This window comes from Balearica regulorum, chromosome 16 (assembly GCF_011004875.1).
Source record: "Balearica regulorum gibbericeps isolate bBalReg1 chromosome 16, bBalReg1.pri, whole genome shotgun sequence".
Lineage (NCBI taxonomy): Eukaryota > Metazoa > Chordata > Aves > Gruiformes > Gruidae > Balearica > Balearica regulorum.
Genome location: NC_046199.1, coordinates 4201098 through 4268966, shown reverse-complemented (window position 1 = coordinate 4268966; position 67869 = coordinate 4201098). Strand labels below are relative to the sequence as shown.

General features: G+C 49.2%; 1 long non-coding RNA gene across 1 annotated transcript; it reads left to right on the top strand.

Moving 5' to 3' along the window:
• The first annotated feature begins 13146 nt into the window (after window positions 1-13146).
• On the top strand, window positions 13147-34200 carry LOC142604141 (uncharacterized). Its single transcript, XR_012838038.1, has 3 exons — window positions 13147-15103; window positions 30083-30306; window positions 32780-34200. It is a non-coding gene; the product is annotated as an uncharacterized LOC142604141 (long non-coding RNA).
• The last annotated feature ends 33669 nt before the right edge of the window (window positions 34201-67869 follow it).

Sequence of the window (67869 nt, the reverse complement as noted above, 5' to 3'; positions counted from 1 at the left end):
GAATTAGGAGATTTTGAAAGCACTGCTGCACTTACTGAAATGCTTTTACATCGCTTAGTGCTTGCTTCTGCCCACACATCCTTCTGAATAATCATAAGTTTCTTCTATAATTATGTTTATTACACACTTGCTATGGTGACGTGCTATCCTGCGCTGTGGATGAGACTGCAGCCAAGCTGGAATTCTGCTCTGGGCGAGCAGCTGATTCCCGGGGTGCTGCTGGGGCGTGGGAGAGAAATCCTTCAGTAGTCTTTCTGTCAAGCTCTCCCTGCCCAAGACAGCGTTACAGCAGGTTGCACGGAAATTAATAACGTGATCATCTTTCTTGTGTATTTTGGCAAGCTAATTAGTAATGATGGGTCAACAGTTTTTAGGCTTTTAGGATTAACACCAGGTTTAGAAGAGGGTCACGTGCATGTCTGAGCTGCGCTGTGCAGATGTAGGCAGATAAGTGGCAGTGAATGATGTATGACCCACATTTTGAAGATTTTTTTTTTTTTAAAAAAAGTTTATTTCTTGGATGTGAAGGTTACAGACTTAATCCTCCTCTTTCCCACCTGCCCCACCATATTCAATCCCTCTTATGTAGGACAAAACAAAGACTTTTACTTTATTAAGTAAACGATGTTTTTTTGGGTGAGATGACCCAGTCCTCTAAACTTCACATTATTTTAAGACTTGCCTCCTTGATGTGCTGCAGGGGAAAATTGGCAGCTGAGGTGTTGGTGGCATCTCATGTCCCAACAGCTGGTTGCTGAGATCAGTGGAGCTCCACCTGTGAGCTGTAGTTCGGGAAACCTGGGATGTCCTGGTGGCTTCATCGTGGGGCAGATCCTGGGTTGGGCAAGCTGTGGGCTCTGCTGTGGTGCCAGCCGTCACACTTCAGCTTCAAAACTCCACTGTTTGGTGTTAGATGCTTTCTCAAGGCTTTCATTTTTACAGATGTGACTTATTGGGGGTTTTAGGAAAAAACCCAAACAAACACAGTCTGCACTCAACTCCCTCCTTTCTAGAGGTGCCTATCTGTGTTTTTAGGTCTGCTCCTCTCGGAAGACAAAGTCAGCAGAGGGTTGGGGGGTGCTGACATGCTGGTTTGCAGGGGCAGCTGTGATACTTGTGTGGGTACTGGCCCATCTTGAGCTCTGGCTCCTGTCATGGTTGTACTTAAACGCTATTTTGCAGTGACTTCACCTGGGGAGTCAAAGGAAAGGAAGGTTCTCAAAGTCTTTCATTCTCTACGAACTTATGGTAAGACAGTAGAGCTCCACATAATGGAGAACTTGCTGGAGATGGCACCCCTCTGTTTTTCAACCTGGGGTCCCAGTCCTGTAGCAACTGCAGAGCAGATGACTGGAATATCTGCCATGTCAAAGGCTGAGAGAAGGGCCGGCTCTGCCTGCAGGGTTGTGCCTGGAGAGCTTCTTGGTCTCAGGTGGACTCCTTGTGGAAAAGTGATGGAGCAGGACTGGCTTTAAATGTGGTGGTCTTTCTGAAAGTGGCTTGACGTGGGGACGAATCATCTGGATGAGTTGGCCAGGACTCTGCATCTAATTGCTGAACCAGGGTGTATGTCTTCCTCCTGTCTTGTAGTACACAGCAAGATGCTTGCCATGGGTGCTGGGCTTTGCAGATGGTGTTTGTGTATGGGTGGAGCACCTTGTGCCTGGCACAGCGCCTTCCTGACATGTTTGATGCTCGTATCAGCCTGGCCTGGTCTGAAGCCAGTGCTAATGCTGTGTTGAGCAGGAGGTTGGATGACACACCTCCAGCCTGACTTATCTGATCATTGCCAAACACTGCAAAGATTTGCCAACCTATCCTGGACGCAGATAATTGCTCTCATCCTGCCACCCGGGCTGACGTGGCTAATGCAAGGCGCTGCTCCCTTGGCGGGCTGTGGGTGGAGGGTAAGGAGTCCCCTCGTGTTGCTGCACTCCAAGCTGCTAGGCATAACGCAGGGATGGTGAGACCCTGCCTCCCTCTCTGGGTAGCTGTATCATGAAGCCTTTGCCATGGTGACCTTTCCTACCCCCTTCATCTCCTGATCATCTTCATCACCTTTTCCTTTCTCCTGTCCTTTCCAGCTGCTTGTCTCTTTTCTTCCGAATACCGTTAACCTCAGCAGCACAAGGATAATCCCTCAGACAGGAGCTCAGCCAGCTCAGCCCCTCTCACAAAGCTCCCTCCTGCCTCTCAGCAGAGACAATCCACCGGTCTCATGTCGGAGCTTTCCTTCACCCTCATGGAAGGAGACCCCAGAGCGAGGCGCGATGCGTGGTGAGGGGTGCAGTTAGCACCCTGCAACCTTTGCAGGCAGTGAGCGCAGGCAGCCTGCCTGCCTGCTGGGAGAAGCCAGCCACGTTGCGTGGCGTGCTGGATACCAATAGGGTAATCAACGCATAAGCTGCTAATTAAAATATAAGTATGCTGCAGTGAGAAGGTGCTTGTGCAATGGACCTTGAAATGCACCGTTTGCATAGTTGATGAGAGCCAGGTAATGCTCTACAGTAACTCTGCGCTGCATGTATGGAAACCGGCGGGCCTGCCCCGCTGCCCTGTCTCCCCGACCTGGTGCCCCTTGTGCAGCCGTGAAGGAGGTCCTGCTTCTACCCAGGCTCATCCCAGTGGCTGCAGCCCATGCAGCAGAGCTGGGGATAAGGTCTTGGTTCAGTTTATACTGAAATTGTGCCTCAAAGGGTTGGTTGTGATGTTTAGGGAGGGAGTGAGGGGGGTGACCCAGCCGCTCTGGGGAACAGTGACCGGGGTGTCAGCCAGCGGTGGCAAGGGGGTGGCCAGGGACCTGCAGTGCCTCGTGCTCCTCGGTGACTCCTCACCTGTGGTACGCTGGCTCTTTGCTCGCCCCCACCTGCATGCAGGAAGTGTGGGGGGCCTCGGTTTAATCGCTGTTTGCCAAAGTGCTTTGAGATCATTGAAGGAAAAATGTAGTCTTAGATGGCTGTATAATGAGCCAGACCCCAATTTGCTCTTCCCTTGTTCTTGCCCATCCACGAGGTCTGAGCAGATTCAACATTTACTCAAGTGGCAAAAAGTCAAACACGGCCAGGACGCCTGTTAAACAGACTGGCACACAAATTAAGGGTGAACTACAATAGATGCCCTCTTGTAATGGGCATGGAAAATTAAACAGAGAGGGCAGGAATTAGGTGGCTCTCTATTTTCCAGAGGCTATTCCCATGGAAGTTTCTTACCACCTTTGCTGAGCAGAGGCTGCCCCGCAGACCGTGGCTGTTGCTTTGTCTCCACATATATAAATGTCTGAGAATTTTCTGCTTTTTTCCTCCTCACCCCCCAGCACCCCCCCCCCCCACCCCCACTTGTGCTTGGTCAAAGTGCCTCCTCCCCCCCCCCCCCCCAAGCTTTGATCCTGCAGCAAAGCCTGAGTTGTAGAAGATGTTGGTGCAAGGATGAGTGTGGCAGCAGGAGCATGAGGTCTGGATGCTGCTGAAGCTCGGTGTGAGTTTTGGGTCAGGGCTGGCCTGGAGCTGAGCTAAATCCCCAGTGTCGGTGTGCAGGGTATTTTTGTGAGCTGTTTAACAGAGTTGTTCGCACAACAACCCTACGAGGCAGAGGAATGCTATGGGGGAGATGAGGTGTGTGGGGTCTGTGCTGGGGAGCCTGGACCACCGCTCTTCAGCTCTAACCATGGAGCAACACTTCTGCCCCTCTGTAATGGGACAGAAAATCAAACGTAAGAAAAACTCTGTGGAGGAAAGCTCGAATTTCTGGAAAACTCCATCTCCGCATCCAGGTGCTGATGCAGGGTCTGTCCTGCAGCGGACAGGGATGTCTGCTGCGAGGGAAGCAGCATCGCTGGTGGGCTGGGCAGGGAGCAAGGGATGCACGGGGGCCCTGGGCTCAGAGGGGGGCCCTTTGCAGGAATCATCTTTCCTAGGCTGGCTTTTGGAGAAAAGCAGCACTGGGATGTGGGAAGAAGCGCTTTGGTTTTATTTGCTGAAGGAGGGGTCTTCCAGCTGCTGCATACTTAATGGCTTCCTAGGGCTATTCGTTAACCTGACAAGCCAACAAGTGAACCCAGAGCAATGATTCTAGTTGCTTGCCAGGACGTCTCTTTTTACCCCAATAAACTTTACCCCTCCTTCTAGCTCAGCTGATGAATCTGCCGAGATGCAGAGAAGGGTATCTCCAAAACAATGAATCCACGTCAAAAGATTTGTGAGCAGCCAGCCAAACAATTCCAGCCACAGAAAGACACGAGAAAGAACATCATTCCTGAAAGCGCTGCATTATTGATTAAGCATTTGTGATCCATAAAACATAGTAACAACGTGGGGCTGGCTGCAGAATGAATTCCACCGTAAAGGTCTTCTTTTACTGTCTCTGATCCTCAAGGACGAGGGTAAGGTAAGTTTAGTACTGAGCAGGAATTCATTTGTATAATAATGGTTTTTGATAACTTGCAAAGGTTATTTTATGATTAGCCATCTAATTATGAAATGGCCAACAATTTCATCTTATCCAAATCTGCATCAGCTAAATTATGAAATGCCCTTGTTTTATGCAAATTCTGGAAATATTGCTTCTCTAACCTCCCAACCCCACTGTCTGTCAATAAGGCTTGCGTGGAGCATAAATCTTAGGGCAGTGCCAGAGCTCGATTCAACTGCAAATAAAACATGGAGAATTAATTCTGCAGGAGTACCCAGCGGGCAGTGAACGACGGCAGAGGTGCGAGCATGGGGCAGACGTGGGTGCCTAACCCCATGGTGTGCCTTGAGCTGGGCTGCCCCGTCCGGGGAGGTGCTGGAGGCGGCACCGGAGGTAGGAGAGATGCGTATTTCTAGGGAAGGGTTCATTGATCATCTGAGGGACTGGAGATGTGAGATGTCCTCACGCTCAGGTGGTGCAGATGCTGGAGGAGAGCTGCCCCATGGTGACTCTACAGCACACTCCATCCCTCCTCATCCTTTGAATCACTCACTGGTTTCTCTCTGCTTTAATTTCTCTTGGTCAGCGGGGATCAAGAGTATTTTTCTCTTTATTTCATCCGCATTGCAGGTAGATGGCTCTGAGGAGTGTTGCTGGAAGGTCCTATAGCAAGTTCCTCCTGTGGCTTGTCCCCTCCAGGGCTGCAGGGAGGTTGTGGGGGGGAAACTGAGGCACAGGTCTCTGCCCTAGGGTCCTACCTCCCACAGGGCTCATGCACGGTCGCATCCCTGCCTCTGCTCACGGGCAACGCTTCATGTGGACAGTTTGTCATCTCTGGGCAAAAGTGCAAGTTCCAGGGACCATCTGATAAGGAGATCTGGCACCGTGCTGGACACAGGCTCGTTTAACTCTGTGATTGATAATGAGCTGCCAGATAACAGCCGAGGTGCAGGGTGGGCTGCTGTGACCCCCGAGCAGCCTCGGGGTGAGCTCAAGAGCACATCTGCTGCACGGGGGCACCTGCAGCGGCACTTCAGGAACTAAATAAGTCTTTGAGAGTGGTTGTGTTCATGGCAGAAATCAGGCTGGGCAGGGAACGAAACCCATCAAACTCTGTTCCTCGTGCTCTGTGATCCATAGCCGGCTGAGAGCTCTGGGGACAGTAAACTTTATGGCTTGGTTACGGTGTCCTGCCTTAAATGTGAGATGTGCTAAAAAAACCACTTGACCTGCGGTCAGTACAATTTAAAGCACAGTCAAGGCGGTATTAAATTGACTATTGAAGCTTTTGTAACTTCAGAGGTATTTTGGAAACGGGTGCCAGCAGCAGACAGGTGATGTGAGGGTAGAGCACGGCGCCTGCTAGCACAGTGCCCGTGACCCTTTGGGTTGTACCAGCCAAGAGCACAGCCCGTCGTATCCATCAACGTGAAGAAGTTGCAGTATGGCCCCATGGTTTGTGTTGGGTTGAAGGCTTGGACTCAAAGCATGTAGGGAAAAAAGTGTCTTGAAATATTTGCGTATGATATAAATTACGTGGACAGGTATGGGGCGACGTGTGTGCCCCGAGATCCTGGCAGGCGCAGTGTTTCTGCAGTGTGAGCTGAGGGGCTCTGCTCTTCTCAGAGGTGGGCGCGTCTAGGACTTGGATGTAGGTGGGCAGGGGACTGTTCAGAGCTGCTGTGCAAACACTGTGTGTGTATTTGTGGCTTCTTTGCTTGGAAGAGATGCTGATTCCTCGTGCCTGAACTTTGTGACATAGAGTCGATTTTAAAAGAAATTAAAATAATATTTTCCCATTTGACAAATGAGGAGGCAAAAGAAACTGTTGCTTCAGTCTTTTAGTTACAATGCTGTGAAACCGAACATCCTGGCTACTCCTGGGAGAGGACTTTCCTTCCAAAATGTGCAGCTTCTCTCATAGCACCAGGGAAGGCAATATGGAAATAAAATAGTCTGAGGCAGGTGATTCTTGCAGAGCAGGATGGAAAAAAAAAATCCATAAATTTTCCATTCACCAAATCAGGTGTTTGGGTTTTTTTGGTTGGTTGGGTTTTTTTTTTCTACCATTCATATTCCTGTTAAAACAAGCTTTTAATGATGGGCTTGTACCCGTATCCCCAGGAGTGGCAGGGTCTGGGTGAGCTCCTGAGGAGATGGTGAGAGCAGAGGGAGCGCAGTGGGGATTAGGAGCTGGTCTGGGAGACCCCAGAGGGTTTGCAAATGCTTCGGGACGGTCCCTGCGAGAGCAGCTCGTGGGGCTCCCGGCAGAGCCAGGGATCTGCCGCGGCGGGGATGTGGGTCTGTGCTGGAGGCAGGGAGGGCAGCAAAGGAGGAGAAGAAACACCAGAAAAGGGGGAGGAAAGGGGGATTATAAAGATTAGGTCCAATTAGATACGTGCACTTTAAACATCAGATCCTATTAAACACTCCTGGTTTAAAACCAGGCCCTGTTATATGGTTGCAGCTTCCAGACAAAGTCCTGTTAAGTGGAGCTGCTTTGAAATCCAGGGCCCCAGACACAGCCATTATGAAGATCAGGCCCTATTAAATATATTCAGTTTGATGTTTAGGCCCTGTTAAACACAGGCAGTTCAAAGCTGGCCTCCAATTAAGCAGAGGCGGTTGGAGAACTGGAGCTTGTGGGGAGGAGGGGACCTGTGGAGCAGCTCTACGTGTCGGCAGTTCCTCCCTGGTGGCAATGAGCCCCTGGCCAGCCGTGGGCGGGATGCTCGTGGTCCTGCCTGCACACGGTGAATTACCCCAAATTGGTTCTTCAGCATGAAGGGAGGTAGGGTCATCTCCAGGCTGGTGGAGATCGGAGGCTTCAGGAGAGGTTTGGAGGTGATGCTCACTGGAACAACTGGGGACTGGTGGAATATTGCTGACTGGATCAGGGGCTTGAGAAATTGGGGGAATAAACGGGCACCCTGTGTCCCCCTGAGTCTTCTCTGACTTTCAGAGACGTGCCAGTGGGCTGTGACATCTGAACTCTTCGGACCCGGGTAGGACCTGCGGCCATGCCATAGGTGGGGTGGTTGTGCAGAAGGGGAGGAACGCCCTGGATAGCCCCAAGGTGTTTGGGTGTGCAACACGCTGTGGATTACACGGAAACGTGGGCGCTCCCCTGCCTTCCGAGACCCGAAGAGCCATGCATGGCGTTGCCTGGGGTCTGTGGGTGGGGAGTTTGAGACCACACTGTCAGCACGATCCTCCCTTTCCTGCTGGCCACGATGGTGCGTGGGGCAGCCCCACGCCTGCTCCAGACCAGCTGGCTGGGGACCCAGCAGCAGTTTTGCTGCAGGATTGCACAGTTCCTGATTTCTTGTGTGGGCTTCATGGCTGCTCGCCTTATTAATGCGCATGGTTAAGAAATACATCTTGGTGGTGGCCTGGGGGACATGATGGGGACAGCAGTGGTGTCTGGTCCAAACTCCCTTCTCTGGGGCCCCAGCCATCTGTAACAGATAGCCCAGAGCTCTTGAGCCTTGGCTGGAGGAGACTTGCTTACGTGGCTAATGTTTTTCCTGCCAAATATCATCAACCAGCCGTCCTCCTCCCACTTTGTGCCTTCTCCCCGTGTTCATCACGGTGCTGCTCCTGCTCCGCTTTCGCCGTGGGTGATCCACAAAGGTGTGAAGAGCAAGAAGGGTCATTTTCTACCTGGTCCCCACATCGGTACAGGTCAGTGAAGAGCCCTTGAGATGCTCTTGCAAGTGTTACTGGCATCATCCCCTGGCGATTTGTTTGCAGGGGATTTATTTAGTGCTGCTTTTGGTCCTGAGCCTCAGTAGCACCAGATAACTTTTAATTAGTGCTGGGTACTTTTATCTTTGGAGTAAAGGGATTTTGCCATTTGGATTTTAGCATATGAAATATTAACTTAAATATATATTTAATTTTTGTATTAAATATTATATAGTAGCACAGTATTAATATTAAAACTTTAATACAATGTAAATGTCAGAATGAGTTGTAGTGATAAAACCTAAATGAAATGTATTTACCTCTCACTTACAGCAGCAAAAGATTTTCAAGTCAAAACAGATTTTTTTTTTTCACTTTTCAATAGAAGTGCAGTTTCTTTGTTCTACAAGAAACCATTCCATTAGAGGTTGTTTTGTGTGGTAGTTTGGGGTTTTTTTTTGATTTTTTTTTTTAACCACTTCTCATTCTCGTGACTCGAAGACCCAGGGCTTTAATGAGCGCTGAGGCTAAGACCTGCAGTGATAGATGAGAGTGCTGTCAGCTCTCATATCTTCTCATCCTGATCTTTCCTCTCCTATTTGCTCCTCTCCCTCCCTCGTTCTGTTCCTAGGAAGGAGATGCGCGTACCTGGCCCTGGGTGATGCTCAGACAGGCCAGAGAACACAAGCAGCCCCTTTCCCTGTGACCCTTGCTGGGCTCAGATAGCGCATACGCAGCCCAGGGTGTTGCTCGAGAGCCACGGTGAGGATGAATTTGCTGCGTGCACACTTGAAATCCTGGCTGGTGCACACGGCGTGCATGGTGGTGAGGTGGGGAAGCTGTCCCCAGGCATGCAGGGGAGGCACGAGAAGATGCTTCGGGCCCCCGCGGCCATGAGCAGTGTGAGATGAGACTTTGGGGCAGGGATGATGCCCTGCTCTGGCCCGACCTGTCTCCTCGCGCTGTTTGGTCTTGCTTGCTTGGCTTCTTGGAGAGAGGGGGGCGAAAGTCCCTCCTTTCGACCCTCAGCTGCCCCCTCCTGCCAGTAAGGCTGACCCTTTACGCCTTGAGTAAAGACACGAGGCAAAATTGCAAAGGAATCCCTGAGATGCTGCGGGGGATGGTGGAGAGGATGAGGGACTGGGGGGTCCCTGCTCTCCCGGGCAGCGGGGCTACGCTGGCACGGTCTGGGTGAGCTGGGATGCTGGCCTCGGGTGCCCAAGAGCCCCCGCGTAGCTCTGCTGTATTAACCAGGCAGGTTGTAGCAGAGAAATGGTTGGGGACCTGTCCCAGCAGGACAGGCTGGCTGGCCTTGTCCCCATCCTGGCCAGGCTTTTGATATTCCAGGTGGCTGCGATGGAGGAGCCCTGTCCCATGGGCAAAGGCCACCAGGACAGGCAGGGTGCTGCCTCCCCCTGCTCGGAGCAGCGAGGAGAAATCGTGATGCGTGAGCTGTGCTGAAGGAACAAGCGCAGAGCAAGCAAGTCTCTCGGTGCAATACTTATATGTACACGAGGTTTCCTTTTTCTTTCATCTTTTTATCTACACCCCTTTTGAAGAAGCAGCAGATGAAAGAGCCCACCACTCACATCAAACCCCTATCAAGTGCATTAAAGGAAATGTTTTTGGCTTTATGGTTTGCTTTGAAGGAACCAGTGGCAAAATGAGCTAGGAAGGCACAAAAGACACCCCAGCTAGTTTAGCTGCATTTCCAGTGTCAGAAATTTGTTCTCTGAAGTAATTAAGATGCAGGTGTTTGAAAAGGATGCACGAGGCTGCATCATTAAGGTGCACTTTAGCTCAGCTTGTCTTCTGCTGCACCCCCAAGATAGCTGCATGCTGCCCCAAATTACCTCTTCCACATAAAACAAGTCACAGGCTTTTGGGATGGCAGGGACAAGGGTAGAGATGCAGAAACATTTCAAAAGCTTGTCTCGGATAGACCTTCTGTTTTAAATTCCTTCTCCTTACTGAATGCAATAAATCAGATACAATGGCTTCCTGTATCAGGACTAAGATCGTGGCCCAGACTGGTGAGATAGCTGGGCAGGGCGATGGGTGGAGGTGTTGCCAACAGGCTGAGGATGGTGTGGATGCAAGGGTGGAGGGTTAGCTGGGCTCTCCCACCTTCTAGGAAATTGCTTTCCCTGTATCAGTGTGTTTGGGACCAGCGTTTAATAACGGGGCAGATCGCACATCATGATTGCGAGTATCTTAAACAGGGAGATGTGGAGATTTCATATTTTCCTCTGTGTGAGCTATAAATCGTAGCCCTTGTGTCTAGACATGTGAAGGTTAATAAAACCAAGTAGAAAATGAGTTCCCTTCAGCAGAGACAGTTGCTGATGGCATGCCAGCAAGCCCCCTGGGGCAGGACCGTGCTGCTCAGTGCTCCGTGCCTGGGGTCCCTGATCTCGTGGTCCTGAGGCGCATTCACGGACATAGCAAATATCAGCATCTGTTCCTCTCCTGTCCTCTCCTCCTCCTCAGTGGGGCTCCACAGTTGTTCTTGTTGGTCCCTTCCAGTAGGCACATGTGCAATCTCTCGACAGAGTGAGCACGTGGGCAATTTTAGGACAAATCAGTTGAAGGACCTTTTGCTGCAGGGTGCAATTAACCCCAGTTTTCCCATCTCTGCTGAGGGAAATCAAAGCTGTGTATAGCTTCTTTGGACAAATGTGGAGTAATTTTTATGGCAAACAAACAACCTTTCTAGATGTTATGGGCTCAACTATTTTGGTGGTCATAGCTCATCTCTAGGGTGGGAACTTCTCCACCGAGGAGGGATGCTGCAGTCCATCAGCCGCACGCAGCCCCCGGAGTACGCTGGGGTCTTCACTCCGTTGAAGAAACCATTATTAGTTATTTCCAATGTTCCAAATTATTTTTCCCTACTATTCAACATCAAATCTGTTTTGGGAGGCTTTTCACTGCAGTGAATGTAGGTAGTGGAAAGGAGACTGTAGGGATGTCCCGTGGGACATGGGTGAAGACCAGGGGGACGGGATCTTGGGCACAGAGGCAAGGCCCTGGAGCACACAGCACTTTGTTTCTGTAGCATCTCTTTGCTGTAAATGTATAGCGGTAGTAAGCATAAGGCTGAAATGCCTTGCTGTGTCCGAGGAGTTTTTGCCACAGCCGTGGCTCCCTGTGCAGTGGGAGGAAGCAGCCACGGGCAGAGGGATGCCATTGCAGCCCCATGGCACCCACAGCCATGGGGATCAGCACACAGTCGCTGTATTTGATCGTTTCTGAAACGCGGAGGAATATAAAAATCTAATGATAGCTGGAGTTTGATTTTTATGAGTGGAAGGGGAGCGTTGTACTTTTTACCACTAGTCATAGAGGGGCTGAAACTAAATTGAACCCAGAAGTTTAATCTGGTTTTTACAAGCTGAGAAGAGCTGGCAAGGAGGAGCAGTTAGCAGGAGGGGAGGGAGGGGATGCCGGATGCCCCGGGAGGCACCAGCCTCTGCTTTCAGCCTGGCCTTCAGGAAGGAGGGGGGACTGGCCCCGACTCCCCTTGCCACACACGCAAGGGGCCTGTGTGCCAGACCCCGAGTCGATCCCCCCTCCCTGGGACACACCATGCTGCTCGGTGCGATGCTGAGCGGTACCTTATGCAGCTTCAGACCAAGTTTGGGGGATTGGATGCTGTGCAGCCCAACGAGTCTGGGCTAATACACCCTGCTGTGCGGCAGCCTGGCTGAAACCACTTGCCAGCAAGACTGCTATTCCCTCTAGGATCCTCTTTTTTTTTTTCTTTTCTTTTTTTTCCCCAGCGATAACGTAGGTAGTCCCTGCAGGCAGAAGTAGCTCCACGCAGTTCCTGGCTAAGAGGCACCAGAGAGGGTTGGGCACCAAAATACAGATCGGCAGGAACATTAGGGCTGCCTCCGGCTTTGTACTTGGGTGGCTTTGGGGACCGCTGAGACTTCATCTCTGCAGCTACCGCTGCTGTTTCTCTCCCAGCCCAGGCAGGCACAGGCCATTCAGTGCCTTGAGGAGTGGTAGTTGCTGAGCTGATGAGAAATCTGCCCTTAATTTGGAGGCATCTGTAAGTGTGGCTCGCTGGATTTGTAGGGAAACGCTATTGAGCTGCTGTGCTATTGATTTAGACATTTACCTGGGGTTTGCAGTCTCACGCCTCTTCCTTTCTGTTTGCTTTGGGGCTCTGCTGGTGTGCATTGACAGGAGCTATTCCCTCATTGTCCGGGGAAGGGGAGCGGGGGAGCGCTGGCACAGCTACAGTGTGCCCCCCGGGCCGGGCTCACACCTTCAGGGTGAAGCTTGTTCACAGAGCCTGGTGCAGTGCAGCACTGTCCCAGCAAAGAAATTTATTTTTTGTCCTTCCAGGCTCAATTTTCCACTGTGGCGATCCATAGGAGACGGAGAACACCCGCTGCAACCTCTCCATGGTATCACCTTGCGGTCAGACGCAGAGAATGCAAGGATTCGAAGGGGACAGCAATTTTTTAAGGAAACTTCCAAGCTCCCCCCTTTGCTGGATGATGGCATGTCTCAGGACATCACTAAGAGGAGGTGTCATGAATGCTGATGTCCTAGAAGAGGCCACCAAGAAGAAATTCCTTCTTCCAGATGCTGCTTCAGCATCTCTTGTCAGACGGTAATCCTCCTGGTCCTCACCCCTTGCCCTGCAGAAGGAGCTGCCGAAGCCACTGAGCAGCTCAAGGCACTAAGCCGAATAGATAGACTTAATTCTGCTGGCTGGCAAACCCACAGCATCCGGGGTAGAGTGCGACTGCTGCCCATGGCGTGAGCCCCTGTCCCCAGCGCTGTCCTCCCAGGCAGGGCTGGCTTGTCATCCCCCTGGTCCCCAGCCTCGTGGGACAGGGTGCTTCACCCAGCGCCGCAGCTCCTGGGGTCACCCCAGCCTCACAAACCCATCTAGGGCTGCCCCTACACCTGCATCGACACAGCCAGACTCTGCTGGGCAGCAATTTAACCCATGGATGGTGTCTACAAAGCTCCCTCCTATTTTCCAGCTGCATTTCCCAGCCCATTGGCAGCAGGGCAGGTGGGTGCGATGCAGCGAGAATCGGGTTGCTGGTCTCTCCCCGTCTCAGCTTTGGGGTTCCTGGGTCCATCTTGGCTCCCTAAGAGCAGCTCCTTAAGGAGCATTCAGGGTACAGGGTGGAGAAACTGATTTTTTCCCTTTTGTGAGGGAAAAAAGTAAATCCTCAGTGCTGGTGTGAAATGAAAAAATGGCATAGAAAAGGAGGTGTCTGAATTACAAGGAGAGAAATACCAATTATATTAAAATAGGGGTAAAATCAGGAAGGCTTTATCAGGGCCATTCACTGACAAAACTTGCAGCTACAGGCTGTATATGAAAAGGCTTGGATTTGAATCCACAGAAACATTTTGGTTATAATAATCCTGCAGTATTTAGGCAAAACTCCTCTGGGGTCCAGTGGGAGCCTTGCTCGGGGCCCGGAGGATTTACCTTATCGGTCTTTTGAAAACGTTAAAGAGTTTAAAAGCACCGGCTGACATATCCCGAGGAAAAGGATGTGCGGCGGCAATGCCGATGCCTGCGTGTCACGGCGAGAGCCAGCACGCTGCGTCCCCGCAGAGGCACCGGGATCTTCTCCTCATCCTTTCCCACTGTACAGCAAGAGGAAAGGGATGAAAGCAAGTACCTCTAAAGTTTCTCTCTCCACACTGTCAGCTTCTTTTTTTTTTTTCTCTCCTTCCTTCTTTATTTCCTTTGCGCTTGGCTGGGCTGTAAAGTTCTTTTTGTTCCTGGCTGCCCTCTGCCCTCGATGCTCAGCGAGGGTGTGAAATGGCCAGCGCAGGGTCACCGGAGGAGCTTTCCTGGGATGCACCGCGCTTTGTTAGCGGTGGCCCTGCCACGTGTCCCTCCCCGAAGGCTGCGGTGCTTGCTGCGAGCTGCACGGGCACTGATGTCACCCGGGGGGTGAAGCTTTTCTACAGCACTGGGTACCGAAATGTCCCCACGTGGCTGCATTCTGCTAAGGAGACAACGAGCCGTACTGGCACCTCGAGGTCTCCAGCACATTGCAATGGGATTCAGGCACCCGGGGACTTTTAAATACCTTTTAGTGCTGCAAAACATGGTCACTGGGGACAGCGGTCACTGCCCCCATCCCGGGTCGGTGTGGGACGGCAGGCTTTGCTTCTGTGCCGCTCCGTGCCAGGGCTCTTTGCCCCAGGGGCTGCTGCAGTGCAGAGCTGCCCCGTGCCCTGGGCTGCGGTGGGGGATGCTCCCCGGGCACCACGCCGGCAGGAGAATGGAGACTTTAAAGAAGATGTTCATTAACCTATTTCTGTTTTCTTGCTGCTGGAGTTATTTTTAGGCCCCATCTCTTGCCTGCATGACCTGAGTTTTACCACTCGAGGCAATTGGATTGATGAAAACTGTAAGGTTGTTGAAACCCAAAATTAAATGGAGTGAGGAGAACTGTTGAAAAGCAGCAGTCTCTGATTTTCAAGATCTCCACTTTCCAATATGTGATGGGGAGAAGGGCTGGGCCAGCGTGCCATGACCCTGCGGGTGCGTGGGCTGTGCTGGCTCCTCACCGAAGCACATCTGGAGAAAATACTGAAGAAAAAAGGGCAACCTGATGTAGAAGGAGGAGCTCAAGTGAGGAGCTGTTGGGGACTTGTTGGAAAATCAACAATGAGATGTACACATCAGGCAGCTCGAAACACTGGGGTAGGCCAGACGCCATGAAGGACATTCTTGCTGCCGCATGTGCCAGCAGCTTCAAGGGAAGGATGGCAGAAAAATGGTGATGGTTGATAAGAGGGAGATTCTTCATGTGCTCAGACAACACTCGGACTATGTTCTGAAGGGTAAACCTCTGTAACCCATACAACACTTTTTCTCTTGTGCTTCAGGTGGCCGTGGCTCTTCTCACCATTGCTCGGAACATCTGATCAGCTTGAGCCCTGCACCACTGAAACCTCAGGGACAATTTGCAGCAGCGTCTTCCAGAGGTTAATGATACGTTATGGGAAAGTGGTCAGTTTTAAAGTCCCCACTGTCTGATTTCACTCTGTTTCCTCTTCTAGTTGTGCTGCTGCAAAAAAACAGCCACCGGCCACTCATTGCAACAGTGTCTGGCTTTCACCTGATTATTAACTTTTTTTCTTTTTTTTTTCTGTTTTGAGGTTCTTTTCACTTCCTGGTAATTGGTGCTGGGTTGCTGGGGGGAAACCATCAGTGTGACTGGGGAGATTTAAAGGGTCGGTAACAGAAGGGATGTTATCAGAGTCTGGTACTTTAGAAGACTATGGTAATCCAAAGCTGATTATAGCTGGGCTGGTGCAAGGGGAAATTCAGGACATATTGGACACTGACACTTTCCAGCAGCATCAAGCAGCGTGGGGCCATCTGTGTGTGTCGGGGGCCGGGAGGGCTCTCCTCCGTGTTTGCACAGAGGGGAACAAATAGTGACCCTTTCCCTTTGGGATCACGGTGGCTGGTCTCCTTTGGGAAAGGAGGTGGGGGAAAAAAGGGGGTGGAAAAAGAAAAGAGGAGGTGGAAAGTACGGTACCCGCTCACTGGGCTGGTGGTGGGTACGTGGCTGTAAGGGTGAACGTGCCTGTAGCCAGCCCTCGTGTTCCCCTGCCGTGACAAAGTCCCCGTCCGGGGCTGCTCCCTGCAGGTACCTTCCTGAACGGGCAGATTTATTCCCTTGGGCTTGGCTGTGCTTTTGTGTTGCCCCTGATGAGTAATGCAGGCTGTGCAAATCGAGCACATAAATTCCAGGCGTCAGAGGGCACGATAATGTATTCCTGCCTGGGCAGAGAGGCGTCTCTCACTTCTGTCGTGCTTTATTAACAAATACTGGGGATTTGATCACCTTCAGTCCCATAAATAAATGCCATGGGGAGTTGCATTGGTGCTGTCCTTGGAAGAGGGTTTTGGGTCAGCCCTGAGGTCACTGGGCAGGAGAGGGCTGTGACTGTGGGATGCTTTTTGTTTGTGGGGCAGCCATTCGCACAGGAAAGCAAAGCCCCGTGCTCGACCCCATGCCGTGGTCTGACCACGTGAAGATGCTGTGGTCCAGTTTGACCATGGCAAACAGGACGAGCTGAGTGCGGAGATGGGTAACTTTTCCCGTGGGTGCCCATGGGGTGCTTTCCTCCATGGTGGGAGGCTTTCTCAATGCTCTGTGCTGGCTGCTGCGCCTGCACGGGGGAGAAAGCGCAACACGTGAGCCTTTGTGGGAGGTTACAAGCTCTGTGAATTGCGATGTGGCTTCTTCCCTTTACGCTGGGAGGGAATGGCTCTGTGCTGGCGGGGGCTGCAGCAGAGGACAGCTAATCGGTGCTGCTGGTGCTTTTATGAGCAGAAAAAGGGCTTGCAGGTTGCACGTGCTGCCCCGGGGTTACTGCCACGACGAGGGGGCTGTATCATGGGAAAGGCAGTGATGGGGCTGGCGTGTAACGGGGGATGTAAAAGAGCAAAGATCCCTGAGCCGCTCCTATCCCAGCCTGTGCTTATCTAGCTGGTTTTTGGGGTGTTTATTGTAGCTCTGCTCAGCTCCCACTCAAGCACCCGTGTGATGGGGTGTCCCCCCACCTTGGTGCTGGCTGTGGCACTGGGCTTTGGTGGCACCATGGGATTGTGTCCGAGGCTGCGCTCAGGCTGCCCCAGATCGAACGATGCTATCGATTGCCGCTTTGATTCCCGCTGCTTTATTTACTTGCTCAGTAATAATTTGTTTAATAAACCCTGCTATGGTGATTACTAAGTCCCCAAACCTTTTGATTTCCAATGGCATTCCCAGCCTCAAAATCACCAGAGTTTCTGCATTTCCCTTGAGGGACGGCCTAGGGTTTATATTGCGTGATTTGGGGTTACGTAGGCTGATCCATTGCTGCTTCATCGATAGGTACCAGTAGATGAAGCTAGTGGATGCAATTTTGTCGTGGGATGTTTGGGTTGTTGGAAGAGCTCGGTGGCATTGGTGTGTGTGAGGAAACACACTCCATCCTGGGAAACCTTCGCCTGCAAACCCCAGGGGGAGAAAAGCAGCAGCAATCCCCAGCAGCCCTAATACCCTAAATGAGAGCACAGGCATAAAAATTCAGCAAAAAAGGTGATGCCCTCATGTGGGCGTGAGTCTTACCAGCCCGCTGCTCGTGTAAACACCGTTTGATTTATGCAGCAATGTTCCACGGTGAGGAAGGCATCATCCTTCTCATTGGTCCAGCACCCAGCACAGCGGGGCCCTGGTGTGGGCAAGCGGGCAACAGAAATATGAACTAATATTAGCAAAAGGAAGCAAAAGTGGAGCTTGCCAGATGCAGCCACGCTGGAGGTTGTCAGGAAATGACAACGCTGCGTGCAAGTTCTGTGTAAGATTAGAAAGTGTTTGGAAATTGTCCCCCTGAGTCTTTAACCAGGAATGGACAGTATGCAAATATAGTTAGTTAATCGTTGCAAAATAGGACAGGGTTTCCAGGGATAGAAGGCAATTCTATTCTTTCATTATGCAGGCTCCTCACTCTTAAATATGTTGAAGAGAAATTTGTAATTTTTTGAAAAAGGAAGCGAACAAAAGTGAACAGAAAGGTTTCTACAGTGGAGATGGTTTCGCAGGCCCTCACTGCTCCCGGTGGGATGGGGGCAGGGACCGTGGGGCCGTGCCAGGGGCTCCTTTGGGCTTGATGACGGCACAGGGTTTGGTCCCAGTTGTGGAGCTGGTGTCACCTTTCCCGGCTGCAGCTGGTTTGGGTGTGAGCTTTGTCCCGACCCGACCTACAGACCGGCTGTAAGCCCCAGGGGTGGCTGCAGCCATCTCGGGGGGCATTGCTGGGCTGGGGGAGCCAGTTTGGTCCCAAGAGTAGACCTGTCGCACTGAAATAAGGGCACCAGGTGTAAAGGTGTGAGGGCACGAGGCAGGAGCCGACAGTGCCCATGGGGCAGGGTGGTATGGGCAGATACACCCCCAGCCTGGACGCCACCGATGGGAAAGATGTGATATTTGCTCATCTCTCCTTTTCTCATTTGATATTTTTCATGAACCTGCCATCAGTGAAAAAATAATGTTCCTGTTTAGCTGTTACAGTCTAATTTGGGATGAAAATGGAACGCTGAAATATTCCTCTGGCCTGAGGCGGTGTTTGGCCAGCTCTATTAATACAGCTGCACGCATATTAATAGCCAGGCTGCCTGCGAGCGGGGAGCGCGTTCGGCTACGCCTTGGTCCCACTCTCGGAGGTGCAGGGCCACGGCCGCCCGTGCTGCCGTGCTGCCGGGATGACCGCGGGTGCTGCCTGCTCCCCAGGGCTGCCGGGCTGCAGCGTGCATCCCTGCCCGTGTGCCCCACGGGGCAGCGGCCAGCGGGGCCGGTGGCTCTGCATCGCTGGGGCAGCATCCCCTCTTGGGTCACCCTCCCCGACACGCTGGGGCCACACGGCCTCCGGGCACGGGGTGAACCCTGGGCTGCGGGTGCTTTGGGTGCTTTCGGCTGGTTTGGGTGCTTTCGGCTGGTTTGCTGCCTCTGGATGGCACTGACACAACGTGCACAGTTCGGGAGGAGGACAGCTTCTGAATTATATATTTTCCCTCCCTTGGGTTATTTTTGTTTTGGAATCCTGTAATAATGGATGTTCAGTTTTGGCAGCGAGGTGCTGATTACAGAAATAATTGATGCCATTGAGAGAAAAGAGCCTGCTCACGCCAGGCTCTTCCCCGCTCTCCATCTGCGGGAGCCGGGGCATGGTGGGCGCCCGTCCCCTGGGTGTGAGCTGAGTGGTGACACCAGGACAGGAGGGTGCTGGCCTGTGGGCTGGGGGAAACTCTCCTGGACGCCCTCTTCCTTCTCCATGTCCTCGTGCCGATGTGAAATCCCCAGCATGGGAAGGCGGTAGCACAGCATGCACCCGGGCAGGGTCCTTGGCTTTGAGAGGCATCCCTTGTTCTGCTCTTGGTTATCCCTAGTAACAGCTTTGTTCTCTGAATCCCATTTTATGCTTATTTCCACATCGCCTGAGTCAGGCAGCAAGAATCTGCCTTAAACCCTGGAGCAACGTGAGATCTGTGGAGCTCAGGGATACAGCACAGACCAAAGACGTGAGGAGAGGGAAAATTCCCGTTCCTGCTTGGCCTGCTGTGAAGGGTAAAATGCTCCGGCTTGGGTGGGAAGGGGGATTGCAAATGATGCCTGGTCCCTGCACATCCCTGTCCCATCCCGTCCCTGCAGCATCCATGCCCCCAGCACCCTCCTCCTTCCCTGCGAGGAGCAGGATGCGCTTTTTCCACCATGGGGTTAGATGCTGGGGAAGATTATTGTATAAAGAGACCCAGATCTATGGGGTGCCACAGGGATTTCAGCACCTGACGGCTATCAGAAAGGAGGGTCGTGGCTGCAAAGCCGGAGCCCAGCAGGGTTGGCCAGAGCCCCTCCATGGAGCAGGAGGGTCTCAGCCCCTTGATGCCTCCCTCCAGCCAGGGGGAATTACTTATCTGATGGAAGATAAAGCCCCCAAGGTCACCCAGGCTGAAAGGCTGCTTATGCTGCCTCCTAGGAAATAATCAGAACATTTTTGACAGTGTTTTGCCTGATCTCGTGGATAATAAAGTGCAGAGAGGGAGTGCAGGGATGGGGCTGCTCAGGGCCAGCACGTTGCAATGGAGCATCTGGGATCCTGTGGGGGTAAGGAAGGGTTAATGATGTGGCTTAATGATGTGTTAATTATGTGGCCTGCCCCACAATATTCATTTGCAGGTATTTGAAGACCAGTGTGACTGCCTACTGTGCGTGCTGGGCAGCTTGAAGGAGGGTATTTTATATATATTTGTCTGCATATGAGTATATATTTGTTCATATTTCTCAATATTCTGCCATAAGCTGCCTAAAGGACAGCGTGGCATTATTTAAGCTTTATTTAGAGGACAAGTCAGGAGAGATTTCTGGGAAATTTGGGCTATTCCCCATGCAGCGAGGGAGGGGAATACTTAATTCCCTCCTTTCCAGCACAAATTAGCAAGTACGTGTTGCCTGAGCAGGAGGGAATACAGTTTGGTTGGGAAACTTGTATAATGCAGGAGGCAGCTCTTCTCCCAGGGACTGCCGTCCTCGCCATCCTGATTTCTCGGAGGCGGATGTGTCACTGTGTCGGCTCTCTCTCTGGGGTGTGCCCCGAAGCAGCTTCCCAACACACCGGGGGAAAAAGCAAATTTAAACCTGTGGCCGCGCTCGCGGTCGGTGTTGTGTCGGGAGGACTCCCCAGCGTGAGCAGCAGCAGTGGGTGCTTAAAAATCACTAGAGGAGGCTTAAAAACTACACGTGGCTTCCCTTCACTTGGAAACGGGTTGTTACCAAACCCATGGGGGGAAGACCTGTGAAAGTTATGTGCAAGAGTCCTGAGTTTTTAACCCCATCCCATGTATTTTGGGAAGGTCTGATTCTCAACTCCTAGATTTGGCCTTATTGCTTCCAGCAAGAAAGAAATGCACGTTTTCAAGAAGATTTTTTGGGAAGGGTCATAACGTCATTGAAAGTGAGGTGGATGTTTGGTTTGGATGAGGGCCCATAAATTGTCTAGGGGAGAAGCACATCTACTGGGAACTATGAATGTGGGTAAAACATTCACACTGTCTTCTATTTGCAGAGTTACCAATGCTTCCAGAAATGCTGCTTTTAGGACTTGCAGTATGCCTTTAACTCTTCCTTCAGCAGATGTTTCTGGTTTTTATTCTTATTTGCTAAATAGTTGGCATGCTCGGGAAGCTCAAAGGAAAGGGGTGGGCTTGCTGCATCTCCTGGTGCAGGCATATGGAGCTCAGGTCCCTGTTCTGCTCCTGGTAAGACCTCGTTTGCTCTCCTGACTTCCAGCTCTGATTTTTTTCAAGGCTTTTCTCCTTCCTGGAGAAAAACACATGGATGTGAGGTTTCAGGAGAAAAAGCCCTCAGGTTTTCGTTTTTCCTTGCCCCCTCAAACGGTGAGTGTCCTCTGGGTGGTCCTACCACTCCCTTGACATGACAGCAGCTGCTTAGTTACTTGCAGGACAGGGCATGAGAAGTGCCCTTAAATATTGGTTGGAAGCAACCAGGGGTCTATGGTTAGCTCTTAATTCTGCACAACCAAGGGCTCCACAAAACAGCAGAAGTAGGGGGGGTCGCCAACCTGCCCAAATATCAGGCAGTTTTCGGGGCAGGATGGCAGTGGCAGAGCTTTGCATTCCTACACATCCACTGGGGAGGAGGGAGCAAGGTCTGGTGCCCTGGACTCACACAGAGAAAACAAATCCTTCAGCCAGAGAGAGATAAAGATGAGGAAAATCAATTCAGAGCATTTATAATGAATAGTAAATAAGCAAACATGGGCTAGCTGTCTACACAGGTATATAGCTTCATCAAGAGACGCCGGTGACATCCTGATAATGACTTGCATTTAATAACAGGATTTAACGTCCCCATAAAGGGAGCAGGCAGTCATCTGTTGTCAGAACCGCAAGACAGAGTTTTCTTGCATTACACTTCCACAAACTGCCTGTGAAATAAGGGCAGGTGGTGGTGGAGCACGATGCCGTCCCTTCCCGCTTCCCGGCTGGAGCAGGACCCACCACTGCAGATGTGCGGACGCCAAGCAGCGGCTTTGCCTGGCTGCAGTGGGTGTCGGGGGACCCCCGTCCCCATCTGACCCATCGTGGGGAGTTGCCCTGCCCCACAAGTAGTGTGCTGGCTGGTGTGGCGGGGGCTGTGGCTCCGTGGCAGGGTCTGGCTGTGGAGCAGAGCCTCTCTGGGGCCGGACTCTGCATCCTCAAGGTCATGGTGCTGCTCTCGGACCCGTTCCCAGGCTGTCCAGCCAAAAACCCCCAGTGTGGCCAAAGCTGACGCTGGCTCCGGGCTTAGCTCATCAGTGCAGGCCGTCCGCCGTAATTCCAGACTTTCCCACCCCGTTACAGCCCCACCGCGCCCCAGGATGCTATCGCAGGTGGCTCCGCTTCCCTGGAAACTCTGCGTGCTCTGGAAGCGCAGACATCCTCTGGGAGCTCGGCGGCGGACAGGCTGTGCGGGGGGGGCAGCAGCTCTCCCCCCTCCTCCCTGATTTCCCGCTCAGCAGCCGGCGGGCTCCCGGGGCGGCGGGGAGGAGAGCCGCACGCCAGGCGAGTGCGCGCTGCAAGGCCGTTCGCAGGCTGTATCAAAGGGGTCTGTTGATAGCGTGGTAACCACAGGGGTGAAACTTGATTAGCTGGGGTTGTGATCAATAATTAATGATGGTTATTTATTATTTGTTAAGTGCCAACACTGTTCGCTTCCAAATCCCCCAATGGATATATAGCCTTGTTCGGTGTCCCTGAGTTGCATTTTTATACTGCTCATAGGTCACAAAAGATTTCTCAGAAAGAATATTTTAGAAAAGTGTAATCCTTTGTAAAGAAAGAACCAAAACATCCCACTGCTGTAAAATTTGCTGTAGCCGGGGAGAAAAATTCTCTTCTTTTTCCTAGCGGTTTGATTACAGGACAGCTCTCAGCCAGCTCAGGATGGCATGGTCTGCGGGTCAGAAGTCGGTACAGGACTAGTGCGGGGTCATTTCCGCAGCCCCTCTGCTTCACGTGAAGCTGGAGCTGTGCTGAGTGCATCAGAGCAAAGAGGAGTGAGATGTAGTGCAGCCAGATTTTACAATATTTGAATAATTCAGTTGGCTGGGTCATGGGCAGAACGTACCGACTGTGGTACCTCTGAAGTTGTGTCAATGCCTGAGGGCTGCGATCCATCCCAGGGCAAAGTGCAGGAAGGTCCTTGGCTTCCCTTTGGCTGCGCAGAGGGATGCTGGCACTCGCGGTCCCCAGCGCTTGCCGTGGGTGTGGGCAGGGGGGGAGAGGTGCCACCGAGGTGGTTGTAGCTCCAGAAGAGAGGGGTCTGTGCCTGGAGTGCGACTCTGAACGATGGCAAGGGGTTAAACAAGAAGAGAGGGCAACATGATGGGATGGAGAGACTGGTCGGTGGTGACAGCACGACAAAAATATTTGAACATTCAGGAATTGAAGTAGATACAATCATTTGGAACCCTGTCTGAAAACCGGCTTCCTCTGGGCACCCTGCACTGGTGGGAACAGCTAACAGTGGGCAGGGAGGGAGCTGCGGTCTGTCTGCCCACCTCTGCCCTCGCCAAGCGGGGTGCTGCTCCCTGTGCTGCTCATGGGGACGACCTCCCCCGTGCTCAGCACCATCACCTCCCTCCTCAAGCATCTGGTGAAAGCAACGCTGCTTTATTTCAAAGGGGAAAGAAACACAACCAGGATTTGAGAAGAGCCCGCCAGTAGTTATTTAAGTCTTTATAGCCCCTTCCCAGAGGTCCCTCGGCTGCCCTGGGACACGACGACTTGCTGTTAGCAGGAGGGACAGGGATGCGCCTGCGGGGACCGGGGACCTGAGGCTGGGGGACCTTGCCATGGGGACCTTGCCACCTCTGCTGCTTGAACATACTCGCTCGGGTTTTATTTTAATGAACTTAGCAGCTTTTTAAAGTTAATTATATTTCTCGCTGTGTTGCTCCAGGAGGTTAGAGATGCTCTTCTAATTTCTGACCTAGATGTAACTCCAGCTGAACCCCCCCGGTGAGCAAAGCCTTGTCCCCCCCGACACCCACGGGAGCTCCCTGCATGATCTGCAGGGCAGGGGGTCTCCCTGCAGAGCCCGTCCGCACTCGCTGCAGTGAGTATACCCACACACGTGTATATATGTGTGTGTATGTGTGTGTGTATATATATATATACACATGGGTTACCAGGGTTAAAACCTGCTGCCGAGGCTGCTCTCCCCAGAGCACTGTCCAGGCTCGCTGCCGCCGTCCCCTCGCAGCAGCCCGTCTGCTCTGTGGCTGCCTCATAAATCCCTCCCGTTCCTAATGCCCCCATTAATTCTGCCGTGCTTTGGCTCGCATCCTTTCGCTCCGGCTTCACGGTGTTGGCTGAAACTGGCAAGCGCACGAGTACAGACAGCGCCTGATGGATGTAACCGCGCGGCTTCAGAACAAATGTGCGTTGGGTGTCAGCGTTATTTGTTGCTGTCTGATGGCAACAAATCAAATTTTTAAGCAAACTCTAGATACTATACAGCCCTATTGTTATCTTGCTGGTCCTGGTGACTTGGAGAAATCACTTAAGCCTTGTGCTTGTGGTTTGTACTTATTTTTTTTTCCAGAAACCTTTGTTACCATCCTATCCCAGCCTTGTGTCACACGCGGTGGTGGAGTTAATCTCCTCTTGCTATAGAGAGAGAAGTTGGGATGCACGGAGCATTATTTTGTATGGCAACACTCTCTACTTATCCCTGTTTTGATGCAACAAGAAAGGGAACGAAGGGTTAATGAACCCTCCCGGGAGAGATTAGTCTGGAATTTTTCAGGCTTCCTTAGTCCCACAACATTTATTAAAGACTCTTTTTTTTTTTTGTTTTATTGTTGTAATGCTCCATTCAAAGAAATCCCTCCTTGAGAATTCTTTCAATTTGGTCGCTAGCACAGAAATAAACAGGCTTATCTGAGATCTTTTAATATAATATTCAGGGCTTTTAATAAATATGAGTTTCATCAGTGCCTTTTTTTTCTGTTTTGTTTTTTTTTTTTTTTTTTTACTGGCAAGATAATTTAATATTAACACATCACACCTTATCACCCAATAACACTTAGTCCCTGTAATCTTATGACAGGCTAATTTCTGTAGCAACATCCCCTGTGTCAAATCTGCTCCATTCCATTACTACCCTGGCTGCTCATGGAGCCTGGGTTGGTAATGAATATTCTGGCTTCTAAGCTTTTATCTAAGGATTATGAAATGAATTTGGAGTTTAGCTTGAGGGAGTTACAGCTTCATTTTGCCTAGTGGAGTTTGCTCATATCGTCGGAATAAATCGTAGGGGGTTTTTTATGCTAAAAATGTAAGATGAAGAACCAAAAATATATATGTGCAAAATCCCCAGGATGGGCTGGGGTATTACGTGCAGGATTTGAGAAAAAGGGTTAATTGAAAAGAGAGATGGGGAGAAGCCGGTGCCTGGCTCCCGGGGCAGAGCCGCAGCGTTGTGCCTCTCGCAGCTCGCACCGTCTCTCCCGTGGGCAGCGTTGGTAGATATTAGCTGGTGGTTTGAGTTGGGGGAAGGAGAGGGTTGGTCCTCGCTCTTCTAGGTGGGTTGTCTGCCACGGTGGTGGGGACCCCGTGAGCCCCGTCCCGTCCCTGCTGCACGGCGGGTCAGTGCCTCTCCCCTCCTGCCTTTCTCAACTGCGACACTAACAGCTTTCACTTAATTTAATGTGTGCAGCTCAGAAGGCTGAAGATGAGGTGAGCTCATTTGGCATAATTATCGGATGTGTCAGGAATGTGAAATCTGAGGCAGTGTAACTGTCCTGGAGCCATCACACCTCCGACAGCCTGTCGGCTGTTGATGCTGCAAGGATGGGAAATGCACCTGCTTCCTCAAGCAGAAAATAGACTGTTAAAAAAAAAAAAATATTGGTGAAGGCTAATCTGCTATCGCGTTTTTTACGTTTAGCATATGCTTCCCATCCCTGCTGCGCTGCCCCTTCCCCGCATCCCCTCCCTCGGCTCTCGTGAGCCCCTCGGAGCGGTGCCAGGGTGGGTGATGCCAGGGCAGGACACGGCGATGGCAGGGTGCGAAACGGGGACGCGCTGGAAAGGGAACTCTCTCCCACGTATCCGGCTGAACGCAGCTCCGATCACACGCCTGTAGCGGAGGTGTGGGTGCTCTTGCTGATGTGCAAAACTCTTCCTGGGGTGGAAGAGAGGGTAAAGCAACGTGCTGCACGTGGGCTGTGTGCTCAGGGCAGGGACTGGGGCATCCTCAGGTGTCCTCGTCCCCTCCTGCCCGTCAAGGGCAGCTGAGAGCTGGCTGTTCAGGGGAAACTCCAGCCACTACTCCACGGTGGTTGTACAAAGCAGCACAGGGCAGAAATGTGGCTATTGTGAGCAGAGGTGGGTGCCTGTCTAATTTCTGCCTGGATTGCTCTGTTAGTCCTCATTTCATCATTTGAAAATCCCATCCATCACCATCCTGACTCCCATCCTCTCAGGAAGTAAGTCTCCCATCCCTGCTTCCCTGGCACATGCTTTGGAGTGCACAGACACGTCCTTAGCCCAGGCCCCAGGCAGGACAGGCTGAGCGGTGCCGTTTCAAAGCTTTGGAGCAGACTTTTCCAAGCTGGCAGATGTACTTTTCCTATTTTTCCCATGCAAACGATGAGTGCACCCTTGTGGCACATCCCAATCCAGGCGCTCCTGGCCGAGGGCACCCATACTCTCACACCAGCTGGCACACGTGGGTACCTGTGTGTGCCAGCTGGTGTGCAAACCCTGGCACTGACGGGTTCCCCTTTGCCCACGTGCCTCCGAGCCCATGGCTGCCTGCGGGGGGACAAAGGGCTGAAAGGTCCCAAACGGTGCCCAGGAGCATCCGCTGGCTCCTGCGAGCACAAGGAGCTGCTCCGGGGAGGGACCGGTTCTCTGACGGAGATGCTGCCAGTAAGGAAGTAAATAGATGGTGCTTGGATGCCCATATCAGACAGCAGTGGGTTTCGGCTGGGGTGTTGTGCCTGCTCTGGTTTACACCTGAGAAGCGGGATGGAGTTACCTGGCTCTGTCCTGCCCATCCACACCGCAGAGTGCCAAAACGCACCTGCTGCCACCTCTCCCTTCCGCAGTGAACACCGAATAATAAATTTGACAAAAAATAATTACCTTGCCATAAATTGGGTATTAGCATATGAATTAGAGTTTAACATATGAAAGGGCTTTTGATGCTGCATAAAATTAATATAGAAAATGACCGTAACAGAATAACAAATAACACTTTAAACGTCAGCTCCATAGAGCCCGGCCGACAGCACGATGGTGGCATGAGGATGCCTGAGCTGGGCTGGGAGGGGAGGCTGGGGGCGGGGGGCATCGCCTCTGACCCTCTAGAGCAGGCTGGCCCCAGTATTCGTGCTGCACCGTGCCCCCAAGCCTTGGGGCTGTCTCTGCCCTGTTATGCTGGGGCTGAGGCAATTCGTGCAGGTGATCCTCCCCGCCTCAGTTGCATTCTGGCATTTGCTTCCTATTTATTTGGGCAAGTGATGGTTTATTTTTGGTCCATGGCTTTTGTCCAGGGTGATTGTTTTGTTACTGAGTTTTAAATATCCTGGCCAGGCTGGCTTTCAGCTGCATCGTTAATATATCCAGGACAGAGAGGATTTAAGACAGCTGTTGAGGAATGTTGTGATATTGTTAAAAACAATCTGTGGATATAAATTATTGGCAGGCAAAAAGTTTTCTAGGACAGAGTTAAGCTGGTAACGACAGACCATTTGTTTTCTGAAGGGGGGAGGGAAGAAAACTAAGCTCTTATTAAAATGTGAAAGGTATGAACACGATTAAACGTGGTTTGGATAACAGCAGCTCATGGTGCTGAGCTGCCATGTGGGCTCTGTGCATGTTTTTAGATTGACCCAACTGCAAAAACCAAGGTATTGGCTTCCCTGAAGTTTAAAATCAACATGCTTTACCTTGTATTTGGATCAAGAGCACTCAACTGACGAATAGCAGCGCACTGAAATGCCATAACGTGTTTGCATGTCATCAGGCATCCACCCAATGCAGAAGGTCTTGGAAAATAGGAGTTGGACAGCTTGAACATTTTTTTCCCATCAAATAACTGGAAAAACCCCTGGTGGGTACGCAGCCCACCTCTGCGGCGAGCAGCGCGGGTGCTGGTATGCGGCAGCGTCTGTCAGCTGCTGTTGCGTTCCCTACGGGCAGATTTTCTTTGCAACAGGAACAGTGTCTACGTGTGTGGGGGACACCATGGCTTGTGTGGTTTGTGCTGGAGAGCAGGAGGATCTCTAGCCAGCAGCCACGATATAGATGTAGAAATTGGAGATACCGATATTTTCCTGCACCGCTGGCAGAGGAACAGGGCTGGGTTTGTGCCCTGTGCACGGAGCGGGTGGCCCTGAGGCTGGACGTTGTGCTCGTGCTTTCATCCCGACTTTTGAACTGCCTGTGCAGCTCCTGTAATTGCAGGCAAGCAGCACCAGCCTGGGCTTTGTGTCCTGCCTAAATATTGCAGGCAGCCTGCGGGTAGTGTGGGCAGAAAGACTTATGACTAAGCGTGCAGGAGAGACAAAGCTGGGGAGGGCTGCAGGGGTCTTGGAGAACAGGGCTAGGGTTCAAAACGACGGTGGGAGAGTTAGCTGCATCTGGGGATGCATGGCTAGAGGATTTTCTCCCTTGACCACCGCTGTTTCCCAGAGCCAGCTGGTGTGCGGCAGATGCCGTGTCCCTGGTTTCAGTGACAAATCTTTTAGGAGAGCATCATGCAGGTGGGGGTGCACAGCAGAGAGGAGTGCAGAGTCCCCCAAACCCAACCCTTTGCCTGCAGAACTTTGCTTCCTTGCTGTAATTCTGCAACACGTGATCGAGCTCTCCACAATTTTTGTTTCTGTTCCAAATTCCCTGAGAGGCCCCCCAGACATTTACTATTTCCAGGGAAATCCCTGTGTTTCCTAATCCCTGCAAGGTTCTCCGCCGCATTTTCACCTCCCTGGCAGTGTCTGTGGATGGCACTGCCCCGTTAGCAGCACTGCCCGTGGAGTCTCAGTAGGTGTCTATCTCTTGCCAGCTCTGGGTGCTCTGTCTTTGCCATGTGCAAAGCCCTCCATGCTGGCCTGGGTCTGGTCCAGATGACAAGTCCATGGCTTCATGGCTGTCCCCTTTCTTTCTGTTTGGTTTTTGGGTTTTTTGAGGTTTTTTTTCTTTCTTTTTTTTTTGTCTGTGAGCAGAGAACCTTTAGCTTGTAGGTATGCCTAAGATTGTAACATAATTATACCTTCACAGCTGCTGTCTGTAAATGCTCTTGCCATGAGTGCCAATTAAAATAAATGCAGATTATTGGGAACTTAAAGGACAAACAAATCACTTTTTGTCTAAATATCGGGCTGGGTGGCGGGGCCATTAAGGCGTTTTGCGTTAGTGCTTGCATTTATGACCTATATCAGTTCCTTTTAGCAGGGAAAGGACCTCGTTACTGGAGCAGGCAGGCAGTCGTGGCACAGGGTTTTGCTGGGCTGGCTTCTGCAGCCAAGGGGGATTGAGGGATGTTTTTTTCTGCCCTGACCAGTGAGCTTTCTTTAGATGGAGGAGCAGAGAGGGATGCCTGCTCTGACGGCTCAGCAAGCAACCACTAATCTAAAGAGCTTGCTCTAAATTCACGGCCAGGCAGAGCAAGCCAAATAGAGACAACCGCGGTTTGGCCTGAGGGTTAACTACCTGCTGCTGAAATACTAATTGCAGTGAATTGTGTCCATCAATTATAGCAAAGCGGGTTTGCTTCCTGTGAGGATGCAGGGGGAGGGCGAGGGAGGGAGAAGCCCCGATCCTCTCAAACAAGCAGAGAGATGGGAGGGTTCTGGAGATGGGTAATGAGTGGGACGTGAGCATCCCTCGCCAGCCCATAACTAACACAGCCTCAATCATCCACAGGACCCCTTTGTCTCGGGTGTTCGTGCTCTGGTTCAAACTCGCGGGTCCCTAGTTGGTCCCTGGCTGCCTGCTGTTGGGAAGGGCTGAGGTGTCCATGGCCATCACGGGTTGATGTCCTGGGGTTTTCTGTAACCGCCTTGGCCACCATGGAAATCACCATTGTTTGGGTCCCTCGGAGCCTTTTTCAGGGTCTGGATTTCCAGTGAGACCCCATGTCCTGCTGGAGCTGTGGTGGGATCATCCAACAGGCTGGGTTAAAACTTCCCTTTCCTTCCTTCAGGCAACTATTTTAATTGCAATACTATGACACTACTAATAAAAAGAGGGATTTCACACTCTCACCAGATTTGGGAATCTATTGTTTAGGCTGTTTACCTCCCTTTTTGTTCTGAAGAATGATTAATTGTCTCCTTGGACAAGGTTGTCCTCTAAATTATACTAAATTGGTGGTAATTTATGTAATATTTCTCATTTCATACAGTAGTGATTTGTTATTTACAGATCCTCCTGCCAAAGACTGCTTTCGGTGACGCTCAGCTCTGTAGCAGTCCTGGAGGGACCAGAGCAACCCCAGAGCCATGGCTCTGCACCCCGAGGTGGCCGGGCTCTCAGGACCTGACCTCCGCTGTCTCCTTGTTGCTCCCCAGCATGTTCAGCTCCCCAGCAGGTCTAGGGGAGCTTCTGCTTCTGGCATCTCCAGTTTATTTGCAAGGAAGAAGGAGCAGGTATCTGTTACAACTTAGCTTCCTTTTCCTACGTGCCTGCCCTATTTTCCTAAACTCCTAAGTTGCCCGTAGTGGAGTTACCAAAGCACTGTGTAAGCGCTGTGTGAAGTGTCACATCTCTGCGATACCTCTTGGTACCACTTGGTTTAAACACTGCAGCAATGAATTTTTTCAGACTTTTTAACTGACCTCCTGCTTGACTTCATGGATGTGTTGGGTGAAAGATAAAAAAAAAAGATAAAAAAAAAATAACTAAAATTTTGTCCAAAGAAGAGCAACGAAGTGGTGAAGGGTCTGGAGCACAAGTCTGGTGAGGAGCGGCTGAGGGAACTGGGGTTGGTTAGTCTGGAGAACAGGAGGCTGAGGGGAGACCTGATCACTCTCTGCAACTACCTGAAAGGAGGTTGTGGCCAGGTGGGGATTGGTCTCTTCTCCCAAGTAACAAGTGATAGGACAAGAGGAAATGGCCTCAAGTTGTGCCAGGGGAGGTTTAGATTGGGTATTAGGAAAAATTTCTTCACCAAAAAGGTTGTCAAGCGTTGGAACAGGCTGCCCAGGGAAGTGGTGGAGTCACCATCCCTGGAGGTATTTAAAAGCCGTGTAGATGTGGTGCTTGGGGACATGGTTTAGTGGTGGGCTTGGCGGTGTTAAGTTAATGGTTGGACTTGATGATCTTGAAGGCCTTTTCCAACCTAAATGATTCTATGACTTTATAAAGTGACACCTAGAAGTCTCTAGCTCAGTCTCCTGCTCGAAGAAGGACTGTCACCACCACTAGATCTGGTCAGATGTGGCTTTGTGTGGCCACGTCCTGGAAACCTCCAAGCGTGGAGACTTTGCCACCGGTGGTGACCTATCCCAGAGCTACACCAGTCTCCCAGGGGACCTTTTTTCCCCATTATCTAGCCCAACATTATAGTATATGTATCAATATTTACAGTTTGCCACTACAGTGAAGAATCATCTTTGAAACGGCCCTTTGCATAGCTCTAGGCAACTTCAGGAGCAAGAAGACCCATGCATGGCACATCTGTGCAGGATGGAGAGCCCAGGAATTGGGAACCCCCCCCAGCACCCTCGGACGAGAGTGCAGCCAGCGCTGTGCTGGGGGATGAGGATGAGGTCTCTCCCCCTTACCACCCTGGCAGGTTTCTCTCTCATGGGAATGAGAGGCAGAGCCTTGGAGTAGTGTGTGCCTTCAGCACCGACCCGTGCCTTTTCCCTACTTGCCTTTTTTCTTTTTTCAGCTCTTGGCTGAAGCTTCAGGTTATTATTGTAAATTTATCTCAGTTGTATGTCTTCCCTCTGAAAACAAAAGAAGCCATTGTTTTATTTTTCACCTTCTCAGACGACTTTTTTTTTTTTTTTTGGTATAAGTTTTACTTCCATCTTGTTAAAAGAGAACTGAAATTTTAAATGTCCTTGTTGAGTCTGTTCAGTTTGGGGGTGACTGTCTTTTTGATATTATAATGCCAGCATTATTTTTTTTTTAGTTTGAGTTTTTCTTTTTCTTGCCCGTAAGTGAAGCTGGATATTCTGGTACGGAAGAATTCAGAATGTAGTTTTTCTTGATTAGCCACAGGGGCATCTCTCTAGGCAAAAATCTTTCCGTTTGGGAAGAAGGGAGTGGTGCAGGTGACCTAAAGAAAAATACTAGGGCAACAACCAAATTTTTCCATAGATAAACATGCCCCAGTCCTGCTCACTCTTATAGTTCTGATCTTAAAGCTGGGATTCACAGAGCATCACACTCATCTGATATAACCCTTCGCAGTGTGAAGAAGGAGCGTTGGCTGTGTTGCCGACAGCCTCCCTAGCAGAGGCCAGTAGCATTTTGGCATGTGTTTTTACAGAAACGCCTACATAAAGCCCCCAAGGGCTTAAGTTAGGCTTAGAGCAGAAGGAAAAGGATATTTGCTGCCTTTTTTTAGTTTTGATGTTTGGCCAAATGTTCCCTGTGGAGGATATAGGATGTTCTTTCTCCTTTGCTGCTTTGCCATTAAGGGTTTTGTCTTCAGTTCAGGCTTACTCATCTAAAAGAACAAGGTAAGTATTTTTGGCCAAATGCAGGCGTTAGATTAAACCAATGTTGCAATTAAAAGAAAAATACTTATCCTCTGCAAAAATTCTCAATACTCTGCAAATGTGTGTCTTGTGAATGCATTGCAGAACCTCGTGTTCACGGGACACAAATAAGCATATGAACCGTCTGACTTGGTCCGTGCGGGAGTTTCCCAGAAACTTCCTTATCCGATGGCAGAGGGGTTGTTTTCTCTTCTTTGGTAGAGGGTTTGTCTGTGTTTCATGGTCCTCCCTGGGCTGGGCAGGGACTCACGGATGAGTGGTGGAGTCGTGCTGACCGTGTCAGGCATGCAGGTGTGGTTGCGTGCGAAGAGATAGAATTAGCTGGAGTTTTAGGTAATTCCAAAACTTTTAGGGGTTTCCATTTACTATCTCTTGTTCTCTTTTTAAGTTATAGGTCACCTGCAAGACCTAAGGTGAGGCAAGCACTAGTGCACCAGGGTTCTGGAGCTCCTGGGTAACAACACAACCTGTTCCTAAACACACCCTTGCCCTGCCCCATGCCATCAAACCACACCACGTTCTCCTCTCCAGTCCACCAGCTCATTATTGCCCCTTGTTAAACACATGGAAATGTTAAACACATGGAAGGAGCTTTGCCATGAGCCTTTAGACATTGAGGGGCAGGTATTGGGTCTCCATGTGCTGTAGGCACCAGCTCATCTCTGATGAGGAGGTATTGGTGAAGTGGGGGGGCCTCGCTCCTGCAGATGCAGCCACCCTCCGCCCCTGCCAAAGGCGATCTCCAGCTTAGACTCCAGGATGAAGCTGCTCTGCTATATTTTTCTTTTTTTCCCCTTGTCGTTGGAGGCATTTCTGCATTTGGGGAGTGTCACGGGCTGTCCGGCTTTGTCACTTCAAAGCCTGTCGCCCTTAATGGCATTTCTCTCCAGCCCGCTCCCGCCTGCCTCTCCCATCACGGTGTGTGTCCCCCTCCCCACACCCACCGCCTTAATTCTTCATGGACAAAAGCTGACTTTAGCACAAGTCTCCTTTGATCAAAGGGAGCCTTATCCAGTCCCAGAGACAAGCGCATCCCTGGGAGATGGCAGAAATTAGGTCAGCTCCACGGTGCTCGGTGTCGGACGGACAGGGCTGCCCCCCACCTCCCCTGCCAGCACCGGGCTGCCAGCCACCCTCCTCCTGCCTTCGGGCAGCCCCCGAGCAAGGCTCTGCTTGGAGGCACCCAGGGACCCCCAGCCCTCCTGGCAGGGTGAGCAGCCTGTTCTCGACCCCTCAGCCTCCCCTTGCTGCCTCCTGCATCCTCCAGGCACGGAGCCCGGCCGGCAGCTTTGCCCCTTCTGTCTCGGGGTGAACCGTCTTCATTCAGGGTGATGTGACCTCTGCAATGCTGTCAGGATGGGGTTCGTCAGGCTGGCAGCAAAGATCACGCTGGGCTGGAGGAGGCACGTTAAAAACTGAATTAATCCCCTTGCCACTCCTGCCAGCAGAGCCCAACTATGCCACTGCAACGCAGTCATCTACGTGATGGGACCAAATCTCACTGGGAATGGGATGCAAAATGCACCACTCCTGGGACAGGAGTCACCTCGCATCTTTGAGGTGACTTTGCTTTTTTGGGTGCCCGGTAGCCTGGGTGCCCAGCAAGCCAGCAGGGAGCGCGGGAGGGAAGGGAGGGACCTGCGGCTCAGCTCGATGGACAGGATGGCACCACAGCCCCGCAGCAGCATTCGGCTCAGCCCCCTGACCTTCTGTGCAGCTCATTAACAACAAACGCTGAAGCGAAGGAGGGCAGAGCCATTATAGAGCAATTTATATGTAAATGCCTAAAGTACCAAATAAAAGCAAGCCCACTGGCATTCATTAGAAAAAAAACATTACTGAATTTTCTTGTATGTGTCTTTGTTTGGTTCTTTTTTTTTTTTTTTTTTTTCATCTTGGCAAGACAAAGCACAGTGTCAAACTACCAGTTTGGCTTCTTGATTCTCCAGCTGCATCCTTGCTGCATCCAAGCACAGGTTAGGGTCAGGTTTTCCCCTGCCCGGGTGAGGTGGGGAGCGAGACAGGGAGGCTCTGGCCTCTGAGGTCCCCAGTGACCCCTGGAGAGGGACATCCCACCTCCACTGCCCACCTGGGACACCAAGAGAAGTCCTCAGTGAGGGGCTTTGCTGTCCCCACACGACCACTGGAGCCCAAGGTGTTCCCCATAGCCTATGCCACGGCATGCAGACCTCGCTTCCCCTTGGACAAACGATCCAAAAACTTCAGCCTGGAGGGATTTCCAACCAAAGTGAGTTTACCTTTAAGTAAAATCTGAATTTTCTCTGCTGTGAGGTTTTAGGTCTCAGCTGAAGGGCTGCTTCTGCCAACAGCAATAGAAACAAGGTAAAACACATGTATAAATTCTTAATCAAACCGTTACCTATAATGGCCCCAAGTAGTACAGCTGGTGGCACTGCTCCTGGAAAGAATGTGTTGGTGTCTGCATATTTGAGGAACACGCTGACTTTCCTTTCCTAGTGCTGTATTGTCTCTTGTCAAGCTGAGACTGCACACAGGTGAGTTTGGGGGTCCTGGGCCCCAGGTGAAGGCCTGGGGAGTGCCTTGCTTGTGTCGCAAGCCTGCATGTAGTTTGATTTGAGGCAGAAAAGCTCAGCAAAGAATATTTCTGCACTTGAATGCAAAGTGGAAGAGCTGCCTACAGTGAAAGTTACACCCCTAAGTAGGTCTTTTTGCACCAGCAGTCTGTCAAAATCCCAGATCCTTCTCCCACCCCAGCATCCTTCCATCCTGGCTCCTTTGCAAAGCTGCCTGAGTCTGTGAAACCCCTCCCTGCTTCAGCTCCGCACCCATTGACAGCAACCATAGGTGTTTTTATGGGCATTTGATCCAGCAGCGGAGGCACAGGGAGGCTTTTTGGCTTCCCACCGCTGATCTGGAGCAGGCTGTTTGTGCAGCAATGCTTGTGCACCTCCTGGGCCATCTGCAGTGTGGTACCTGGGTTCGATGGTACCACCCACAGACGGCTGCCTATGTGTTTGTGGGGTAACACCACCACTACCCTGTGGCTGGCTTTCTGGGTAACCTTATGCAAGTGAAGGTAAATACAAGATGTACCCCATTGACATAAAGATGGGATCGGTGTCTTTGCCAGGTGGTAGCTCAAACACATTTTTACGACACCTCTTGACATACAGTGTCTGGAGATTTCCAAGACAGACTTTCAGCAGCTGTGCAAGGGAAAGCTATTCAAATGGGAGAGAGGGAAAAAAATGGAAAATAGTCAATGTTACAACATCACTATCAAATATGTAGGAACCCATGCCTTGGAAGAGATGTGTTTGTTCTCTCTCAAACCATTATCATTATATCAAACGCAAGAGCTCACTCTGGGATGCTTGTGCCCATGGCCAGGCATTGCACACCCAAGCAGGTGCAATTAGCAAATGTGTCCTTGGCCTTACGCCTTCCTCTCCTCCAAACAGCCAATTTACTTTTTTCTTTTCTTTTCTTTTTTTTTTTTTTCTTTTTTGTAGCTTATCTCAGAGTTAGAATTAATCCTCAGCTTTGTGATGGGGCAAAGAAATATTAGTCCTTTCTTCTCTGCATTAGCGAGGAGCTGAACAGTTGGCAGCTCCTGCAGAGGATGGGTTTGCAACGAGCACATCTCGCCACACTGGGGGTTTGTCTGCTGCAGCTGCACAGCCAGCCTCGGTGAAGCTTTTGGCTGTGTCTGCCGGCACGGTGGCGGAATCCGGCATCGCTATCACAGCAAACCGTCACCGTGGCTCCGGGGGTCAGGTTTTGAGCCAGTGGAGGCAGGTGAGTGTGCTGAGAGCTACAGCGAAGCAGAACCACTGTCAGGAGCTTCAATTTGCTTACAGGTGACTCCATCTGCTGGGAAAAATCGAGAGGGGTAAGTTAAAAAAGGTTAAAAATTGCTGTCTGGGTATGCTGGAGCAGGAATGGGGGCTGCTACGGCCCCGGCGTGAGCAGGACTCGGAGCAGTGCATGGACCTGGCGTGTTAATGAGCAAAGTAAAGAGGAGCCGCATCGACTGGCAGCTGCTGGCTGCCTGAAGGGACAGCAAACCTCACCCTGGTGCTCGTATCATGTGTGTTGCTGCTTCCCCATGTGCTTTGGTACCTCCACCCCGGAGCAGAGGAATGCCTGCCAGCTCTAGCAGGAATTGCCCTAGGTAGTTGGCCATCTCTTTGTTTATCCAAAATGACTAGCTGGGTGAGCTGGGGCTGTAATCAGTAAGTTAATGATTGGAGTAATGGAGAAAAAGACCCAACTGCCCAATTTCCCAGTGACTTGGGCAGCCTGCTCCTTCTGTGCCTGTGTTGACCCTCAGAAATTAACTGTAAAAAAAAAAATCACAAAAGCTCAAAGAGTCCATCCCAGAGAGGGTGTTCATGGTAAAAGACTAAAATAATATTACTTAATCATGTCATACAAGAAGTTGATAAAGAATAACACAACACAGATCTGACGTGGTGAATTAATATCTGAATGCCAGACTCCACTTTTATTATGTCCATAATATATCTCCACTGATGCAAGATAAATACGATAATAACATTTCATCTTAATCTCAAGGAGATAAAAATAATGCCTGTTGGCAAAATGCTGCTCCCGCTGTTTTTCCTGGCCATGAGTCCATGAGAAGCATTGCCTGATCCCTGCCTGGCACCACTTTCTGGTCCTATAACTCCCACTGAGCGCAACTAAAGCTAAGTTCACCCCAGCTGCATGGAGTGTTTGTTTCAGCTGACTGCTCACATCCTACTCTCTGCTCCGGCTGGCTCCCGAGGCATGCGGTGACTTGCTGCAGCATCGTCCCCTCCATCGTCCCTCTGTGCAGGAGGGCTGAATCCTGGCAGGACCCCAGGAGCCACCCAGGTCCCAGGAGGGAAGAGGTGAGGAGAAACCCCCAGGATATACTTTTCCCAGCTCATTTCCAGCCCATGGCAGAAGATCTGAAGCAGGTCTTGTCTCCTGCATGGTAACTTCTGGGGCATAACAATTAATCAGTCCCCAGCTGCTGTCTACCTGGGAATTAGCTAATTTCCTGAGGATTAGCCTAATTGTCTAATTATTCGTTATATTGCCTCTCTTCCCATTCCTCATTCATTGTTTGATTGTTTTATTTGTGAAACATCTTTAGTCTCTTTTATTTGAAGACATTCAAGACTCATTTTGTTGATTTTTTTTTTTTTTTCTTTTTTGCATGCATTTCTTTTCTGAAGAGTCCTTGCTGGCACAACCGCTCCTCATCCTCCCAGGGAGCAAGGACTGGGAAGTTTGGCCCTTATGGTGTGTTCATCCCCCCCCGCCTACATGAAAGGCCTCTAATCCATTTTTGTTGTGTTCGCCTTGCCTGAATGGCTTCTGAGACAATATTGCACTGCAAAAGGGATGTGTCTCTAGAGAGGCTGCTCTACGAGAACTCATTGACAGGAGTTTTAGGGTTAGGGCATAAATGTGATTTTCTCCTTCAGTGGGTGTTTAACTGAGTTTGTCCTTGCCTCTAAAGCATCCAGCTGCATTTGCAGAATCTGCTCCTGCCTCAAGAAGTGGTTTTGTGTCAGCACCTTGGTATTTGTTCACAGGGCACAAATGGTAACACCCGCCCCCCCACAAAAAAAACAACCAACAAACAAACAAGAAATGGAAATCACCCACAGAGCAGCCCTTTGTGGCTGTCAAGGGATTTGTTTGGAAGCTCAGGGATGGGTTCTCATTCCCCTATTCCAGCTGCCTTTGCAAAGGGACTTAGAGGCTCTTTTAAAGCAGCAGCCAAATTGCTGTGTCCTCTGCAGGACCCTCGTGCCCTGGCCTTACAGCTGGTGTAAGCTCCAAGCAGTTAGCTCCAGCTAGCTCTTACCAGCGGGTGTAAGCACCAGCCGCTGCATCCTAGCCTTCAGTGATGTGCAGGGAGCTTGTCTAAATTTTGATTTGGGGCTGAAATGCCCCTAGTTGTGTCCAGAGTTAAAAATGAGTTAAAATAAGCCTGCCTTGGTGAGAAAGGAGTGCTTGCTCTTTCCTCTCTGGAGCTAGAGCTAGGAGCCAGTGTCGGGGGGAGGGGATGACAGTCTGGCAAAGCTGCCACCATCACTCAGGCAGAGAGTGGCTGAATCACTGCAGATAATAATCCTCTATTGATTTTGCCTTGTTTTTACAATCATTTGAGAGTTTTCACTAAGCAGAACGAGAAAATCTTCTGATCCCCCAGAGGGTTCTCTTGTTCCTCTCGTTCTCTCAAGGAAATCACAACAACAACTAAACAAAAAACAAAGCAGAAAAATTAAACTCACGAGTAAACCATAAATAATGGGGTAGAGCTGGCTGAGAGTGCTTTGATGTTCAAATGTATCAGTTACTTGTTTTGGTTCTTACACTTTTCCTGTACTCACTTTCCTAACTTTTCCTAGGTGGGATTTCAGTACCCGGCACGGCTCCCCGACAGCCCGTGAGCATTTCCAGCCCTGCACGGAGGAGTGTGAGCCAGGCTGAGCACACGTGGCTTTGGTTCTTGGCTTGGCGCTTGTGTCAGAGGCTTTTGGAGACCTGCTTTGGGGGTCATTGCTCCGGGACAAGACTGTCTGATAAGGTCTTAGCTATGTCTTGATGCGTTCCTCAAATACATGTGTGCGTGTGTGTGTGCGCGCACGCTGGCTCGCTGTGTACCTCTGTGCTGGATTTGGGTGTCAGGATTGATGTAGGCTGGAGGTTGTGCTCATGCCGCGGTTGTCTCTGGGGCTTCTTGTGGATTGGAGGTGGCTCTGAAGAGTTTCCCATGGCATGGAAAAAGAGTGTGCATGTGTGTGCGTATGCACAGGTGTGTGCATGTGCACATCTTGTCCAAGTGCAGCGTTTGCAATAGAAGCCAATTCCAAGCGCTAGCAGTGCCGTTCTGCTGCTTGGAGGTGCTTGTTGGCTCACGCAACTGAAAAGATTATGACATTCAAAAGAAATAATTTATAAACAGCAGATGTTTCATAAACTATGATAAAAAAACCCCAACAACCAGAACACCAGCCTACCCAGTATGTGCATGTGCCTTGACTTGGAAAAAGGTATCTAGACAGAGCAGCTGCTGAGAACACCAAGGGAGGTCGGCTCCCGAGCAGCACTGAGATACACATGATGCCGAATGCCTAATAAGAAATTTCGAAGTGATACAAAGAGGGCATCTGAGGGAAATTAAACTCATGCATTTTTAATAAGAAATAGGGGGGGAAGAATGATATGAAGTGGGGAGATGTAAAGTGGGGAATGGGGAAGAAAGAAGGAAAAACAATAACGAAGATGCAGCAGAGCTGAGCCACAATGGCGAGGTCTGAGCAAAGCTGGAGCACTTTGCAGCCGGCAGGCAGCAATGTGACCCTGTCCCCTGCCTTCCTGAGCCTGGCAGGCGTGAGAGCAGGACTGCTGCCGGGGAAAGGGGCAGCAGAGGCTGTCCCTGCCGTGTGCCCCTTCCCAGAGTGCCTTTTTGATACAACTGTAAAAAACTCATTTCAACATCAAAGCATGTTTTAATTTGAGCTTTCAGTTTGATTGATTTCCTTTCTTCTGCGTCTGCTAAATAATCACATAAGCATTTTCAGAAAATGCCCTTCTAGTGCTAATTACTTGGTTTTTGGACTGCAATCGGCCCTCCTCCTCCTTTTGGTCCCTGTGGCCCCTGCCCAGGCGGTGGCAGCAGCCAGGAGGAGAAGGTGGACATGTCCCTCCTCCCTGTGCTCCAGCAGGGCTGGGCAGCTGGGGCAGAGCACCCGCCTGGGGTGCAGAGCTGCTGGGTGAAAGCCTCCGTCCAGCTGTGTCTCCTAGGGACACATCTGCCATGTACCCCATGGACCGACTGCAGCTCGTTGCATCTCTCCCCATTCCCACCACTCCCCCCGTGCCCATCACTGTGCATCTGTATGCTGTTGGGAGCAGCTCCTTCTTACAGCCTTTCCTTCATAAACACACAGATCTTCTGTACTTCTCCAATTTTAGTCCCTTCCTTTCACTTACAATCAGAAGACATCTCCTGCAGCTCCAGCGTTGGTGGCCATCAGCCTCCCCGGTATGAGTACATAGGTCTCCCTAAGGCATTACAGGCATGTAACTCATTTGAAGGACCAGGTCGGTTCTGTCCCAGCTGGCTATTAAATATTGTGTTTGCCCAAGAAACCCTTTGGCAGAGATCCACATCTCTTGACCAGCTTTTAGGAACCCCCAAAACAGCCTCCAGGGACAGCTAGTGAGGTAGTTTCCCCACTCACATCTGTAAGTGCCTGCTAATCTGCTCATCATCTGGGTAAAGATCTGGATGAAACAGGTAAATGCCTGGTATCGTCACCCAAAAACTACTGAGCAATGCAAACAAAATAGGGACTATAGAAATGTGGAGTAAAGGAGGTGTCAGGAAGGATCCGGCCAGTCCCTCCCCAGGGAGGCTGCATCAGGTAGTCCTGGCTGGCAGGAACCTGTGCCCACCATGCAAGAGAGCTGACAAATTCGGTAGGTGCCAGCCCAGAAACCTTAGCTGGGATCTCCATCCCTCACTGGCTAAAGATGGAGCTTTCATGGCTCCCTTTTTTGTGATTGCCATGTTCGTGCCCAATGTTGCGCTGACTGCCAGAGGAGAGAGTTCACAGCACAGTGTCCGGGTACCTGGCACATTAAATCTGGAAAACACAGCCTGCTGCAGCCATGAGTTATTTTATTTGTTAAAGACTTTTGTTAGCTGTTCCTCTGTCTAGCTTGTGTTTCCTTTCACTTGTTCTTCCAGTTTGCCCCTGTCTGGGAGCCAGTGGGGTTGTCAGTCTTCATGAACTTTTTCCCTGCTAGATGTGTAATGGTGTCCAGCGCCTGGGTTTATGCAGCGTTGCAAAACCAGCTGAAACCAGTGTGGGCATCCTGGAAACCACATTCTGGTTTAACGACAACTGTCTCCCTGGAGACCATCACATGTAGAAGAGCTTCAGAAAAGGCTCATAAAGGACCTTAGAAATCCCCCTAATTTTCACTCCCCCTCCTCTTTGCGCACCCCAGGTCCATCACAGTTGAGTTACTTAGGCAGAGCCAGCTGTGCATTTGCAGGTGGTTGATTTTTTTCCTAGAAAGACAGAGAATTTGTACAAACATGGTGCTGTCTCATCCCCTGGGTCAGGGCTGAGGGCTGATATTCATCTTCAGCGTTGCTCATTTGTTTCCATGAATGATCTGCTTTTTAGAGGGTCTCCTTGGAGCTCATTCAGATAGAATTAATGCTGTCACCATTACCTGCCTCATCCTAGAGTTTCAAGCTTGTACTACTCACGTGGTGCTGCTTCCTTACGGACATGAATTTCTTCAGTATCGAGGAAGACAGAGTCCCAGCCTGAAGATGTCTGTCATAGTTATGTCTGAATGAGCACAGAAGGCAACCCTGCTCGCAAGCGATGCCCACGTGCAGGCTGCGCTTTGCAGAGCTGCTGCGGGAATTGGACCAGTCCCCCCAAATGTGACCTTCTCCGGCAGGTCTCCCTCTCGGTGGGATATGTCTTGTGGCCATGTGAAAATTTTAATATTTTCTTTGTAGAGTGAGGCCTCTGAAAGGTCAGCCATCCCTGAGCTTTTCCTTCAATAAGAGATTAATTTGGGGATGGTGGTTACCTGTGAGAGCAAAGGTCCATCTACCCCAGCACCCTCATCTCTGAAAGCAGCCAAGGGAATGGGTTGAATTCAAGGAAAGCAGCAGCTGCATGTCCCAAGCGTACAGCCGCTCTCCCCGTCTGCAGCTCAGGCACTGTCCTGAGGGGCCATGTTTAATCATGTTGATGGGCTTTTTTTTTTTTTTTTCCCTCCATGAATTTGTCTAATTGCTTTTTGTATTTCTGGATATCCATTTGCTGGTCTCAGCCAAGGAAAGGTTAATGAATTAGAGCCCTTAAAAGCACCCAAAGGGTTTTAAAAGAAAGAATTCTCTAAACACAAAGCCTCGTGTTCTCCTACTGTCATTAGGAACTGCAGGATCGTTTTGAGGGTGGTTGGTACAAGTGTGGGGACCCCAGCACTATCCCTTTCCCAACCCCTTTCCCGACCCAGAGAAACCGGGGTACTTTCTCTGGGTCTGCCTGAAACCTGCTGTTCCCATTAAAACTATTTTGTTCTGCGCTTGGAGGGTTTTGTTTCCTTCTATTTATTTCTTTTCTCTTAGAGGAGAAGGGAGAGTTTGGACTGTTTTTATTTCAAATGTGCAGCCTGAAAAACAACAGCTGCTTATTATGGATTAATGTCACAGGGACAGAAAGCGAAGGAGAAGAAATGTAAAGGAGCAAACTTTGGCACAAGTGGAAATGATCAGCATGAATACAAACCTGCCGGAGGAGAGGTGTCCAGCGCGGGCTGTATGGCCGTGGTGAAGGGGGGACGGGGGTCCTCACTCTGCTCCCCCCGTGCTGGGCCAGTTGTGCTGGTGGCCCACTCAAACCTCTGCTGGGGGCAGAGGCAGCTGCCAGCCCCGGGGATGCTCTGCTGATGCCCTCATCCCCCCCACACCACCCATGGGTCTGCGCTCTCTCCTGTCTAGGCTGGGAGAGGACACCTGGACCTGGGAGAAGCGTGGCTTTGCATCTGCCTGTGCACGGGCAGGGAGAGCGATGGGTCCGACAAGGGCAGCAAAGGGACCACAACGGCGCCTGGGGACCATCCCCTCTGTTCGTGGGACGTTGCATTTAAAAGCAGCGCTGGTCTGTGGCTCCTGTGGGGGACCTCTGCAATATCACCTCTAAGCACATTTCATGGTGAGGGTCAAAGAGGGGACAGGTGAGGTTACACACCGCATGGCGGGTGCCCCGTGCTGCTCTGGGAGGACAGTAGTGAAGCCCCAGCATCGGTGTTAACGGGGTAGAGCCAAGCCCCCAGGGACAATGAGGGAAAGTTCTGCATGCATCTCCAGGCTCTAATCACCCTGACCAGCCTCACCAGGACCTGTTCCCTCCCATCCACCCACCCACCCACCAACCAACCAACCAACCTCCAGCCCTTAGCCAGGGGCTGCATTTAAGTTCAGGGTCTTGGTCCCTCTTCCCCTTGGCTGGGTTGTGTGGGTGCTACTCCTTGTTTTGCTCCTTGCTCTGGCTTCAGGGTTGCCCTTGGACCTTCTTCATGACTATAGACCTGTATGGTGACAATCACTGCCCCCAAACTGGGTCTCCTTTCTCTGAGCCCCTCTTTGGTGAGATTGCTGTCCCCCTCGGCTCCTGGCTCATCTTCCCTTGGAGAGCAGCTCCCTCTTGCTGTGTCTTGATGCTTTATCCCCAGGTAGGTCAGCTTTTGTTTGATTTCATTGTTGTTTAATGCTTTTTGTTAATGGAAGAGCTGATACCAAGATGCAGTGCAGTTTCTTCCTGAAATTGTCTTGTTTGCTTCTTGAACAACTTGAGCAACTACCCCCCAGCAGTGTGATGTTGGTGCAGACCTTGGGGAGGGGGAAGGAGCTGTTGCAAGGTCCATGTGTTACTGCCACAACTCTCAGCACCACTCCAGGTGAGCAATGCTTGTTGGCGCTGTGCAGATCCAGCTCTGTGGGAGGTGGGAGTTGCCCAGAGTAAAGAAATGTTTTTCCTCAGCTTTCCCCCTGTATTTTCTTCCTCTGAAGGCTGGGGGATTGGCTGGGCTGGGCTGCTGCAGGCTTTAGGAGCTGATTTTAGGGGCTCAGAGTGAGATCCCACTCTGCTTCCAGCTGCTGGCAGAGTTTTAAAGCACGAGCGGCTGCCTGTGACACCTTCTGCAGCCCAGCTATGGATGGGGATATGGAGGGATGGGTGCACCAAGGGAAAAGAGCTGAGAAAGCTCAGAGTGTGGAAATAAAGAGGAACCGAGGGAAGGAAGGAGAACTGGAAGCAGCTGGTGGAGGATTGTAATAAGGTGACAAGAAGCTAACACGTCGGCAGCTGCCTGGTGCACCCGGTAACCCAACACACTTAATGAGATGCTGCCTGCTGCTAACTGAGAGGGTTGGTTTCTTTAAATAAATATTATAATAATACATGGGAGACTGATCTGACAGAGTGCTCAGTCTGCCCAGCTCTCCCTGTTTCACCTGATGGTGCTTTATTGAACCTGCTCTTTTCCCACATGCTGTGCCTTCTTTCTGTGACCAGCCGCACTCCCAGGCGAGCGCAGGGGGCTTGGGCTGGGGGGGCCACACGACGTGTCTGCTTCCCTGGTGCTGCTGGGAGCACCGCTCCCGCCTGCTCTTGCAGAGATGAGCTATGGCCAACAGCAGGGAGGTTCAGGCAGCTGCTTGGATGCATCTTGGCCAGGCTGAGTGAGTGCAGAGCAGGGGCTTGGCAACGGACCCTGGGCAGGCGTTTGGGATGCTGCACCTCCGTGAGCACCTCTCCTGGTCAGATCTGTGGTTGTCCCTCCAGTGTCCAGCCTCAGATGCATGTTGCCTTGAATGATACCCATATCTGCTTTTGTCAGCTTGGAGCTGACCTCGAAATCCACTTTAATTCCCTCTCTCCCATGCAGGCTTGATGATTAGTTGCCAAATCTGGCTTCTGTTGGTGCTGTGGCTGCTTTCTGCACTGGCTGGGTGCCTATCAGAGCTTGGGATGCTGCTCTCACTGGTCTGGGGAGGGAAATGAAGGTTTGATGAGCAGGGCTGGGCTGTGCGTGTTTGCAATCAAACCTGGGGGGATGAGCGTGCAAGAAGGCTAATAACACGTGTTTAGACCTTTAGGTGAGATGCTGGTGTTCTTAACTGGGATGCTGAGTTGCTTATTGGTGAAGCCTGCTTTTATGGATGCATCAGGACCAGTGCTTGTAACCAGCCTTGAGAGCGGCCGAAGCAGCTGTGCCTACCGGCAGGGCAAATCCTTTCCTGCGGAAGGAGCAGGCTGGCAGATTCCCTCTGCTCCTCTGGAGCAGCCCAGAGTTCTTGAGGAAGATGAAGAGCCAGGAATAGCAGCCAGGTGATTGACACTGAAGGAAAAGGTTAAAAGTCTCAGCTGCACAGCTGTAATAACAGGAGCACCAAGTGCTTTGCTGCAGGACAAGTCTAAGATCATTCCAGACTTTATTGCTCCTCCAGGCCCTGTTGCAGCTGATGTCCTTCTCCTGTGCTCTGCCACCAGCTGCAAAACCAACTGCAGAAGTGAGGGGTGAGAGGAGCTGGGAGACCAGTAATGGACCACCCAGAGCTCCTCTGCTTCAGCTCAGCAGCTGCTTTGCTCAAAAGTGCAACTCTCTAATTCTTCTGCTGTACTTTTTTTTTAATCCTACTTTTTAAATAGTTTCTCTCTAGCCTTTGCGGCCAAGTACTTGCTGGTTTTTCTTCCCTGAGCAAGGTCAGGTGGCAATCCTCCTGTTGCTGCTTTTCCTAGAGTGCTAATTTTCTGTGTGGAAATAATACAGGTTTCTGCTGTCAGAAAATGGTTGGCAAGCTGAGCTGTTCACAGGTTGCAAACGTGCTGTGGGTTGGCCTCCAAGAGCTGGGCAGGCACCATAATAATTTCCTCCTTCATCTAAAATCCAGACAAATGCTCCTAAGTGCTTCATCCATGAGTTCACTAAGTGTGGGGAAAAGCTCGCATTATGCTCATTTCTACACTGGAAAAGGTAGAAAGAAGAGCTCAGGAGATGTCCAGGGTGTGGGTGGAGATGTTATGGAGCTGCTGGGGCTGAGGGCTGCTTTGCCCTGTGCTCTCATCGCTCGCTGCTAGCTGTGGAAGTCCCACACCACCCAAAGAGACATCAGAAGAGAATTTCTGCTTGCTCAAGGTTGCCATGAGTGAGCACCAAGGGGACAACAGACTTCTCCTGCCCCTGGTGTAGGCAAGGGGTAGAGAACTGGTTCTGCCCAAACTGAACCTGGAGAGAAGCAGGCCCACCATCTAAACCAAACCTGAGCACTTCCAAACTGCAGGTGTTCACCTCAAGCCTGTCTCTGGGATATGAGCAGAAGTCATGTTGATCCAATTCTTGGTGGGGCTCAGGCTCTGAGCTGGAGGAGCGGCTGTGGTCTGTGTCTGATGGCAATGCTCTCTTCTATCCACCACGTACCCCTCATATGTTTTACCCATAGCTTTGAAAAGTGCTAGAGCAGCCTTAAAATAAATGGTAAAAGAGAGAAAGTGCAAAGAACAGTTTAAACCATTTCTGCATAGTTTGCTCTATTTTTAGTTGCAATTTGAGAAATGAATGTAGGTCAAAAAATGGGGGAGAGTTTGCATTTTTTTATTTTGTACAAAATTAGAGAATTGTGGAAAACTGGAGCAGCTTAGGAAAGGACTAAGAAGCTACTGAGCACAAAGCTTGTTTCTGCCTGAAGAGCAGGCTCCTTGCATGGTGGACAGGGAGAAGTCAATTTTTATTTCCTTCTAAAATGTTCCCTACCTTGTTGGAACACTTAACATAAAATCTTACCTAAACCACAGGTTTCTACCTCACTTATGGAGATCGTGCAGTGGTGCAAAGGGCACTTTCTCAGCTGCCTGTGCTTGTTTTTGAGGAGGAGAGGAGGGCTGGTGCAAACCTGTGCTGTGCCCGTGGTAAGCAGCCCTGCTCAGCCACCATCAAGCCCCCCAAAAATGGACTGAGCTAATGCATGGAGCAGAGCGGCAATCCTGAAAAGGGAGCTGAGGCTGGGATGCGGTACATGGTCTGATAGCTGTGCCTTAGTACAGCACTGGGTTTCTTGTTGCAGAACAGATTTTAGTATAACAAAGCATGAAGGTTGGGCTTCATTAAGGGCTTCGGACACCTCACTAAATTGCCTAATGGGAGAGCTGGGTTTTGGGTCATTTCATTGAAAAGTAGCAGGACTAAAGCTCCAGGGTTGCTCGTTCTTTGGAGGACATGAGAGCAGAGACTTCAATTTTTCCAAACCTTTTTTTTTTCTGACCAGTTTGCTCATGACAAACGAGAGCTGTCCTCAGTTTTCACATCCTGGTTTCCATTTTCTTCCACTGCAGCTCTCTGAAGGTAGCTGCTGGGTGTGCTCCATAGCCTGGGCAACTTAAATGCTGACCTCCTGCTCGCTCCTCTCCAGCCTGGGGGTGTACCTTTCAGTAAAGCAGTTCAACCAAAGGCACCAATTGCTCTTACAAAATACGTGCCAGGCTTGCTCACCAAGATACTGCAGGAGTGGGCAGGATGCTTAGTCCTCTGACACAGGAGTGAGAGATGCTGCTAGATGGATCTCTGCTAGCCCAACTTAATTCTGCTAAACTATTCATATCATTAATTGTTTGATACCTGTGATGAGACATTATGGCTTGTATATCTATCATGACAGAGATGCCTCTTAAAGAATAAGAGGTTGATTTGTGTGTTCCTGGCTGCAGAGATCAGGGGCTGAAACCGCTCGTGGACAAATAGACCCCCTGAGCTGCAAGGTCAGGCTCTTGGGTGCAGAGCCAGGCTGGGAGGGTTGCTCAATCTGAGCAGCTATTCAACAGTTAAAGAACAAGAGCGGACTTCCCAGTATGTAGAAATGTTATGTTCCTCATTATAGCTGCTACAGAAGTTATAATTTAACCTGCACTTAAAAAAAAAAAAAGCTCTCCAGTATAGAACTAGACCTGATATCTTTTTTCAACATATTATTACTTGGAGTATATGGCAGGTATCAGCTGCTTGCTGCAGAGTGTTTGAAACACCCAGCAGAGTTTGAGAAGTGCTAAGGGGTATACCCAGGGCAGAGAGGCACTCGAGTCTCACCCTGGATCCCACTTAGCAGGAGCGCTGTCAGGAGAAGGGCTGAACCTCATGGCAGGGGTAAGGGGCTGGTATGGTCTCCCCCTCTGCAGAGCAGCTCAAGGGGTCCTTGGGGTGCAGCAGGCCTGGTGGATACAGATGCAAAATCTAGTTTATTCTTCTGTCACATGTTTCTGTTCCATGGAAAGTATCTGAGGGCTGGGTTTATGTTGGGGGTGTGTGTGTAAAATAGAGGTAGGCAAAGTGAACTGCTTTGAAATGGGACATAGACTTGGCCTAGTCCCAGCTATAGCCTTAGCTGGGTTGAGAGAAGGTTTTTCACCAGATTTTCTTGATCTCAGGATGCTTTGCAGGAGGAGAGGAAGCAGCAGTAATGTAATAAGGAGAGCAGCTCTATGAGGGACATGCGTGTTTTGATGGAGCCACCTGAGGATGAGTGCACCAGTACCACTGAAGGTGCTCCCCTGTCAGCCCCTCGCAGAGCAGATTATGGCTGTAGGTTGGATGGGTCCCTTTGCCGCAGAGGCTGCATCCCATAGGGACAAGCTCGGAGCACTCATGGAGCTGCGGTGTCCAGGAGGGATGCTCTGAGCCATGTCCCTGAACAGCTCTCTTCCCATCTTCTACCTTACCACACCCTGCAAAGAAAAATCTGCCAAAATAACTTTCTTGTTGTAGTACTCCGTTACCTTCAGGACACTTGCTTGCTCCTCTGCTAGCTTTCAGGCATACGCAAATGTAATTAATATGTTCTAAATTAATCTTCAGTGCACACAGGGGAGCAAAAAGACACAACCTTCCCCGCTTTTCTCCCAGTCCCCGTTTGTCCTAATGATGGTGTGGAATAATAGGACTGCAAGAAAGAGCATTTAGCATCCACCTGTGCCCTTAGGAAGGTGTGCTCACAGCTCTCTGCATGACAGGATAATCATGGTACCTTGCCAGCGTGAGCAGGGAGGTTGGCACCCGTGGGCAGCCTCCCTGGCTTGCTCAGGCTTCAGCAAATGTCACTGCAGCATCCTCAGCAGTGAGGAACCATCAAAGTGCTCAATGCCCTGGTACGACATGCTCCAGATGGGGAAGCATATTGCACACCAGGCAACCAAAAGAGAGAATAATCATAATTAAAAAAAAAAGTATTTGATGGAGGCTGAGATCCTTTTCCAGCCTCACTGTCTTATCTTTGCTGGTACGTGCAGTGCTTGGATGGTCACTGAGAGTGTTCAGCCTGGCCCAAGCCTCTGCTCCCAGGTCAGTCTTGCTGCTGCTTTGTGTCCTTGAGTCATGCTACCTCCTGTCCATAGTGGCACAGTTGTGTCCCAAGCTGCACGGTGCTCTGGGAACACACCAGCATTAACTTTGGTGGGAAGCTTCACAAGCAGTAGGTTTTTGCATTACTTCTGTCTCTTTTGTCTCTGGCCATTTAGAAATATTGATGTATTAATGGGAGATATGCCAAGTTGCTTGTGTGTGCAAATCACATGTTTAATTATGCATTAACCTACATTAACAGCCTTTTATCTAGAAACCTCAAAGTGGTTGGTGAGGGTGGGGGGAGATGCATTGCCGTGACAGCGCGGGAGGTGCGGAGCATCACTGCGGGGATGCCGGGGCCTGTTCCCACACCACGGGAGAGGCTGTTGGGGATGGCCATGGCCCGTTCCGACCTGGCTGGGTGAGCCTGCCTTCTTCTGTGTGTGTGCAATGACGTGGCTCTGGATTGCAGAGAGACCTGTTTGCAGAGCCCAAGAGAAAGCCAGCCCTTCCTTGCTAATCCCTGGCTTTGAATGCTTACTCTTGCCCCCCCCCCCAAGTGCTGTTTTCCCTTGAGAGGGCATGTACAGATGATGGGGCTTATGGTTCAGTGTTTGAAAATCTGGTCTCTAATGTATCTTTCCAGTGTTTTCTATAGATATACTCATGTAATATCAAAAGCCTCTTTTGCTTACAGGTTTTTGTTAGCCATCAGTGGCCAGCAAGTGGTCTACAACAAGCTCAGTTATGCCACTAACAATCCCATGTGCTTGACTTGTGGGAGGAAAAAGTGGCTTGGCTCTTTTTTAAACTCAGCTAAAGCAAGATTAATGGAAAATCAATGTGTGTGCTGTAAATTCTGTGTAGTTAATACATACAATATTTTAAAAGTACAAAATAATAGAAAAGCAGGTAGGGTAAAAAGACAGTAATTGATGGATTGCCTTTGATTTTTGTAGAGAGAATAATTGTGTGTGTAACTCTGAGATGAGGCACTTAGCAAGCTGACATCATGTTCTGCAACTCTTCCATCCATTTAGTCATGAAAATCACTGTTTTCAGTGTACCTGGAAAGCTGCACCAGAGAACAGTGCAGCACGTTTATTATCAAGTCTCAGAGGTATGTTGTACATGAGGAGCAGCTGAGAAGGCTGCAAATGTGACTTGTAAAACGCTAACCTTGTGTTTCGTTGGATGCAGACACTAAGCCTTCCCATCACGACCAGTGTCTTCTAGGTGGTAGGACTTGCTTATCTGAACGGGTAAGAAATTGTGCTACCCTCGGCATTGTTTTCTGCAATGAATGCCTGGTGAGAAATGGTTCTCTAGCTGCTAACCGCATTCCCGACTCATTAAATCTCATGGGAGTGAATGCTCCCTATGCTTAATGGTTTGTTGAATGCAGCCTACCAGGGAGTGACTGCCTGCCACAGCAAAGCTCCACAAAAGCCTGCCATGGGGTGGCAAACAAGATGGGTCCCTTGTGTCGGGCTGCCGACAGAGAGAGGAAACACCTCAGAGCTGAACAGCTTGCCGTCTGAGTAAGTGACTGGACAAAGCGCAGGAAATACAGATAATGTGAGGGGTTTTTGCCTGGGTGACCAGAAAGGCAGGGACAAAAGCAAAGGCTGCTCGGTGGGGAGATTGGGTAGAGGGGGATCCCTCAAGTCAGGAGCCATCCTGAGATGGACAACAAAGCTCCCTCCAGAGATGGTTTGTTATCATCCTTAACTGCTGTATGCCCTGACACCCTGCAGGGGTAAGTGGCTGTCAGGGACTCCAACTTTGACTTTTTTACAGCTGTCCTAGTGACAAGGTAGTTTTTTCCAGAGCAGGAAATCTCTGAGTCAGCCACATTACCAGCCTAGCCTAGGGAAGCATGGGCATAGGTACAGGTTTGCTATGTAATGAATATTTAAATTTGAGGATGAAATTTCCCCTGTAAGTCCAATTTAGTCTCCAAGAGTTAGTGTACAAAATATCATAATTCATGATGGGTGGGGAATAGAGTTATGACAGCGTGCAGAACAAGGAAGTCTATCAAGGAAAGATGTAGTAGTTAATTTTTGCAAGTTATATGGGTTACCAGACCTTCTGGGCAACAGTCTCATTAAGTCAAGATGCACAAGCCTCTCTCAAAAGGCAGTGCATGTCCTGCTGATCGTTCCTGAGATGGCTTGTTGGCTGAGGTCTCGACCAAAGCCTCCTCCACAGGAAGAGGACGGGTGGCTGATGGCAGCATAAAGGTGAGATTCCTCTGTGCTGCTCTTTGACCTGGGACTGACTGAGAGCTGCTTGGACCCATTGAAAGATTCAGCATATTAAGCACTTGCAAGCAACTGATGGAAGCTGTGGATGCTAGGAAGACTTCTCAAAGGGCCTAATTCAGATAGCTGTGTAGGATTCAGGGTTCTAGGAGACTCCATGGGAGTGGAAGAACCTTTTTCTGAACAACCAAGTAGCCTGTCCTAACAGTCTGACTCCGTTGTGCTCTCAAATCCAGGAGCTGGTTCTCACCCTTACTCCCCTGCAGGCACCAGGTTGTGGACAGATGTTGTAGTGCTAGCTGCACCCACGTAGCAGGAGCATGGGATGAACCCTAGCTGAAAATTGTACCCCAAGGAGCTGCTGCTAGAAAAAATTCAGGATACTCTGAAATTTTCAGGCACAAGAGCAAGTACTATGCAGACTGGAAAAAGGCTGGTCTTTTTTCTTAAGATTGATTACTCTGCCTCAGCATGTGTTATTAAACATAGAAATACAAGGATGCAAGGGAATAAACTCTGGTATAAAAAACCCCAAAGATTGATGCTCGAGCTTTTCCACCCAGTTTCTGTATTGTTCTACTGCTTACTTAAGGGGCTCATTTATGTCTTGAAAGAGGCAGGAGGCAGAGGGTGGGGAAGAAACCTGTCACCTAAATGACAAGGCACAGTGCTGCAGAGAGGTGTAATGCCTCCTGGCTGCTGGTGGAGAGGAAGAGGAACTGGTTTGGATGGCAGTAATTGGGCAATGCTATTTCAGCAATAGGCCTCTTAGTGCTTGTGCGGCGGATGGAAGTCTAGATCTGAGGACGGGTGGGATAGGAATGCTCTTGCTGCTTGGATGCTCTGCTGTTCCAAAAAGACCTCAGTCTCCTACCTTCTTCCCCCTCACCAAACATCAAAGAACAAATATTAGCAGTTCCTAGTGGAAAAGAAAGAAGAATAAGAGTCTCTCAGGGAATTCTTTTTTTTATAAATAGAACAGTTGAAATTTAAAGCAATTCAATAGGCAATAGCATCTGAGTTAAGGCTGTCTCCCAGATTCAGTATGTTGCTTGCTGCATTAAACCTGTTCTTGGTTCCCCCAGCAGCCTGCATGGGAAGGCAGTGTGCTCTTTTTCCATCACGAAATAATCCCACACGGGGCAGAAATGCCCCTGCAGAGCCTCGGTCTCAGGGGTGTCTGTGTGGGGTGCTAGCAGGAAGGGGCTTGGGGAGCCATTCGCTGTGGCGGTGATCCTGGCTGCTCTGCTGGCACCTCAAATAAGCGTTTTGCCTTAGATTGGCATTTTCTAGAGGGGACGTTGCAGTGAGTTGAGGGCGTCCTGGTGGGTCTCTTAGCCACGGTGCACAGCGGGGATCACGGACTTGTGATGCTGATTGGTGCTTTCTTTTGGGGAAGGCACCTAGGGGTTTCCCCCACATGCCCTGAGCACATGTCCTGCTGCTGTCCCCAACACCCTGAGCTGGATGATTCCTCTGTTTTCCCCCCCCTCTCTCTTTGCATATGCAAAAAAAAAGATATTTGCATATCTTTTTCCCCCCCTCTTTGCATATGCAAGGCAAATAATATAGCCAGCCTAACTGATAAGATTTAGAAAAAATAAACAAGCGGCCAAGCTAAGAAACTCTTTGTTACTGTTAGTCTTAACAGCAGCTGGGTTTTGTTCCACAGCCTCCAGACTTCCACCTCTTTCATCCAGCAGTAATTTTCCCGGGGTTATAAAGGTGGTTGTTCTTACTCTATACAAATACACTTCTGTCTTTCAAACTTCCACTTTTAAAAATATATTTAATGGAAAAAGCATACCGAGTAATTTATTGCAGCTGTTTCTGTCCTGTCACCAGGGAGATACTGAAAGAAGTAGTCTGGCATTGCAAGAAGGCTGAGGGAGAATTGAAATGGAAGACGGGAAAGACCAGGCAGAGGGAGGACAAGAAGCCTCCTCTGTGTCTGTGTGTACAGACACAAATATGTCCATAACATGTGTCTGCATGCATACATTTACATACACATATATGTAGATATAAATACAGATCTATATTTATGTATGACAAACCAGCTCAGAGAGAGTTTATTTATTATGGCTGTTGTTGGCAAGAACTTTTTCTTCCTTTGCCTGAATAGTAAGGGAAAAAAAAAAAATCTATATTTTTGTTGCATGCCATGTTGTACAAGATGCCAGTACACAGGTTAATGAAAAAAATGCATGAATTTGGATAGATATATAAAGGTCCCTTGGGTGTTCAGTCATAAATCTTTGTAGCTGGAAGGCAGAGCAGACATAAATAGGCCTGATATAACCAACTGTTTTACATACAAATGAATGCTTGCCTTTTATTTAGTTGACAATATTATTATTTTGAATCCAAGGAGAATATTAAATGAATTCTGTTATGTTGTCTCCATTAGGAGTGATCCTTGATCTCTGAATTGACTGTGGTGCTGGCTTTGGGCTCCATGCGGGGTTGTATAAAGCAAGGGGGTGTGCACACGTATGTGTGTTATTTCATGTAACGGGGCAAGTGTCACTGAAATGCACTCAGTTCTTTACAGAAATGTGCCTTCCCCATAAAGCTCCATTGGGAGGTAGAAAAAAAGGAAATAAATTGGCTTACGATGGCCCCATACTCATAATTAAGGGTTCTGTACAATGGACTTCTACTGAACCAACAGCAGCAGAGAGCGTATTTCTTTTCAAACATAAATTAATTCTTTTTTCTCATTCTGGGCAATATCTTGTTGGCGTACGCTGCCAAGTTGGCAGCACTGGGATCCACCTTTGTTTTTACCTGCGGGACGTGCATAGGTACTAAATGTCTCTGCCTTGCTCAGTGTGGTAGCAGGAGGGGGTGCACAATGGCATGCTGACCCCAAAACACCCCTCTGGTGCTATTCCCACCCCAAACAGAGACAGAGGCCACCAGTTCGTTGAACCTACTGATGGGACAGATTGATGCTGCAGCCTGCTTGGTGTCAGACTTGCAGAGGGCCCTTGGAAGGAAAAGACACTGTATGCTGTCAGTCCCAGCCTTGTTTGGTCCCTAGAGTAAAAGAAAGATGTAATGTGGGATTTCCCTGCAAATACCACCCAGTTCCTTTTAATTTAATACTGGGCAGTATTATAAATGAGGTGTTTGTTTTTTCTGGTTGTCCATTGACTGCAAACCTAGAAAAAAAAAAAGACTTACTACACTTTGCTGTGCAGTAATATGTATATGGAGTGACAGAGATGAGGCTTTTTGAGCATAAGTAATTTTATAAAGAATATCATGTACCAAGAAAAGAGGAAAAGTCTTGGCTTATTGACTTTATGCACTTGTTTTTTAAGCCATTTGTGTGTCTTTGCATAAGCAATACTAAAATGACTCTAAACACTCTGAGGTTTTTTTGGTAGCTCACTGACCAGTGCTATCAGTATTTTTTAACTGCAGGGCACAGCATGTCTGTATGTTTTTCTGGGAGCTGGGGTTGATCATTGCTGAACCCATTCTTTTGCTGGTGAGAGGACTTGGCACAGCTTGGCTTTTTTTTTTTTTTTTGAAGCTATTTAGTAGGGTCTGACTCTAAGATCCCTTCTGAATTCTTGAATATGTGATTTCCTCACTGGTTTTGTGTCTCCATGCTCACAAAATCTGTAGGAGGTAGGAAAGTGTAATTAACTCCACTTTACAGACAGTGCATGGGGGCAAAGAAAAATTAAATGACTTGGTGAAGGTTGCACAGACAACGTGTAGCAAACCAAACAGCTGGACCCAGTTGCCCCACAGCCAGGACTTGGTTCACACACATGGGCCGCCCTCCGTCTATAGCAGTTTGTGCAATTTTAGTTTTTCACCATCTTTCTTTGGGTAGAGCAGACGGTGCCATAGTACCAAAAGGTGCCTCTGCAAGGGTTTAAGCAGCCTGAAGGACAACTTAAACCTAACGGTATCGTTGGATGTGTGAACTGTATGCTGAGGGTACTGCCATGTAGAAAGGACCTTGGTCACCCTTCCAAGTCATTCCTTTGTTATTGGGTAAAACAGAAAAATAAGCAGGGATGCCTGAGACTTCTCAAATCCTTTCTTTTTGCCTCAACATTTTTTTTCTTTTGGCTGCTGCAGTGTGCTGACTTCACTGCTGGCCACAGCTACGTGCAGCTCCTCTTACTGTGCTGATGCTCAAAGGCAGATGAGCTATGCAGGAGGTGCCCTCCCTGGTGCATTTGCATTTTTTAGCACTGCCAGACACACCGTCCTGCCTTCCATTCCCTGCACTTAGTTCCACAGGCGATTTCTTGCCGTTTCGGGAGCACAAAGCAAAACCCAGCCTAGTTAGTTTGCTACAGGTCGTTGGGGTCATCTTTGCTCTTGGCTCACCTAAGCCATGGAAATATTGTAGCTATTGAAATCTATATGAAGGGAAGTTTAATTTTAAAACAAAGCCTTCAAACAGTCTGAGCCAGCCAGACTTCTTTCCCAAAAAGAAAAAAAAAAAAAAAAATTAGCATTTGAAAGCAAATCTCCCTGATTCTATATTAATCTGGAAAATTAAGATAAAAAAATAATTATGGAGCACTGCAGTATTCTTATTCTGTCAGAGTTGAGAAGCTGAAGTCCAAAAGTGGAGAGTGCTCCTGAATCTAAAAATCCTGATACTTTTAAATTTTTATTGGAGTTCTCCCTTCTTGCTCAGACAGAGCCGACCCCGCAGTGGGGGGCAAGCGGGGGTCTCTGCCACGCTGTCCCTGCACGAGCAGCTGAGCAGGTCCGTTCCCGGGCTGGGTGCCCTGCTAGGAAACTGTGGGAGATTTTCTTTTCCTATTTCATGGGGATGTGGGAGAAGAGGGGTGGTGGTGAAGCATGGGGACGTGCCATCCGCCAGCGCGGCTTTGAACAAGCCACAAGACTCTGAGACCGCTGGTCTTGCGGGTGGTTACCCTGCTCAGATCGGCTCCGCATCAGTGCGAGTGGTTGTAGGCTGGGGATGAGCTGGCAGGAGAGGGCAGGGGGAAAAGGCTTCTGACAAGTATGTGTCTCCTTGAACTACAAATTAAACAACAAGGAATAATGCGTGCCCTTTGCTTCTGTTGCTGGATCATCTTACTGCCTCTGTGCCACAGTGAGACTCGTTGCAAAGCCAGAGTTTCCTCTGAATAATTGTATTTAAAGGGGGTGGCGGGTATCTGGCCCCACAGACAGCGCTGGGCAGGGCAGTGCTGATCGGCTCCGGGGCCAGCTGCCGCTGCTCTGCAACAACGCATGGGCTGGCTAATCGCGGCAGTCAGCAGCAGATAAATGTCTCAGAAATTATTTTTGGAGTGAATTATAATTAAAAATAACTGCAGGACAGAGAGCAAGGACAAAATACAGAAAAGATGCAGATGCATTTGCAAGTCTTTTTTTTTCTGTTCTGTTTTCAAATACTGCTGAACTGGAAATGTTGGGGCAGCTGAGGGTGTGATCTGTTAGCTGGTGAGGACAGAGGGACCAGGAGAGCTGGCACCACCTGAGGGGTCTCGTGGATGGGAAGGTGCCCTCCTGCATGGGTAGTGAAGCTCTCTACAGCAGTCATGTTAGGAACATCTCTGGCGTCCAGTTTCCACCTCCGTCATTATCAACCCAAAAAACTTTCCCAGCCTTAATGAGACCTGGTATGGACAGCAGCGAAGGCCAGAAGTGCCTCAGTCTGCCCAACCTTTTGCCTTTTAAAAGTAGCGGAGGAGCACTGGGTTTGCAGTCACTTGCTATGGGAGCCCCACCACCAGTTTAAAAGCTTTTGTGCCGCTGTGGCAGAGATCCGTCCATATCTCAGACCTTCTTCCTCCAGGTCTGCTGCACCACGGACCTTCATGCTTCTGGGCGCATCTCCACTAGTTTCTCAGGGTGTTGTATCTTAAAACCTCATGTGTCTCTGCTGCTCGAAACGTTGCAAAACAGCTTTGTTCAGCATGTTGTTAAGGGCTAGTGCTAATAGCTAATAGTCTGTGTTCCTTGTTTAATTTGTCAGCCATAAATAAGAAAGAAAAAAAAACAACAGTGGACAACACTGCCTCTGTGGCATGTTTGCTAATGTGGGAAGTAATTATTCACATGACTTCTGTTCACAGCTCCAAAGACAAAGGGAAACGAGGAAAAGCCCTGCAAGCTTTGCAGAAGCAGTTAGCAATTTGCACCAGGGGCTGTTAGGGAGCTTTGGCTCCTTTCCTGGGAAACACTTCTGCGAGCCCCTAATCAGCGCAAGCTTCCCTACAATGTGCTGTGCGGCTAACTGCAACTTAACTTATTCCTCTTATTTGCATTTAATGTGCTACGGCTGAATAAAGATGCAAGACTGTGTAATGAACACAACTGCAATCTGTTTATACAGCAAATAAGAGTAATATTTTTCTTGTATAATGCCCTGTAGCCTGGTGAAAGCTTCATTGAGCGGGGTGCTCAGAGACTTGGTATTCTGGCTCTGTATCTTCTACGGATGCTATTTCTGCATCTGTCGTGACCCTGGCGTGGTTTCAAGTCCTGGGTTTCTTGCAGATTTCTGACAGCAAATTTCCTTTGGTGACTAAATACCAGCTCCTGGACATGCTGAGAAAAGTCTGAATGCCGCTGGCGCAGAGCGGCTAGCAATTAAGACATCAGGATCTGTGAAAGGGCTGTTGTCACTCAGCATCTTGGCTGATGGAAGTATTTGTTGGGATTTTACTGATTTAAGCTCTTCTGTGTCACCTACTTCCTGCCACTCATTTTTTGTAGTTAAACTCCTCAGACACCCACAAAAGAAGAAATCTCTCCTCACTGACACTTTTTGCTGGCGTCCAGCCTCGAGGGAGAGGTGAGCTGTGGCCGGCAAGGGGATGGGGATGAGTTGAGCCTGGATTGTCCCCAGCCATGGGGTGTCAGGAAGCCAGAGCTCACAACTAGCCCACAACTCTCATGCAGAGAGAGCTTCTGCATCCAAGTTGGGGCTTTAGCCCCCAGCTGGCAGCAAGGCATGGAAACATTAACCTTTTGCTTTTGATCTCAAGCTGAAGTGACTGAAATGTCTTCCTTTATCTGCTGCAGAGGTTCCAGGTTTGTTCCTTACCCCACGCTACAGGAGAGCTGCCTTGTGCTGTGCTTCCCATTGCTGCGTGAATACGATCAGGAGCAGAGACCAAAATGCTGCTGCAGCTGTCTTGGGCATGTGTGTGGGTTATTTACACGTAGCACATACGAAGGAGGCAAACATACCTATCTGTTTCCGCCAAAGGAGTTAAATGCTGCTCATGCACATCACGTGGGGGGAGTGGGGAAAGAGGTCTAGGAGTTAGAGCTCTGGGGAGGATTGCTGAAATGCAGAAACTTCGTGTTAGATGTATAGGGGCTGCTGTACTGGTATTATGAATATGTAGCAGTGATTCAGATGTAGCATTGGTTAATCCAACATCCCTTTAGGGAGCAGCAATCAAAGCCTTTATCTGACACTTGGATGCAAGAGAGATCTTGAGGTCCTGCCCAGAAATGGGGACAACTTATCCTGCAAGTTTTTAATGAATGTTTTCTCTAGAGATTGGCCTCAGTTGCTGAGGGACTCTTAACTGTATGATCCCGGGATGAATCCTTCACAGCTTGGAAGAGCCCATAAATCATTGTTTGGTAGCCCTTGTATGAGACAGGCTTGACATCTGCATGAGACTTGTTGTAGGTGGGGCTCATGCTATGAAATTGCTGGGTGTTTCTATGGTGCGGATCAGGGTGGGACCTCAAGCGCAGCTCATCTGCTACCGAAGGGTCAGAACTTGTTCACCTATGAACAAATCAGCAGCCTTGCACAGGCAGCAGAAGCTGGTGGTGGCAATAGGCAACGCTGGCTCCTGGCTTCCAGCTGTGTAAAGGGATTGCGGCATTTTCAGCTGATGCTCTCTAAAATTGAGCAAGTGATGTGAGTGTTAAACAGCGTGGCCAGAGCACACGAGGTGTCGGCAGCTGTGAAATGTAGACTGAGCAGAGATAATAGTGTGTATTAAGTGAAATGGACGCTCTTCCTCTATCTAACAGGCTGCTATAAATGTTATTAGTTTGCTGCCCTGCTTCCTTTGGTGCAATCCTCATCAAAAAATGAACTCTGCTGTTCTTCTGATAGAACTGGAGGTTTCCTTGCTTTCATTTCTTTATCCTGAGGCTTCCTACATCTCACCTCTCATCTGCACAGAAGGGGGTGGTAAATACTTGAGACGAAAAACCAACCGGTTGGTAACACCCATTTATTGATGTTTTCTGCATTGTCCACCCAAGATAGGCGGTCTCTGAGGCTGGGGGCAGAAGGTGAGCTCCCTGATTGATGGATTAAAATGAGAGAGCATTTTTTAAGATAAATTCCTCCTCTTGTTGCTCACTTGTTCATTTCCAAACAGCACTTTGTTGCTTCACAGGGTGTATTATTTCTGTTTTTTCCATCACGAGGAGGACTCAGATTCTTCCTACTTTATTTCTAGGTCAAGCTTGGCCTCTAAGGCAGTGAGGGACGCCTCAGTGACTCCTCTCCTTCTCTGCCCACCCTGAGCTGCTCCTGTGAAGGAGGAGCCAAACTGTAGCTGCTGGGAGAAGGGCAGGGGAAGCCCCTCTTTACACGTTTCAGGGCTAGAAATATCAAGGATGGGGAAGGTTGTGAAAAATGCATGTCCCTCATGTGTGGGCTGGCCTACATTTCCCACCAAATGGCTCTATGCCTCCTGGTCAATGCTTTGAAGATGTACTTGGTGTATCTCTCCTTCCCCCTGCGTGGTATAGCATCCCTTTGAGGTGGTGCTGGGGACGGATGCACTGTCATCTTATCGGTGCAGTGACGTGTCTGGAGCATGGCCACCGGGGTGCAGAGCCCCGGTGTCACCTCATGTATGGTGGAGCATGCTTTTCATGAGGGAGTTCAGTGCTGGTGAGCTCTGGTGAGAAGAGCATGACATGTGAATCTGTGTGGGTGGTACTGGAGCTTTCTCCCCATGTAGGCATCAAGCCCAAAGGGTTCTTCTCGCTGGTGTGGGCACAGGGTCTGAATAAACTTTAGGGGAGAGAACACTAAAATTATCATAAATAAAAGTTTATCTCTAGGCAAAACTGGTCCCCAAGCTAGGTGGCAATGACAGTGGTGCATCACCACAGAGGGCTGCCAAAACTGCAGAATGGTGTGGTTTTGTCTATGTGGGTACGTGGGCTTTCTGTAAGTATAATCACATGAAAAAGAAAGAGCACTGGCTGGAAGACTGCTCCCCCACCTCTCTGTATTTTGCATCTGCTGCCTGCATCTACCTGCTCATATCGTGCATCTCAAATACCATCCCCTCTATCATGCATCTCATATTTTTCATGCTTTTTCCAAGATACCCTATTTTGCCCTTTGGAAGAAATTGCCTCTCTACACATCTGAGGTAGGATTGTGCACTGACAGGATCACCAACAAATTAAATTAAAAGGGCCCTTTGGGGGTCCAAGTCGTCCCAGGCTGCTCAGGACCTGGGACATGCGTGTTGTGGCTGTCCTGCTTGTAGGCTCCTCCTGAGCTCCCTGCCATCTCTGCTTTAGTCAGTGTCACACAGAATGGCACTAATAAGTTAAGTAATTACTCGTGTCCAAATCAATTTGCTGTCCTGTCTGCTTCATTTTCTCTTTGGAGACAATATCAGCATTGATTCCTGAAGTCACCTTTCACATCTCCAGTACTGTGCACAGGCAAACATTTCCAGTGACTTCTGGAACGAAGTCTGAAGGAAGACTTCTTCCTTCAATGAAACTAGTTTGCTACTTTCTGAAGGAATTGAAATACCTTGATGTGGATGCAAATTATTTTCCTGGTAGATCTCAATGATCTGGCAAAGGCAATCAGAATTTAACACTGTTGCTTAAAGGCAGCAATAGACTGGTGTAATAACAAAAGCGGCGTGCAGAACGGGGCTTGCTGTTTGAATGGGCTGTCTGTTGGCTCTGGAAAATTGGATTCTAGTGAATGGTCCAGCTGACTGGAGATCTCTGGGGAAAGACCTGGGATTTTGCAGAAAACAGTAGTGATTTGTCATTCTTCCTGGTCCAAGGCTGCAACAGTGCACCAACAAGCAGTGGGTTTTTTGGAAGAAAGCAAAACTCTTGTTCCTTGTCTTGCCCAAGAGGTGCTATGACTTCTTTTGTTTAGCTTCCAAAGCACAGGACTGTGACCCTGGGGGCACCTGGAGCTGCACAGGCACATGCCCTCTTCCCCTGCTCCTGGCCTCTGGGCTACATGCTCCAGAAACAGGGATCCAGCAATGGGTAAGCACGGGGTGGTCCTGCTGCAATGGAAATGGAGCCTCTCCAACCTCCACCCACAACCTGGAAAGACACAAGACTTCTTGTCACCTTTAACGTGCAAAATAAGAGATCGTCATCCAGGCTTGGATGTGGGCTGCAGGAGAAACAAGGTGTGCAGAGATCAAGGCAGTGCTCTCCAAAGTGGTGTACTGTGCAGGGTGAGGAACCAAATCTTTCATTTTCATATATTAAAGTTTCAGGAGCTTTCGCACCTCTGTGCTCTCTCTTGGCATAGGTGTGGCTGCCCTGGCTGATGTGCTGGATGAACGCTCCCTACGTCCGGCTGTGAGTGTTAATTTTCTTTTCCCGGGAGCCCTGATTTATGTTCTCCCTGCAAAGTAATCTTTACGGGAGATGTGGCAGATAAAAATAGATGACTTTAAAGTAATCAAATTTTTTTAAACTAGAAAGTTAGGTGTGAAATTCTGACCATCTATATTAAGATCTTAATTTCATATACTTATGACTTACATTAAATGAAAATGCTAAAGCAACATGTTTACTGCTGAAGTTTTCTGATGCATCAAACCTCTTAAATGATAGATGTAACCTGGCTAAACGCCTGCAGTGAGCCTTGCTGAAGGGCTGTCTTAACTTTAAAAGCAGGTGTCTTCAGGAGTTACAGAAAGAATAATTTTTTTATAGCTGTTTTATCCAGCAGTAAAGCTCAATAATTAATTCAAATTTTGTAACAAAACAAAACACAACCCAGGAAAGTGGTTTTCCTTCTGCAACCTCTGAATAAAAATAATGTGCGAGAAGATAGTATCTATTACCTCCAACATCTTGAAGCTTTTGGCTTCCAGTTATTCGTAACAATCCAATTTTATTGACTGCATATAATTCTCCTTTTGTATAGTAGATCAGATTTAAATGCACAGCATGTTTTAATAAAACTATTTTTATTACCTAGCACACATGAAGAACTTGTAATTGTTAGAAAGCTATTTGAAATGCTGATTTGTGGATTTTCATTCAGTTCTAGTTTTTGTCCAAATACAGTTTGACACAAGTGAAAAATAAACTATCATTTAGTAAATAGAAAAGGCATCACTTAGCATTGTTTAACATGGCAAAAAATTGGAAAAATTCAGACTGAATGAACGCAGGTATCTGTATTTGCTTAAATGCATACAGATGAAGCAGTGAATTGAATGTAAAAGCTAGATTTAATTGCAGTTCATGTTTTAATGATTTCCCACCAACAAGAATGAACCTTTCTGCTCAGGACTCACTCAAAAGTACAAACAGAAATAGGATTGAGACCAGTGATGCTTGCTGATTTAAAACCCTTTTATGTAAATCAATCCATCCCTGCTAGGGAGGGAATAAAAAGACCTTGCCATTATCGGTGCAAACCAACAGCTCTGGACAGTCACGGTGCCTCTTTGCAGGTCGGCAGGGGATGGACCTGGGGGGGGGCTGCTGTATTGAGAGCTGAAACTGCCATGGTTTCTCCAGCTCCAGGACAGAAAAGAAAGGTTTCCAGCCCTTCTGAGGGCAAACAGTGAGAAATAGCAACTAATCAAATGGGCCATGATAGATTGCTGTTAAAGGAATAAAAACCTGCCCACACTGATAGTAAACATTGCAGCTGCTTCCAAGATTACTCCCCAGGCATCTTGTTCAAACTTTAGTTGTGGAGGGAAAATAGCTGTGCCCAGCAGAGCCGGTCCATTCAGTAATACAAAAAAACCCCACCAACAGGGAAAAGCCCGTGTGGAAGAGTGGCATCGGTGCCTCCCGTGGCTTTTGTCAAGGATGCTGTGCTGAAGTGACCCCGAGTCATTGAGATGGGACTGTCCAGCTGGGTTTGAGCCTCAGCTACTCTACTTGGCTTCAGTCTTGCTCCTTCCTCATGTTCTCCTTCTGTCTGTTGGGATCTTCAGGTTATGTTTGGCCAGAAGTTTTTATGTAGGTACATAACTGGGAGGAGGAAAGGAGCCAGGAGCTGGTCTAGCACTTTTTATGAGGTTCTCGTATCTGAGTGGCTTAGGCATGCCATCATTGATTCTTCTTCTGCTTTTGGCTCCCTGCATCATCGGAGGCTTCTCAGTTGATGTCCATGTGCCTCAGCTTCCCATGTCTAAATTTGGTATAGCACTGATCAATCTTGCTGGAGGGCTGGGAGGCCACAGGTGCTTAGGGCGAGAGAGGATGTGTTAGGCTTTGTAATGCTCCATGGATGTAGAGCTTTGCCTGCTCTGGGTATAACTATAGGGAATGGTTGCTCTTAGTGGAGGAAAATCCCTTCATCAGCCCCTTTCTCAATTAGAGGAAGCACCTATAGCCCTTTTGGAGACCTCTGTTCAGCATCAAGGGGCAAAACCAGCATCATATCTGCCCTCCCATCTCCTTTCCTCCCACAGAAAAGAAGCTGAGGTCTTTTGGTGTTCACTCTCCAAGACACCAAGAGAAGTGCAAAACTGATCTTTTTCTCCCCCCCCCCCCCCCCTTCAGGAGTTGCTTCTAGAGGCTCCTTCTTCTGCCTTAACAGCTTTATTCTAATAAAATTGGATCCCCAAAACATGGTTCTCATGAAATGCTATGCTTAATAAAATCTGTTGCACATCAATAATTTAGGTACTTGTGATAACACGTAAAACTCTGTTAAAAATATTGCAAACTTGGCCCAGTGTTCTTGATAATTAAAAATGGATGTAATGGCAAAATATGGTAGATGTTAACGCTATTTCAGATTTTCTTTGTATTTAAACCAGGGACCATCAATTTTAAAATACCATAAAAAGTGTGGCAAGAGTGCACTGTTTTAAATATATCTGATATATTGTCCCATGTATTTAAATTATTAATGTGCAATGCAGTCAACAAGAGTCTAAATTCTTCCCAGCACAAGCTCTAGGTGATCATTATAAGAGGAGCTTGGTAAGCTATGGGGGAATAGAGATAAACCGCAGCAGTAATCTTCTCTGGGCTGAGTCTCCTCTGCCTTGCTTCATATGGAGCCATTTACACCTGTGCTAAGTGGGGATAAAATGCTGCCAATCTGAATTCTTCACTGCCTTGCCCTCGAGGTTGCATTTTACATCTGGTTCAGCATTTGCAGAGCCAGATTGCAGCCTTATCTCTGCTGTTGTAGCCTGGGTATTACAGCAGGGAAGTCAGGTCAGTTGTTTGAGAATTGTGACAGGGTGGCTGAGAGCAGAAACCGGAGCGTTTTTAGCATGGTAAGAGAAAAATCAACTGCACATGCTTGGAATTAGTGACTCACTGAATGCAAAGCTGGGAGTCGTTCTGACCCTGCTGGGAGGGAAAGGTAGGGAAGAGAATTATAAATTAAATAGAAGAAAGTAGAGATTTGGGCCAAAACCATAGACTTACTGTCGGACTCTGGGTCAGATGCAGCATGCTGATGGTGGAAATCTGGAGAAACCCCAAGCGCTTGCTCTGTAGTAGCAGTTACTGATGTCTTGTTTTCAGGGCAATACTTGTCCCAAGGTCACGAATGAAGGGGGTCCTGCTGATGCAGATAAGAAATCTGGGGACCTTGGGCAATGCAATATAAAGATATAGCCCATGTTTTCCAGCTTCCTGGGGGGTATTGGAAGGCAAAGGGTTGACAAAGCCCCAATATTTTTCACACTCATACACAGGAACAGAAGAAATCAATCCGTTTTCTGTGCTTGCTCCAGACTGTGCCCTACTGCTGTGGCTCTGCCTTTGTTTTGGGACAAAAGAGATTAAATGAATAGGTAGTTAAAATTTCTTGGGGGTTTTATTTAAGGATTGCCTACAGTCTCAGGAGGGCATCATCTCTGCTTTACCAGCGTCCCTCTGGGAGTCCTGGCTTAGGGAAAATCTTAAGTAAATAGAGTTGGTGTGGGGTCTGGGGTGAGAAAGGGAGGTATCGTGAAGTCTCTGGATAGAGGTAAAATGCTCCGTCCTGGGAATTACACTATATTCATAAGAACCCACATGCTGGGATGTCAAAAGGAAGGAAAAAAAAAAAAAAGATCATTAATTCAGTTTAGTTTTACATGCTGTTCCTGGTGGTGCTGTTTTCAGAGGCTGTGTCTGAGTACAGCACTTAGTGCACCTGGCCAGCTGATTAATATTTTCTCATGGGGGGAATTTATTCCTGTCCTGACACAAGTGGGTGATTGGTTTATGCCTTTGATCCTGAGGATTTACAGCGCTGTGCCATCAGGGAAACTGTGTCTGTGTTTGTTCAGGGCTGGCTGGATCCTGCTGTTGTCCGGAGGAGCAGGAGGATCCCAATTTCCTCCCCTTCCCATTCTCTGCTCCTTTTAATCTTCCGCTGTGGGGTGATTCATGTGCTCTCCCCATGGCTAACCCAGCTGTGTAAGTGCTCCTGGCTCCTGCGTGGTATCAACATCCTCTTTATTCCTCCAAGGACACAATCCATAGGTGATATTTTAGAGAAATCAATGTGAAGCAAAAATTGGCAGCTTTGGCTCTGCATGAAAATCACAAGTGCCTCATTATTGGCCCAAAGATTTTTTTTTTGAGAGAGAGGGTGGTGGTGGCGGAAAATGTCAATGTTCTGTTTTTCTTCTTAAATGGACTCAGGTTATGGTGACTGTTATGGAAGTGTATTTTATTTTCCATTTAGTACCATCTTCATTAGACAGCAGAATGAATCTCTCCATATGGCAGAGTACATCATGGAGAATTAGCCGGCCTGTTCACAAAGGCATTATTTTCATGAGTCACTAATAGTGATGAGTGTAGTGCTTCCTTACAAATTTTTTTTTCTTGAAGAAAAATAAAAACTGATAAAGAATAATAAAAAAGACAAAGACCCTCCTCCTGATGTGCAGTGTATAGTGCACTGCATCTTGCTGGGCAGCCAGGCAGGTGGCTGCAGGGAAGAGGAGCTCAGGATGGCTCCACCTGCCCACCCACCCCTCTGAGTGGGGCATTTTAAGCAATGTCATCCTCCACATTTGTTTGCCTGACTCTTCCTCAAAACTGAATTCAGTGATGGATGTTTGTTGTGCTTTCTGGACAGTTGGTTCTAGTGCTTTGCTAACCCTCAAATTCAACAGTTTCTTTTGATGCTGACCCTAAAAGTGCATTGCTGCAATTCAAACATGTTTATTATCACTTTATCCATAGCAGATACAGAGGATAATCTGTTCATCTCTCTTTCTGATGCTGCATCGTTCCAACTAGAGGATTTCTGCTCTCTTTCCTCTACAATGTCTCTTCTTTAAACTGAATACCAGCTCCTTCATCTTTCCTCATGGTTGCCCCTTCTTGGTTTCCCAATCCATCCACATCCTTCCTGGATGGCAGTGCCCTGGCAGCCCCACGGCTTGCCCTACCCTGCTTTCCTTGCTGTTGGCCCCAGGATGGTCCTCAGCTGGTGGCCATGGGATGGGTCCTTCCTACCTAACTGTAAGTCTCTGGGCAGGTCCTTGTTGACCTGCAGCCTCTTTTCCTGTGGAGCATTTTTCTCATTTGTCAAGACTGGTTCAAGTCCCCATCGTCTCCTGTTTGCTTGCAGTGCTGCCCCACAGCTGATGTTGTCTCCAAACTTACTGTTTCACCTAGATCAGATAGTGAAAGTGGTGGATAATAGCAGCCCAGGACAAATCCTCACCCAAGTCATACTGCTATGTTCTTCCAATTTGAAAGAAAGTAATTGAAAACTGCTTTCTGAGTATGTTTTCCACCTCATGCATAACCACCTTAACAATCTCATCTAATCCTTCTTCTGAGGGTTGCTTAAGACAATGCCATGTAAGATGATGTCAAAAGCCTTGCTGAGGTCATTGCATACAACTGCGACCACCTCTTGCTCTCCATGAGTCCTGCTGCCCTGTCACAGAAAAATATTAGATTGGCTTGACAGGGTTTGTTCTTGACAAATCTGTGTTGGCTGTTCCTCACTGCCTTGTTATCTTTTAGGTGCTTAGAAAGTGTTCGATGATTTGTTGCAATATTTTTTCTGGGAATTGAAGTTAAGCTGACTGGCCAGTAATTCCCTGCTATGTTTGCTGTTCTCTGCTCT